This window comes from Cupressus sempervirens, chromosome 2 (genome assembly GCF_028749045.1).
Source record: "Cupressus sempervirens isolate cs-2001-9-10 chromosome 2, ASM2874904v1, whole genome shotgun sequence".
NCBI classification, from domain to species: Eukaryota; Viridiplantae; Streptophyta; class Pinopsida; order Cupressales; family Cupressaceae; genus Cupressus; species Cupressus sempervirens.
Window position 1 is genome coordinate 526,311,998 of NC_143119.1, and position 72,089 is coordinate 526,384,086.

The 72,089-nt window shown below is 34.1% G+C and overlaps 1 pseudogene across 4 annotated transcripts; it reads left to right on the plus strand.

The window, feature by feature from the left end:
- The first annotated feature begins 18,375 nt into the window (after nt 1–18,375).
- LOC149573271 (dynamin-related protein 4C pseudogene) lies at nt 18,376–20,915 on the plus strand (annotated as a pseudogene). 4 transcript variants are annotated; one of them, XR_016360078.1, is made up of 2 exons: nt 18,376–20,558; nt 20,631–20,915. The product of XR_016360078.1 is annotated as a dynamin-related protein 4C pseudogene, transcript variant X1 (transcript). The 4 variants fall into 4 exon arrangements; XR_016360079.1 differs by having other exon boundaries at nt 20,653–20,915; XR_016360081.1 differs by having other exon boundaries at nt 20,660–20,915.
- Nucleotides 20,916–72,089: the final 51,174 nt, after the last annotated feature.

Here is a 72,089-nt window from a genome sequence, read left to right on the forward strand (position 1 = left end):
ATAGGAGATCATATTAAATATGGTGTTAATATTCCTTGAACTATTGCATCCATGTTTTAATTCTATTCTAATATATAGACAAAAAAATAAATAAATACATTGCCATATATACCTTTACTTAGAAAAAAATTTCAAAAAAAAAAGTGTTCCAAGAGAGCAAAAACTCTCTGGTTTTTGTATGGGGAGCAAATTTAAATCCTCCCCTTGAAACAGAGAATCTTTAAAAGATTCTTTAAAATATCTTTAATATCTAAAATATGTTCTATTTCTTATTTCAAAAGAATAGAAGACAAAAAAAAAATATGTATATATAAAATAAAATAAAACAATATCTACCTTACCTATAAAACTTTATGTCTTCAATGTTTTTCCATCACCTTGGGGGACGTCAGTTTTGGAATGATTATTTAAAAAGGTTTTATTTAAAAAGTGTTTTTTTTGCTAGTCAACAAATCAACATGGGGGGGTGGGGTGGTGACGTCACCATGCCCCCCATGTCCCATCCACCTTTTTCTTTCCTTAGTTTGGAGCACTCACTTGTTTTTTTATTTTACTCATGTTTATGTTAGCAAAGTAGGCAAGTTGTTTTACTTTCTTAAAATTTTGGGGCTTGCGTTCTGTTTGGGTGGCCCTTGGTCCTCACCCATGACAAGATGGGTTGGGGGGGCGGGGGGGGGGCGGGGGGGGGGACAATGCTGACACAGGGTCAACATGCAGGGACAGCACGAAGGCCTAAAGTTAGTGTAGGTGTTAGTAGAGGGTTAGAGTTTAGGGGGGGGGTTTGGGGTATTTGATTTATGTATGGTTAGTTTAATTATTTAATATTAGTTAGATTTGTTTAGATTAAGATTTAGTTTAGTTAGTATATATTGTATTTTGATTTTGTTATAGTATTGCTAATGTGTAGTTTAGGTTAGTTAAATGTTAATTGGTTAAGTTTTTAATTTGATTAGTTAAAGTTTAGTTTTTTTTTAATATTAGTGTTAATTTAGTTTTTGAATTATTTCTCTTAGTTTAAATTTTAAGATAGTTAGCTAGTTAAGTTTTTGTTATACTAAAATTATATGTTATTCTTATTATTATTGGTTATCATTTGTTTGTATCATATAAAATTTCTTTAATTTAAGATTAGTTTTTTTTGATATGAAGGATTAAATGTTATAGTATTAATTTAGTTATGTTAATAATTATTAATATAGGCTTTGATTTAACTTGTTGAGTTAGAGTAAGTTTGTATGTTTTGAATTAAGCTCTTAAATTATTTAGTTAGTCTAATTGCTTAGGAAGGTTAAGAAATATGTTTTTGTCTAAATATAAGATATGTAGTATAATTAGTTGTAGTTTAATTTTGTTATAGTTAGCTTTAATTTTAAGTAATTATTATGTCTTATAACTTAGCTTTATTTTAAATATATAATTAGTTAAGTTAAAGTTTTAGACTTAATGATAGGATTAATGAAATTTCTTCTTTAGAATTTGTATTAAAAGCTTGAGTTAATATTAGTGTAGAATACTAATTAATTTTGAAATATTAATTAGTTGCAATTCAAATATATGTATAATTGAATTTAGTATTTAATTTAAGTTAAATTTTGTTTAGATTTAAGTTAAGTTTTAGATTTTAGAGATGTTATTATTAAAGAGTATATATAATTACCAATGTGATAAAAACTCTTAAATTAGAAATTTGATTGTTAAAATAAGTAACCGAGTTAATGATGAAAGATAAATTGATGATTAATCTATGCGGAAGATTATAAACTTAAGATGAAATGTAGAGCACCTTTATTTAAACTGTGATCACAACCTTATCGAACTTAGAGCATTTTAAATTATGAATAAATAAATAAAATGTTTGTGTGTTTTGCCCACGTAGTTTGGGCATGACAATTTTCTATTCAATATTATAGAGTTCATAAAGAGAAATGTTTAAAAGATAATAATATTCAATAGATAATAGATCTAACATAAATATTAAAATTTAAAAATAGTGAAACTTAGTATATAATTAAAATAATGAATATGTAAGATTTTAAGGCTTTAAATTCCAAAATGATATAATATTGATTTAAAATTTAAAAATAAATATTAAATTTGTTCTCAATGTATTTCTCCAAGCTTTCTTTTGATAAACTTTTTCCTTGCATAGAATTCGGATTTATTTGTGGATCAAAACTTTTAAAAATTTCATATGAATGAAAATTAAGTGTTTCTAAGGGAAGTAGGCATAAAGCGGAGGTCAATTTTCTCTCTCATGAAAAATGGAAAATTGATGACAAATACACATCCAATTTCAATTGTGTTCATTGGGAATATTCATTTATGCTTTTTTATATTGAAAAATGCCCATCTAGTATGCTTATCCTACTTTGTAAACCATTGATTGAGAAGTGAATAGATTTTTCTCAATAAAGGTATGGTGGTATTTTTTACAAATCATTAAAAAGAATTATTGCAATAACCACTCCACTATAAGTCTAAATCAAGAATATTGTATCTTTGAGTACTGTATTTTTTATTTCTAATTGTATATAAGAGTCGGGTAGATTTAGGTCAGATGTCATGCATTAAGTTTACAAATGTAAATCTTAAACCATTTCTAAACTTGGAAAAAATTAGAAAGATGAGAAGACAATTCCTCAAGTGGAAAACATAGTTGATACTATATAATTTTCTATTAAATGGAATGGTTGCATAGATAAACCCATAAGAAGTTAAACTAGCAGAGACCAAAACCACCTAACAAAGATGTTTGACACATGTCATTTTTGCAGAGAGCCAAGACAATTTCAAGAGACCTAATGGTAATGGTGATGATCATGACTGACTTCTTTCAAAATTCTTCAAGCCACATTGATCTTTCACTCTATGAAAGAGCATTTACTTGGATGAAAGATAATTTCTACAATACTTTTTTCTTTATGAAAATTTTGTTAAAGTAACCAAGTAACACCATATGGTGATGATCAACCTCACCATATGGTGCATCCATCGTAACATGTGGTGGAGCTGAGTTAGTGTACGATGTATTTTCTCTAAGGCATATGGTGAGTGGACCATATGGAACTGATGGTAATTTTGATCTCTAAAGAAAAAGGTAAAAAGAGTGTGGTGCCTGAGTGACTCGAGTCATTTGCATCACCGAAGTCATCTATGTTGTCAAAGTTGTACACATTGTTGTAGTAATCCTCATCATTAGAGTCATACACATTGCCAGAGACGTCTATGTTGCCAAAGTCATCTATGTTGTTGGAGTCGTATGTGTGATTGAAGGAATCTATGTTAATGGAGTTGTACACATCGCTAGAGCCTTCCGCATTGCCAAAGGTGTCTGCATCATAGTGACTGATGGTTGGTTTGGTAGAGATCATTTTTCCTATAACAATTTCTTTACTGAATTCTACTACAAAATGTAGTGTGCATAAATGGCTACAAGATTCATGAAGAATTCATATAATGACTATCAAGTTGATTGTAAGGAAATATAAGCTTGTGAAAAATCCAAAGTGTTGTATGTAAATCTCGTTTACTATAATACAAAAGTTTGCTTAGGGTTTCGGGTGGTGGGTTTATTCCAGAAGGGTTTGCCACATTAAATATTGTTTTCTTTGTGTCTTGTTTTTAATATTTTTACTATCTTATATAATCGTGCATCTCTAAAATTTGTTGTTCCTTATTTCCCTATCATTTGGCATTCAAAATTTATTTCTACACCATTTCTTTCCTAAGAAGTGGTATCAGAGCCTAGCTAGTTGTGTTATCCTTGTTGGGTAAGGTTTGGTTTTTTGTGCCAAATAGTTTGTAGTGTGAGTTTGCAAAATTTATCTAAAAATTTGAGATTTTTGGTATGTCAGGAAGAGGGGACATTGAAAATTTTAATGGCACAAAACTTTGAGTTGTGGAAACTTAAAGTTGAAGATATGCTAGTTGATCGAGATTCAAAGGACTGTTGGTGTAAATAAGTATTTACTATTTACACTTTACTTAAGTTTACTTAGGTTAATTCATATTCATATTAGTTGTCATGTAGACACCTAGGAGTTTGCATATTCATATGAGTTGTTATATTGAAAACACAGTAGTTTTCACTCCAATTGAGCACATGTTGTCTACTACATCTCTTTATGAGATACACCTTTACATTCGTATCCTCTCATTATTGCATGTACATTCATGCACAATGGAGTATAATACACTCTTGGTGGAAATGTGCTTAGTCGGTATGCTTATCTCTTTGTTGAATCCTATTCATATTAGTTTCCTTTATATACAAGGTTCTGATACCATTCAAGAATTTGCTATACCTCTGATACCATGTAAGAATTTTCCTAAGGCAAGAATGAAATGCCAAGATCTAGAAGCTCAAGAGATAGCACAAGAGAGATAAGATATGATCAAATGAGAATAGATACTAGATGAAAAAGACAAATCAAGCTCAACTGAAGATGAATGTAGAACATGTATCAAAGACTCAAGTGTCTCCTTTGAAGAGAAAGTGACATCCTCCAACTATTGTATCAAAGGATCTACCATCATGTTAACCTCAAAAGACTGATCAAATAGAGAATAAAGATGAGGGTTAGATTTTTCCCTTGCAACAACTGAAGAAGGATCATCTTCACCAAAGAGAAGTTGAATGTCATCAATAGTGTCTCCAAAATTTGCAATGTAGGACTCCACAAACAAACTAGAAATGTCAGTCAAGTAGTCATCCCATGGAACTAAGTCTAGAAGACAACGAATATCCTATTGCACTAAATCACTTGAATCCATGGCTATAAGAATGCAATTATCATCAAGAAAAATAGTAGATGAAATATTAGTAGGAGGAGGAAGGCTCAAGAACTTGATCATATGTGAGAACACCTAAGTATAAGTAGCCAAAGTTCTCCTGAAAGTCTAAATCAACAGTAGAAGTGTGATCAATTTTTTTTTGAAGAATCTGTTGAGAAATCACTAAGATCATCATCATGAGAAAAATTTGAGAAGTAGTATAGCCTAAATGCGTGATCAACTACCCTTGTAACAATGATCTCTCTAGTCTCCAAGTCTTTGATAAAAACTGAATCAAGTGTGCATTCTACAATCCTTCCTCTATCTCTATGAGTGAGCTAATAGATGGAAAGAATATTATGACTTAGGTGAGGTACACACAACACATCTTTGAAGTATCCCTCCCCCTTATCAATAGTTACTTTCCCAATCACATTCATGTAGGTATGATTGCCCATCAAAATAGGTGGATTATGACAAGGATCAAATGATGAAAACATAGACTATGAAGATGTCATATGATGAGAAGCCCCTGAATCTAGAAGCCATCTCCCTAAATCTTGACTTGAAGTAGCTACTAAGGCTTGACCTTTGCTCATGTGATCCTTTCCTTTATTAAAATCTAAATGCAAATAAGAGAATGATGTAGTCATTCTTGATGGTAGACCAATTTGATTCTTCTTAAGAATATTCTTGAGTTCATCTATCTCCTTCTTATAACAATGATGTTCTGTATGTCCATTCTTCTTGCAATATGCACAAGTAAGAAACTCTTTCTTGGATAATTTTCCCTTACTTTTGGAGTTGTCTTGTGGTGAGGAGGTTGAGTGTTTTGTTAGTAGAGTGGCATAATACACATGATTTGGAGAAGACACCTCTCAATATTGACATGGGGACACTGGAGCAGGTTTTAGAGATTTCATACATTTTGAGGTTTTTTCCTACATATGGGAGAGGCTTCATTGGTACACTTCTAGTTATGTTTCATCCTAAGGGGAGGAATGTTATTCTACACTCATGGAGGAGTCTCTACATTGAGCCTTGCACATCTACCACAGGTGGACATTCTACATTGAGGGGAGGTTACTTGGTCTATCTTCCACTTCTTCTCTCTTATGGGAGGGATATTTTCCTCACATGAGGTCTTCTTCTCTCTCATTTTATTTTATTTTACTTATCTCTTTGTTTGGAGGGGGGTTTTTCCCATGTGGTTTTCCCTCTTTCTCTGATTTATGAGAGATTGCATTGCATATTTTTTTACACTTGCATCTTGTACATGGGTACCTAACATGGCCTAGTAGTTGAGATCCATCTTGCATTATTATATAGCTTTTGTGAGCTTAATTACATTTCTCTAAGTTGCACTTAAGGGGGGGTGTGGGGTGTCGGTGTAAATAATTATTTACTATTTACAGTTTACTTAAGTATACTTAGGTCAGTGCATATTCATATTAGTTGTCATGCCCAAAATTTAACAAGACAAAAACACAGCTAATTTTTTTTTTTTTTTTGAAAAGTACAAACTGAAGGTAAGATACATAACCCATCCTTAAAATTGGAGGTGATGATGTTAGAAGATGGAATGAAGTTTTCTCTACTCAGGATCTAGATTTCAAGCTCACTATGAGGAGGTCACCTAGTTGCTAGTTACTAAAGGCAAAACTACATTTAGAAGTTATGGTTATGAGCCCTTAATCTTCTACACCCAATAAGAGACACTTTGATGTACAAGTGAGATCTAAATTTGTATTAATGTAGTGGTAAAAGTTCTAAGGATTGCAACAAGAAGGTGTTTTATCAATTAATCATTTTATTTCTATTAATATTAGGTTTATCTTTATATTAATATTTATTATTATTATTCAATTAATATTTTAAAAATCACCTGTGCCTTCTATTCTTACTATACATCTTTTTTTAATTGTTTACATTATTTAATACTAAACTAAAATTACTATATTTGTAAATAATGTTCAATTAATTATCAAGTAAACTATCATGGCTAATAATAATAACAAGGCAAATATTTAACTAACATAAACAAATTTGAAGTTAAATTTCCTATTTACCTATCTTACCTATGCTACCCTTAACAAATAATCTAAAATAAATATATATACATATTACACTTCCAAAATATATTAGTACCTAGACTATGCAAAATTCACACCCTTTACTATATACATATATATATATATACAAATAAAATATATATTTACTATATATATAACACTATAATAAAATATATATATATACAAATCTCTAAACTATGCTAATCTTACTCCCTTTAATATATTTAAAAAAGAAAACTATCATCATTCTATCCTACCCTATCTACCCCATTATCTCCTAGGCGACCTAAACCCTAAGCCCCCTCTTAAATACTTTTCCTAACTACCCCTTGTCCTAACTGCCGCCCACCCACCCTTTATCTCTCCCTTCCCATTTGGGAAAGAGGAGAGGAGGGTGGCATGGGAAACATGGTGTCCCCCTCCCTTGCATTTAATGCCCACCCACCTAGAAAATGGCCACCAAGACATAGTGGGATGGGATAACCTTTCTCCCTCCCACTTTATTTATATTAAATTTTTTCTTATAACCACTCCTAACAAGTATTAAAATTCCTGGTCACCTCCTCCACGGGGATTTACATACATACATACATACATACATACATATATAGAGACTTTTTTGTAATACCATACATTTTCCAAAGACTAAATATGCATCTACAAGCACTTCTTTTTTTCAAGTTGCCTAATTACTTTGTTCTTACACAATTTACTTATGATTGTTTTATGATTGAGCTTTTATATATTGAACATTAGATTTTGTATTCTAATGCTTATTCTATATAATGCTTTCTACTGGTTATTACATAATAACTATACCATCACTATCAAGATTAAAATTGCAAGATACTAATTTAGGAGGCACAATGAAATCTTTGCATATAATTTTATGAACATCATATACTCAATTTTATTATTGATATCTCCTTCATGACTATGAATTCCCTATGAATTTGAAGTAAAAATCCACATGCAATATGAATCAAATTGAGCACAATTACATCTATATTCAAATGAAATTATAGGAAATAAGAATAACAGAAGTATAATCTCCTATTCTTGACTCTAATTCTTTTTCTTCAATGTAATCCTGCCTAAGAGAATGAAACTAGACGAAGATAATAACAACTCAATGAAATTCATTATTAAAGTCCTTCCATTTCTTCCATACTACACACCTATCAACTTGAACATAAGGTGGTGAACCAATATATCATATTACACACAATGGAAATACCTATTCCATAATACATAGATGAATCATATTCTCTCTTGACAAGTGAAATGGAACAAACAACACTTTTTCAATTACAAATATAAACACTTAACAAGGTGGATTTTCTCTCTACTCAATACAATATAATAGTTTCTTCTTATCCTATGCCATGGAAGGGTTACATGAAACTCCAAGTTTCCAATATCTTCAAGAATAACTTGCAATATAGAGACAAGAAATGGGAACCATGGAGGCTCGCCTCCCATCCTAGGCATCAAGGAGGTCACCCCCGAGCTTGGGGAAACAAGGCATGGATGGTTGCACACTACACATTCACATAACATGCATGATCACAACAATATAGAAAAGCACTACACAATACATTACAAGACAACCCAACCCAAGGCTTGCACAAAGATTCAACAATTAAATCAAGTTATAGGGTGAAGGTGGGCTCTCTCCATGAGGAGGATTTCCAAACTATGATTCAAAAATATGCACATATTCTTATTATCAGCCCTTTTGAGGCTTATAATGGCTTCCATCTTCACACACCTCCTTATACCTCCCAAAATGCAAGTAAACAAGAAGTCCATATTCCATTGAACACATAAAAATCATCTCCACACATGGGAGAGTTCCTCAATTACATAAGTGAGCACAACTAACCCCTTCACCCAAGCATCTCTTCCCTCCCAAGGGTGAGTGATGCTTCACACCCATTACACAAACACACAACATGAAACAAAAAAAATTCGGAGACGAAATAAAATAAACTTCTCACATGCAATACTCAAACAAAAAGATCCCTTTTCATAGCCACATCTACAATACACCAAATTTACTATGGAATGAAGAGCACCATGTCAACTCTACTTGCAAATAAAGAACACCGTGGATCATGGATACCAACCTCACTCCAAGCAATGGAAAATGAAAAGTTGTAGTAGAGCTCCTTATCCTCTTCCTCCAAACCCTAATTGTATCTAAAGATAGAAAGTGGCCAAGTGAGTTTCTAATTTGGCCATGCCTCTATATATCACTCTCATTTTCAGATTCAATATAATATGCATTCTTTTGGGGGGTCTCCTAGGTCTTCTAGGCACCCCTAGTGTTCACTATTAGCCCCCTAACTTAAAGTATTAACATGGGTAGGGTTTATTTTTATCACAAATTCACCTTAGAGCTACTTTATGGCCCTCACAATGCTAGGTAAGTTCAAATTTCAAATTTCCTATGGCGGTAACCTTGTTCTCTTTACTAATTTAAGGCAATAAATCAAATTTCTCAATTAAGGTATTTAAATCAGGATAAGGTGGCCACATGATCCATCATCAAAGAACATGTCATTTTCACATAACGAGTACAAGTGTCAAGTGACACACACAAAATTCACTATACATCACACATGACACATTCAAAATCTACACATGAAATACATACTACACACATACATCTCACATTTACAAAATAAACACATCACAACGAGGTTTACAAATCTTATAAAGGTTCACCTTGGCAGTATCATTTTAACATGTGGTTGTACCTTGTTTCCCCATTATATTTCCATGGTTCCTTTCCTACACACTAAATTCAAGCATCAATAGTCCAATGAAAAGCCATATATATATATATATATATATATATATATATATATATATATATATATATATATATATATATATATATATCACATATGAAAATAAACATACATGATAATTTCATTACCCTACAATTCGCATATAACATATTTCATAATTAACTCCCTATTTCTATCATTTACATGTAATGTTTAATCATTAGCCTTCAAAAACTATACATTAGTAACTTCCTTAACAAGATTACGTTAAGAATTAGAATCACATTAAAATCCATTTCTAACATAATAATGAAGTACTAAATAAATATCTATTAATTCATCGACTATGCCAATTATGTCCTAATACATATCATAGTGGAAAATCACAAGGTAAATATCATTGGTTAAGTAGCAAAATTTACTATCCATCAAGTATCAATATATATGTCAAGATATCCAGTCCTAGGTAACAAAATGGAAATAAAATATCTATGCTATGATGGGATGGGGTGAGGCCTCACATTAGTTGTCATGTAGACACCTAGGAGTTTGCATATTGATATGAGTTTTTATGTTGACAACACAATAGTTTTCACTCCAATTGAGCACATATTGTCTACTACATCTCTTTATGAGATACACCTTTACATTCTTTTCCTCTCATTGTTGCACAAACATTCATACACAATGGAGGAAAATCCACTCTTGGTGGACATGTGCTTAGTTGGTATGCTTATCTCTTTGTTGACTCCTAGTCATATCAGTTGTCTTTATATACAAGGCTCTTCTATGATGTATTCATCCAATTATCTGATATCAAATCATCTGATATCTATTCTCATTTGATCATATCTTATCTCTCTTGTGCTATCTCTTGAACTTCTAGATCTTGGCATTTCATTCTTGCCTCAGGCAAATTCTTACATGGTATTAGAGCTATACCAAATTCTTACAAGGACTACTACTTTTTTTTCTATCATATCTTAAAATTTTGAGCGAAACTATCTTCAAATTATTGTCAAAGATCAAAAATTGTTGATTTCATAAAGAAAAGAAAAAAAGTTACCACTTATACCCCTATTTTTGCACCACAACTTGGTGCACTTACTCCAAAAGAACCAAAAATTGTATTTAAGAACACATTAATAAGTAGCTACAATCTCAATTTTAGTTACTTGATGTTTTTGATTAGATAAATAGGTTTTATAGGGACCCTAAAACCCAAGAGTTAAAACATAAACAAGGCTGATAATAAGCATGAAATGCCCAGCCAAAAAAGTACCAATTCAAAGGCTAATAATAAGCACAAGGCCCAACCAACAGACTAAAAACATAGAAAAGACCAAGAACAAAAACCACAAGAAACGACCCTGGAAAAAGCCCTTACAAAAAGCCAAAAAAAGGCATAGGAAGAAACAAAAGAATAGGCAGAGGATTAGTCCTCATTCTTTCTCTCCAGGTCTTGCATTACTTGAGCTACCTCATAGGCCATCTTGTTCTCCTCAGCCTCATGTTGGTGCGCCCTTTAATCCTCCTAGTCCTGATCATTGTTGATGTTGTCCATAGCAGTGTCGACCCCCATTCTGGCTTCATCTTTGTCTTTTCCATCCTCATCATCCTTCATTGCTCTGTCTTTGATCCAAGTTAAGGATATGATGTTGTTGTTAATGGAGCTAAGCATCGAAATCATCTGATTTGAGAGCTTATGATTGTAGATTTTGAGGTTGTTAATCCTTCTCTTTGCCAGACTAAGCCTCTCCCAATTGCCTTCTTTATTATCAGAGTCTGCTCCATTCCTGTTATACTCCATATGACCCACCTGCTCTTTGACCTCCTCCAACTCATGGAAAAGCCACTTGATTGATCTAAAGTTATCAATCATGCTATTGCAGGCATTATTCAGGAGATTTAACCCAATTTCCCTTGCTTTGTCTAAAATTTCCATAATTGTTGAGTCTATGAGATCTTCAAGCCTCATCTTTTCTTGGTTATCCACGAGGACCTGCGGGATCATGGCCTCTCTAAAAATGCCCATTTTTGAGGTCCTGACTCTGAAGCTTTTCCAAGCTTTCCTCCTGTTATTTACCTGCACCTCCCCACCCTCTGTCTCAAAATCCAAATTTTGTTCCTTAAGTTGTGCATGAATATGGATAGGTAAAAGAGGCAGTGAAGACATATCTCGTTCTTGCTGCTTTATCTCATCCTCTAGATCCTCTCTCTTGTGTTTCTTCTCTCCACGATCATCCTTATTTTCCTCCTGCATCTCCATTTCCTCCTCTTTTGTCTCCACATCCTCCTCATCACTATCGTCCTTCCCATCCTTCATAGGATGCTTTTGCCTATAATCCCTAGGACTTTTTCTGCTAGGGGTGATGGAGGAAGGCAAGTTTTTGACCTATTGGGTGGCTTTCTTATCAGGGAAAGAAATCACGTCATCGTTAGAGCTAAAGCTTTGAATGTCATCTGAGTCTGAAGAGAAGCTGGAGCTTCCAGAGGTCACATTCTCAGTTTGAGGGGGAGCCTTGCTAATAGACTGGGCCTTAAAATGGTCATAAATAAGCAACAGGAGCCCCTCATGCAATGCGGGGTTATCAGTAGGTTTCTTTTTGAAGCTAACCACCACCTTGCTCAAAGAAGTTAACAAGTAAAAAGGAAAATAAATTTTACGGTTATGTCGAAAATAATTCAAAAGAATAAAGTGGTGGGTATGAGCCCTATCAAACCTAGGGTCCAAAGTAATATACTCTATAATAGCTCTTAGAACATACCTCCATAGTTTCTTCATGGTATCAGGAACATAATGCATGTCAATCTTCTTCAGGTCTTTCAGTTCCTTCTCGGCCTTTACAAAATCTTGCGCAGCATTAACCGAGAGTTTCTTGTCCCTAAAAAACTTTAAACCCTCAATCGAGATTCCAGTAATGGTTGAAATAACCTCCTCAATGATCATGAAAGAAACCCCATTCACCTTCACTCTGCCATCCTTCCATGAACCAATCATACTATTGGTCACCTCCTGATCAAAGCCATGCAATTTCGTTATGTATCTGGTAATCCCACCTAGATCCATCTATTCCCATACTTTATCCCTGCTCTTCCATTTCTCAGTTTCACCCACTAGCTCTTTTCTACACCTTTCGCCAACTATGTCTGCACTCTGCACACCCTCAATTCTCATATGCACCTCACACTACAATAGATTGGAACCTTTGTGAGTAAGCATAATGCAGAAAGAATTAGCCCTTATGTCACTTCTATTGAAAATGTAATAAACAACCCACAAAGTGTGTCGACTAGTCTGTAGTAAATTACAACAATTAGAATTTCCCATGCTAACTTTTTGGGAAGTACCCTTTCCCTTTGATCCATTCATACTCATAATTGTGTGTTGATCCTCTCCGTACATCCTTGGATCTTGTCCAGATCAATCAAGCTTTTAACATCCGTCAGCAAAGTATTTCTGGGTTGCCATGTCATAATTTTGCTTGCGCCGACCCCTATAATTGCAAACTTGTCAACAACTAGGTTAGCTTCCCAAAAAATATGAGTGACATGGACTCTACTAAATTTGGCAAGTGTCTCATGCGTCTCATCAATTAGATTCACAATCGACCATGATGTCTGAGAGTTGCCATTAATGCATTTAATAATGTTGTTCAAATCCCCTTCAAGCCAAAGATTAGTAACTCCAATTTCAAAAGCCAGTTTGACAACATTACATGTAGCATTTGCTTCTGCAAAATGGTTGGTTTGATAACCCAGCAGGAGGGGAAAAGCCACAATACCATCTCCATTTTCATTCCTTATTATGCCTCCACTTCCCAAAGAGCCAGGATTACCTTTGGACACTCCATTGAAGTTGGCTTTATGCCAACCTTTCGATGGGAGAAGCCATTTAGCTTCCTGTCTTTTCATCTTTTTGTCTTTTGCCTTCTTCTTATTTCTGCCACCTAATTCAATATCTCCACCTTTCCTTACTGAATAGTTTTCCTTAATGTTAGCAAATTTTTTCTTTCCTATCACTTTAGCCAGCTCCTCTTTATCTCCAAAGATTCTGTTATTTCTCTCCTTCCAGATGCTCCAACAGAAATGAGGTAGAATTCAGTTGCTTAATTCCTAAAGATGAGACCTATTGAACATACATTTCCATTGACAAAAGAGGTCTAGGAAGTTGGAAGGCACACACCAGCTAAAGCCCAGGTCTTGGGTGAGGAAGACCCAAACCTCCCTGGAGAAAGAAAAATGAATGAAAAAATGATTACCAATCTCCGTCTGATCTTTACATAACACACATTTGCTAGGCATAATATGACCTCTTTTAATGAGGTTATCCTGGGTAAGGATTTTGTCCTGAAGAGACAACTAGTAGAACATATTAATTTTTGGAATGAGGCCAAGAATCCAAGCCCTTGACCAAGGAGGAATCTCTTTTAATCTCCAAAGGACCGAGTACCCAGAGGCAGCAGTATATTACCCATTGGCATTATCTCCCTAGACCAACTCATCCTTGTTGTTATTTAGGGCCATAGAATTAAGCATAATCATAATAGGGATAAGATCTTTAGAGATGATGTCTATCCATCCCTGGTCATTCCTATAGTTACTAACTTTCTTCCCAAAAAGGTTGATGCAGTCATTCATCCAGACCTCATAGCTGGGGTTGTTCATAAGGGGGCTCTGAATGAGCTAGCTATCAGACCAGAACTGGATGTCCTCCCCATTTCCCAGTTTCCAAGATACTCTAGAATTAGCCAGATCCCTGGCTTTTAAAAAACCATTCCAAATAGTGGACCCTCTTGGGATATCTTTGTTGAAGAGGGTAAACTATTTAGAGGGTCTCTTAATATACTTATTTTCCATAATGTCTCTCCATTCCCCTGTGCTGCTGAAGATATGCCATATTTGCTTTGCCAGTAGAGCCTTGTTGAGGTGAGTTAGCTTCCTGATGCCCAGACCCCCATATTTCTTAGGGAGGCAAACTTTCTCCCAAGCAACAAGAGGATATCTTTTATTCTTTTCAGCCCCCGTCCATAAGAAGTCCCTCTAAATATTTTCCATTCTCTCAGCAAATTTGACAGGGATCACAAAGAGGCTCAAAGCATAGACAGGAAAGTTCTGAAGGGTGGATTTCACCAGTTGGCATTTTCCAGCTTGGCTAAGAGAGGCCCCTTTCCAACCAACTAGCTTCTTATTAAATCTATCCATAGTGTCATTCCAAAAAGAATCAGGAGGGTTCGTGCCCAAAGGAAGCCCAAGATAGGTAGAGGGAAGCTTCCCCACACTGCATCCCAGAATTTTGGACATTTTCTTATGTCTGTCCTTAGGGGTGTTGATAAAGAAAACAGAGCTCTTATCCTAGTTGGTGAGCTGCCCTAACCCTCTAGAATAGATATCCAAGATGTCCTTCATAGCCTTAGCCTCTTTAACAAAAGCCTTCCCTTCCATTATGGTATCATCAAGAAATTGTTGATGCGAAAAAGGGGCACTTTTAGAAGAAGGTTTAAAACATTTGATTCTCCCTGCCTTCTTATTCTTCTCTATAAGTCTGCCTAAGCATTCCACCAAGATAATGAAGAGAATTGGTGAAAGAGGATCCCCCTGACGAAGGCCATGGGAAGGTTTGAAAAATAAGAGGGGGATCCATTAACTAAAACTACAAGAGAGGTAGTAGACACCAACTGAGAAATCAGCTTACAAGATTTGTCATCAAACCCAAAAGCCTTCAGCACCCTATCTAGGAAAGACCAATCGACCCTGTCATAGGCTTTAGAAAGGTCCAGTTTAAGTAACATCCCTTCCCTTTTTCTAGCTTCCATAGAGTGAATCACTTCATGCACCATCATTATGGAGTTTAAAATTTGTTTGCCCAGGACAAAAGCAGTTTGCTGATGAGAAATAATTAGAGGGAGGAGTTTGAGCAACTTGGAAGTAAGAACCTTCGAAATGATCTTGCAGAAAGAATTGTAAAGACTAATAGGTCTAAACTTGTCCAAGGAATTGGCTCCAGGAGTTATAGGAATGCGAACTAAAAAAGTAGAGTTTATCTCCTTAAGAATGCTTCTTGCCCCAAAGAATTCCTGAATAGCCTGCACCACATCCTTCATCAAAACAGGCCAAAATAGATGGAAAAAGAAAGATGGGAAGCCATCAGAGCCAGGGGATTTATCAACCAGTAGAGAGAAGAGAGCTTCTTTAACTTTCGACTCGGGAGGAATGGCTCAAAGTAGATTATTATGGTGAGGAAGGATGACCTTAGGGATACAAGAGACAATGTCATCCTGATCCACTTTGGAAAGCAAAGGATCCCAAGACAACAGCAAAGAGAAGAAAGAAATAGCCTCAATTGATATTTCCTCATCCTTGGTCAGCAATCCTTTTCCTTTCTTTAAACTTGTGATTCTGTTGTTTGCATGATGCTTAAGAGTTGTGAGATGAAAAAACTTTGTATTATGATCTCCCTCTTTGAGCTAGTTTACCCTTGATCTTTGTCTCCAAAACTTCTCCTCTTTACTAATACTATTATGTAAATCTAAAAGGATAGACAACTCAACCTTCCTGTTTAACTCGTCATATCCATCCTCCTGAATAGAGGTTTGAATAGCAGAAAGATTGTCGGTTAGGACTTCCTTCTCAAATAAAATGTGGCCAAAATCAAACTTGTTCCAAGCTTTAACCATCCTTTTAACATTGCTTAGTTTTCTTGCTACCCTGAACATTTAGTTACTCGATGTTGTGACCAATACTACTATTCAATAAAAATAGTCAAACTCATTTAAAACTCTAGCTTAAACCTGTCATTTATAAAGTGAAGTTATTAGAGAATTTAATATTGTTCACAAGTTGATATTTTCATGTAGCTACATAAGCTCTACTTTGACAAATGGTTAATTATAGTGTCACATTAACTACCCCTATGTGTTGTATTTTGATTCCTTAAATGTCTTCTATCTTGAGAATAAGAAGATGCCAAAGACATGAATGGAGGATAGGAATGCATATTGGGAATAGGAATGGTTATTCCAATAGCAACTATTTTTGCAATGGGCATAAGCTCATTTTAGAGGAAAAATGGGAATATGTATTCCTATTCCCTATTCTAATTGACATACCGAACATAAAATAGAAAATGTATTCCTAATTTTCTATTCCTATTCCAACAACCAAATGGACCCTTAGGGCCCATTTATTTGCTAGCATAGGAATTAAAAATTAGAATAGAAAAATAGAATGGGAATGAAAATGGGGAATGAGAATAGAAAATGGCAATTCCAATCTTGTTTGGTTCACTTGGAATTCGATTGGGAATATGTTAATCCATTGTTTGGTTGTACAAAAATGGAATAGGAATAAAGTTAAGTTTTGTATTTTTAAAAAAAATCCCTTAATTTTTTTTGTTTTAATTTATTATGTTTTGGTTAATTTTTTCAATAATGGTAAAACATTTAATTTATTTTTATTTAATTTTATTCATTAAGGTTAATGAGAAATATAATTTATTTCATTTTTAAAAACAAATAGATATAATAAAAAAATGTTATTAAAAATATATTTTTAAAAAATTGTTAAAAAATATATAATTTTTTTTAAATTACAAAAAAAAATCAGATTGGGAATAAGAATGGCCTATTCCAATAGCAAGTATATTTTGGAATGGACATATTCTCATTTTATGGGTAAAATTGGAATATGTTTGCCTATTCCCTATTCCGATTTGGGGTACCAAACAGATAATACATTCCCTATTCCAATTTTCCTATTCCTATTCTAGCAAACAAAGGACAATTCATACATGTCTATAAAAGCAAGATGAGGACATACATATTGATTACGAAAAATCTATATTCCATTAAAATTACTACCATTGGACTTAGATTTATTAAAGGTACCCACATGATACATCCTTTTTGACGTACTATATACTAATTAGTCCATATGTAGTGAAATTGTCATATTCTTGCAAGTTATGAATGTGATACTAAAGTCTTTTCTTGTGAAGTTTTAGTTAAGAAGAAAAATCGGCATAAAGCATGCATTTCTTAATGTATGATCAAATAGTCTTACACATTAGGAATGCAAATTTATTGGAGACACTCATCACATAAATTCAATCACTCTCTATATACAACCACACTTCTTATATTACACACTGAGATGCATTTTGTTAATTATAAATAATTTAATATTTCTTAATGTTTAAAACTTATTGACATGCCAAAAGTAAAAGTAAAATAAAAATGTAGATTCCTTCCACTTTGCTCATTTGATAATAGCATTTGGTACCTTCTACTTACTAAAAAGTAAAAGTAAAATTCTTAATTTATTAAAATAAAGAAGTTAAATTATATTTTTATTTAAAAAAATAAAGAAAAGTGTTTATTCCTTGCTCTTTCATTCATTTGTTTTTACGAAAAAGAAAATCTTCCAAATTTCACAATAGCGATGCATGGGTAACACTTTCCTTGCGATAACGAGAGAAAATGGAATTTACATCAAGATATGACGTTTTAATGCGATAGTACGAGGAACATGGAAAAGAGCTCCGCTCTGCGAAATGCCCTCGAAATATCGCAAAAGCAGGGGAAGCCGAGGCGAAGATAGGAATAAGCATAAAAGTAATTGCATTATCTTTAACACCCTTGTGTATTCCCAAAATCGAATATCTTTTTTGGGTAATCCCAAACATGCACCTTTCGTTTTCCCTTGGCCCTCCACCTTTCTGTCGAAATTTCCTCGCACTACGCTGCGTTCCAAATGCTGTGCGCCAAATTTTAGTATAAGTCGAAGCCATTCTTGTTCTGCTTTAACATATCTTCCTGCGAAAGGAATTCTGTATAGGATAATTGCTCCTGAAGATGGGCTCGACAAGCTGTTTGGACGAGAGGCTGAGGATGTCGATGCTCATGGCCAATCCTGATCAGCTGGAGTACGACACAGATGAAATTGCAGAAGCTTCGAGCTTGGCAATCTCATATAAGCAGCGAATCCGGCCACTGCTTGATGCGGTAGATAAGCTGCGCAACCTGGACATCATGAAAGAAGGAATCCAACTTCCCAGCATTGTTGTGGTGGGCGACCAGTCCCACGGCAAATCCAGCGTCTTGGAGTCCCTGGCCGGCATCAAACTCCCGCGGGGATCGGACATATGCACGCGAGTTCCCCTCGTCATGAGACTCCAAAGCTGCAGCGACAAATCTCAAGCCCAAATCTCCATCGAGCACAGTGGCAAAAAGGAGATGATAAAAGAGTGGGACATTACATCAGAAATCGAGGCTGCAACTCGAGAAATTGCAGGGGACGGGAAAGGAGTGAGCTACACTCCGATCACTCTCCACATCAAAAAAGTTGGAGCTCCTGATTTGACAATGGTGGACTTGCCCGGCATCGCGAGGGTTCCAGTCGACGGGCAGCCGGGGGACATCTACGAGCAGATATGCGAGATGATAATGGAGTACATCAAGCCCAAGGAGAGCATTATTCTCAACGTTTTGGCGGCGACCGTGGATTTTCCGACGTGCGAATCGATCAGAATGTCGCAGAAGGTGGATCCGAATGGTGAGCGAACTCTGGCAGTGGTGACCAAGTGCGACAGGGCGCCCGACGGACTTTTGGAGAAAGTCACGACGAACGCCGTCCACATTGGCCTCGGCTACGTCTGCGTCCGCAACGGCATTGGCGACGAAAGCAACGCGGAAGCCCGGCAGAGGGAAAAGAAGCTCTTCGACTCCCACCCGCTGCTCAGGAAGATCGACAAAGAGATGGTGGGAATACCGATGTTGGCGCAGAGGCTCATGCAAATCCAGGCCACAACCATCAACACAACCCTCCCCCAAATCTGCAATCAAATCGACGAGACGCTGGCTAAGCGCCAATCTGAACTGAGCAGCCTCCCGCAGCATTTGTGCGACCGGCAGGAGGCCGACGTGGCGTTCGTGAAGCTGCTGAACGAGATCAAAGAGTCCCTCAAGAAGATCGTCATTCTGGGCGAGTTTAAGCAGTTTCCGGAGGATCCCCAAATGCACTGCACCGCCCGTCTGCGAGAGAAGTTCGAGAAGTTCTACAAAGAGCTCTGCCAGAGCGGCGCGGTGAGCACCAAGTTTCTGGCGAAGGAAACCCAAATGCTGGGTGAAGCCAAGGGCGTCGGCCTCCCCAATTTCTTGCCCCGCTCTGTGTTTCTGGACCTGCTGCAGCAAATGGTTGAGGAGGTCTCCGACAGGGGACTAGAGCTCGCATCGACCGTTTGGCAGTACCTGGAGACGGTGATTAACCGGGTGATAGAGCACTACTGCCATTGTTACCCGCAGCTCCGGTCACGCGTTCAACGAGCGGTGCAGGGGCTGGTGGTGGAGAAGAAGCAGGAATGCATCGCACATGTTAAGCAGATGTTGGAGATGGAGAAAGGCATAGACTTCACCCTGAGCCCTGCGTACATGGAAACATATGGGAGGCTCATTCAGTCCAAGACCCACTTCATGGACAGGCTGCGTTACCTCGTCCGGGATTGTAGCAGGGGTTATGCTTCGACCTCTGGTTACGACATAGCAAACAAGACGGTGACGATAGAGGATTTTGGGGATGTGGATGTGGGGGGCATCATGGAGCTGCCGATGGAGCGCGTGGAAGAGGCATACGAAATGCAGATGAGCGTGATGGCGTATTGGAAAGTGGTGATTTTGAGGATGGGAGATGGGATTCCTCTGCATCTGCAGTTCGTATGCAGAAAATTGGCGGGGAGGGAGCTGGAGGCCCAAATTCTGAAAGATGTGGGTGGCCCCAATTTCGGTGCCATGGAAAAGATAATGGAAGAAAGTCCAGTGGTGGCTACGAAGAGAAAGAGCCTCATCAACAGTCTTCAACTACTCAAGGATTCCAAAACAGCCGTCGCCAACATCATGGATCGGGTTGCAGAGGCGGCCTAAAGGTGACGGAGGCTTTTACCCCTTTCAATTAATTTTATTTTGACCTGTGGCACTTTTTAACACTTTGAATTCAGCCGGCATTGTTAACGATTGCAGCGGATAGGGCGCCTGCAGGGAATGCGAAGATAGGTGATTCCTTATCCAGGTCTCCCACAATGCTGGAGGAGGTTTTACTTAGCGACACACAGAATTGTCAGTGGGCGCCCGGAGAGTTGATACACGCTCTTCTTTTTCAGTTTCGGTCTCGAAGTGGAGAATTTGGTTTTTTTTAAGCTGTTAGCATGTTATGTCCAGTTTGTTTATTTTTGTAAATGAGCTTGAATAGAATTAATATCTTATAAGTGGGTTAAGTTTTGTTATATGTTGAATTATTAGTAGTACAAAGTGTTCAGTGGTTTTTCTTCTCATTATTGAAAATAATTGCTGGAGGCAAGATACTATGGCATTCGTTCAATGCATAGTGATCATTTAAGTATTTTTTTTTTTAATAATATAAGTTTTTGTAAAGTTTCCAAATTTAGATATATTTAAAATTTTTAACAAATGACTATTATCTATTTAAAAATTATAACAAATGACAATTATATACTTTTCTATTGGGACAAAAATTGATTTTATTATCAAAAAAATGGAGGCCACAGTTGTCCCATGCACTCGACCATCATCCCCTCTTCCAGTGCGTCACCTCTCCCGACCTCTTCAAGCTGCTCTACATTCATCCAAGGAACATGAGCATAGAAATAGTTTCTTGTTTGCACCAACAGTTGCTCCTATTCTATATAACATGTTCCTTGGCCATATCATCTCAATCCATAGTATGATTGATAAATACAAGGGTTTTTAGAGTATGGCATTGAACAATAAGTTGTTTAGGGCTAAATAATGTTACTTTATTCCATGGATCTGAAATCCCACCAAAATGAGTAAAATCACCAGACATTTGAGAGTAGCAAATAAATGTCAAAGAGAAGAAATCTTTTGTAGATTTGACATAAGAAAAAACTCTCTCAAATGCTTGCAACAAACTCTAGTTTCCCAATGAAAATTCCACTCTATGCCAAGTAATCTAACTCATAACATACAAATTACAAATTTCTAATCACTTGAATGTCAGATTAGATACAAATGTGCAATAGTCAAGGGGTTTAGCATTCCGTGTGTTAGATATTAATCTCAAGACTATTTTCTAAAATAATTCTATATGTAATTTTTAAAAAAAAATCTTTAAAGCCCCTTCTATCTGTATATGAGCAATGTTAGTATGCTAATAGAAACCAAATTTAAATAAAGCTTCTACAAACTAAAAAAAATATATAAACTTGAAGATAGACTAAGATGAGCTCTCAATTAAGAATATGAGCCATTAATGGACTCTCTCAATAAGAAGCTCTCTTGTTGAGTGGTTTTGTCTAAATAGATAGGATGTATGCTCAAGCTTATGCTTCAAAAAGGGCTTCAAATGGAGTTGGAATTTGGGTGTGAGTGTATGGTTTTGATGTAAAATGGCTTCTTAAAATGGCATTATGACTTTACTTCATGGATTGTGTTGTTTTGCAAAGGGGAAGGATCCAATTTATAGGCAAGAGGCTTGAGGGATTGAGGGCTAAGATGCAAGGATGGGAAAAAGCTCATGGAGGGCTCAGATTGCATGAGAGGAGAGCACATGGATTGTGCTTCCTTAAAGCCAATCAAAGAGTGACACATGTCACATGGTGAGAGGATGGAGGAAAGGGGAAGGATGAGTCAACAAACGAGGCTCAAGGGATAAAATCTTCATAAAGACCCTCATAATGACTTGTAAGAGCAATAAAAGGGCTTGGAAGAGTCATTTATGGCCTAGTGGGCTTCATAAAGTTTTATGGTTGGGATATTTTGAGGGAGATGAGAGCAATTTCGACTTGGGCTTGATTAGGAGGGTTTTAAGCTTGCTTAGGATTGTGCAAATGATTAGAGGATGGATTAGGATGGTTTAAGATTAGCTTAGGGATAGGCAAGTGGATGGCATTTAATGAGGGTGGGTGAAGGAGGAGATATTTGTTAACTTTGGCTTGGGTTAGTAAGTCTTAACCCATGTTTAGGGAATGTGACAAGGTTAGGAGGGGATTAGGATTAGGTTTAAAAACATCTTCTAGAAGAGTCTAGACTTTGGATGAGGATAAAGACTTTCTAGAATAGTCTAGAATTTCCTAGGATGAGGATGAAGACTTTCTAGAAGAGTCTAGAACTTCTTAGGATGAGGATAAATTAGATTTTTAGGAAATAAATAAAGTTTTATTTATTTCAAGGGTTTGGGTTGAGGAGATATTTATTAAAACTTTTTTAATAAACATGAGGATTAATATTTAATTTTAATTAAATATTTTGAGTTGGGATTAGGGGTAGGAAATGATGGGATTAGCCTTTAATCAAAATTAAAGAAGGATTAGAAGATTTTGTAAGAGGTTAGTGGTCTTAAGGAAATTGGCCAAGTTTTGGGCAAAAAATAAATTTTTTATTTATTTTGGGTTTTTTGGTCAATTTATTAATTAAATAATTAATAAATAAGGAAATAATGTTTAAATAAGATTTAAACATTTTTGGGAGGGATTCCTTAATTAAATATTTTTAATTAAGATAAAGGGATTTAATGGCATAAAAATTAATTAATTAATTAATTAATTAATTAATAAATGATGATGTCATCAGGAATTTTTCAGAAAATAAAAATACTTTATTTTCTAAAGGTTTTTAGGTGTCTACACTATCAATTTGCATAATTGTGATTCCAAAAATATAAACAAGAGATCAAAATATTCTAAAGAATTGCATATATTGTTTTTTAATTCAACTTTGAAACCCTTCTGTGAACTGTATTATTATGATTCCAAAAATATAAACAACAAATCAAAATATTTGACAACATTAGTCATTTTACACAAAAAAAAAATAAGCTTCTATGTTTTCCAAGTAGTAGAGACTAAAAAAATTGTGGATTGCCTTGCAATAAACTGGTAAATAAAACCATTGCACATAAACAAACAATTACAAATAGAAAAATCTCCAAAACACCATAAAATGTCCCTAACCAGAATGACAAATGAATCATATTTTATTCAAGGAAATACAAATTATGGCTTAGTTTTTGCAACTCGGATAAAAGGAATTACAAAATAGGAGACCATCCATGATGTAATTACAAGCTACAATAGTGCTTTAGTAAAAATAAAGTACAAATAACAATGTTTCAATAAAGAAAACCATAAATCAAAACCCTTTCAAGAACTAGAAATCAAAAAAGAATTGATATGAAAGAGAATACTAGAGACATAACTTGCAAGGATGGGCAACCAAAAATAAAAGGGGTAGGCATACTCTTAGTACTATCATTAGGTTTGTCATTTGAACTGGTTGGGCTCTTGATTGTCCCTCCTCTTGTTGGAGAATTTGTTGCAAGTACTGATGATGAAGATTTTGTGACAATAAAATAGGTAAGGGAGCTTATAGAGAATATTTATTTTCTAAATTAACCTTTTCAATTTGTTGATAAATATCAATATAGACACTAGACATCCAACATACTTCTATTTTGCATAATTCTTACAATAACAACATATCATAAAACCACTATTGTTTCAGGAATCTCATAATACAAACTATGTTTTGTCTATATTTCTCATTTTGCATTTACATCTACTAGATTAATTTAAATAGTTCATCATTTTTTTCATGTTTTTGTCCTTGATAGTATCCACACACTTTTCAAATGGTTGTTTCAACGAATACATCAACATGCATAGCTACAATCAAAGCATTCAATGAAATAGATCCTCGTCGAGCATTTATTTGAAATATATCATGTGCTCAAAAGTTAAAAAGTATGGCCCTACATCCGCTATCATTCTCATTGGAAGCCTTATGAGGTATTTTCAATTAAATTATGTGTAATACCCTCCAATTATTGATGCCTATGACACTATATTTGTTTGAGGCAATGTGCCCAAACATACTAGGTGCCTTGTCTATATGTTGATGGGCATCCAAGCCCTGTTCAGTGGCTCCAACTCACTCACAAAAAAAAACAATAATTTCAATTGATGAAATTTTATGCCTCCATTCTTTTGATGTAATGTTCCCTTTCTTTAGATTGTTAGGTTTGAGATCGAATGAGAATAGCGATTAGAATTGATGAAGACTAAATGAATTATATTGTCTGACAATGCTAGAATGAACTATTTATCAATTATTTATACCTATAGATTTACCCTTTTCTAAGGTCATCTCCTTTGGAAGATTATAATTTAATTGCATTATGATATCGATAATAGTTTATTATATATAATTTATTTATTTAGTTTTTAAAGTATACAATATTATTATTTAATTTCTAAATATATAATAATCATAAAACTGATAGTAGATTTATCTATATTATATTTCTTTAATATTTGATAGAGTATGTAATAGATATAATATTAATTATTTTACCATATTTATCTTTATATTATATTATATTAATGAATATATTAATTGTTTATTTACATAGAAGGATTAATTTGTCAACATTGATTTATATTAATTATTTAATAATTATTTATTTATTATTAGTTATATAATAGCATTCATATTCATATGTTTAAATATATGATCATTAATTTGTTTATAATATAGTTATAATATTTATTTGTCATTATGTTTTGATTTTATTTATAATTTATATTTAAATCATATTTTATTCATTAAGGTTCCAAATGTGGGGATATGATAGTCCTTCCCTCTCAAAATTGCTTGTCCTCAAGAAATTCATATGTGCTAAAAAAAATTCAAATTATGTATGTTAATATATGATAGCCCGTGCAAGAATAAAATGATGACACAAAGCATACAAGGAGTAACCATATTAATGCATGAAGACGCAATGCAAACATAAAGTAGACCCACATATGCATTTAGACACAAAGAAGACATGAAGAAAACATGATGTAGACACATAAATGTAGAATGACACAAAGTAAATACAATGAATACACACAGTTTACATGTTAGAACTTTGTTAAATTTCTTTTCACATTTTGGAATAAGAAAAGTTCAAGGAAATGTTTTACTAACTATAACTCTGAATGGCATGCTTCTCTCCCTTGTTTTGAAATCTTATCATATAGATTTTAGGAAATCCCATCATTTCTCGTTTCTAAGGTTATTCTTGATGTAGAAGCATCTTGGGTTGCTTATAATCTTGCACTTTTCTTGTTCATTCTGACAATTTTGACTGAGTTCTTTCAGACCTTGCCAAGCTCTTTAGTATGAACTGAGTTGTTCCTTTGGTGACTGAGTTCCATTAGTACCAAGTTCCATCAGTATGAAACAAGCTATTCATGTGTTTATTGGGTGTTTCTTCGTTCATTGAGTGAACTTGTGTTGTTGATGGTCAAGTCCTTCTTTGATCAAGTTGTCTATGTTTTTGGTTCTTAGTTGGAGTTGACTCTTTTATTTAATTTAGATCATGAATTTATTGATAGGATCTTGTCTAGGGATGAGTGTTGACCATTTTGAGGTCAACCTTTCTTTGATCTGATGTTCTAGAATCTTCTATAAGTCATTTTGGAAAGTATAAGTAGAGGTAGTTGGTTTAGTTTTAGGGAAGAACTTAGAGAAATGGGAATCAGAGTAGATGTTGAGAGTTTGAAGGTAAATATAGAACTTAGTGATATATATTATGTATCTGGTCATAACCTAGAAGACCTTATAGTTGGGCATGTATGCTAAACATTTGATGAATCAATAAAAAAATTTGTTCTCTCTCTCCTTGGTATTATTTTTTTTGTTTTACTTTCATTGTGCTTTTTTAGCGAGGTGGTTGGACAATTGGGTGTGCCTTTAGCCCTAGCTACTTCATCCCTCCTTACACTAGGTGGTATTAGAGCTTGAGGTTCATCCTTGTGAAGATTGGATCATGTAGAACCCTAAGTGAATTTGGTTGTAGGGTAGCAGATCTAAGGATTTGACCTATAACTTATAGAGGGTTACGATCTTGCAGGAGCCTAATTATAAAGATGGTTCGAGGTAGAGGAAATGCTGACAATGCCATATTGGATACATTGAGACAAATTGTAACTAGATTAGATACTTTGGAGATAGCCCATAGGAGAGGAGCACATCTTAATGATGTAAGTGATGATGAACCTAGAGCACCAAACCCTAATCCAAAACCTAAAGAAGATCAAGATGAGGAAAGTTTGTTGAGTGTATTATCTAGGGCACATTCAAAGCCTTTCATAGAAGTTGTTTCTTATGATGGAAAATTGGATACCAATGCTATGTTGGATTAGATCTCTAATATGGAGAAGTTCTTTGAGTTTGAAAACACTCCTGATAATACGAAGGTAAAAATTGTAGTTACTAGGCTATATGGTCACGCTTCACTATGGTGGGAGCATTTGCAAACTGATAGACAAAGGAAAGGAAATAAGACGATCAAGACTTGGCTGAAAAAGGTGACCAAGGTAAAGAAAAAGTTCCATCCTATCGATTACCAAGTTAGCATGTTGAGAAAAAATGCAAAATTTGAAACAAAGGGACATGACTATGAAGGAGTATATTAAGGGATTCTATGGATTGGACATCAAATTTGAACTTGTGGATGATGATGTTGAGAAAGTTGCAAGGTACCTAAATGGATTGAGATCTAGAATCCAAGATGAAATCAGTTTTGTGAAATTGGAAAGTGTGGAGGAAGCATATCAATATGCCTTAAAAGCTAAGGAGATCTTGAAAAAGAAGCATGAACAAAGACAAATAGGTAGAGGTGCCAGATTCCAGAGAGGCAAAGGTAGATCTCAAGGTATTTTTTAGTGGCTAATATTCATAAATTGGCTAATTTTAGAAATTGTTGGCTAGTAATTTGGCTAATAATTTAAGATTTAATGCAACTTAAATCACCATATTTTTATAAATTTTAGCTTTAAAATATTTAAAATTGCTCAATAATTTATTTTGTTAAAAAAATTATGCCCAAAGATTTTTCCATAATATTCAGTAGATGATTAGATTTTATTCACCTAAATATTATTTATTATTTGAGAAATTAAAATTAATTTACCAATAATTATCATAATTATTAGTTACTTCAGGGATATATCACCAATATTTAGTTTTCACTATTGATTTAAAATGTAATGTAATAATCTTCATAATATTCCATGAGTTAAAAAATATTCAATTTTCATTTGTAATATTCTGTGGTGATTAATGAAATTTCTATTATTATTGAGATTCATCGATATTTTCTACACAAAAATTATGATTCCAAAATAATCACCAATATAAATAATATTTAAAATAAAAAATTGAAAGATTATTGAATAGAAATTTTACTTTTTTTCAAAATATTGAAAGATTTGCCAATATTTTATATCTTTAATTTTTGGAGGGGGTTTCTTAAAGATTACCCTAGACTACTACTAGATCTTATGGAGAAGGTGATAGATCTAACAATACTGTGCAAGATAAGGGAAAATCCAAATGGAAAAATGATGAGAAAGGCAAGACCAAGTGGAAAGGTAGTAATTCTTATCAAGGAGGTACTAGTTCTTACCGAGGAAGAGGTAATTCTTATTCTAGAGGTGGTTTTGTGGTAATTCTTTTAGATGTGGCAAAGAAGGGCATAGATCCTTTGAGTGTAGATCCTTTGAGAATGTAAAAGGTAACAAAAATGTTCTAATTCAAGGAGACATTTAAGGGCTCACTAAGTGGACCCGAGGCTAGAGAAAATATGTAATAAGGGAAGTGATGAGGAACCTGCTCTAAGGAAAAGTCTTTTTAAAACCAGATGCAAGATGGTTGTAAAATATTGCAAGGTGATCATTGACAATGGAAGTTCTACAAATTTGATATCATAAGAGATGGTTAAAATGTTGTAGTTGTAGAGGCTGAAGCATCCTAAACCCTATCTTGTTTCATGAATCAAATATGACCATAATATATTGGTAAGTGAACAATGTATTGTGAAGTTCAAGATTGGACATTATTTTAATGAAGTTCTATGTGATATTATGCTTATGGACTATTGCCATTTTTTGTTACGTAGACCTTGGAAATATGATAGATATCCTATACATGATGGAAGATTGAATCAATATACTCTTTGGGTGAATGGGAGAAAGAAAATACTATTTCCTTTGATTGAAAGTATAGATGAGGTTAATTGTACTACTATGAGAATTTATATGGTTAATAGAAAGCAATTTGAAAAAGAAGTGAAGAAGAGCCAAGTTTGTTTTTCCATAATTCTGAGGAGAATGAGTTATGCTATTCATAAATGAGTTATAGATGGTGGAAACCAAGTGGAAGACCCTAGTGGTAACTGAGTAATAGATAGTGGAAACCAAGTGACAATAGAAACTGGTAGTATTGACCAAGTACCAGAAAAAATTGCCAATTTGTTGAATGAGTATAAAGATATTGTTGTAGAAGATATACCTAATGGTTTACCACTAGTAAGGAATATAAGTCATTGTATGGACCTAATTACTAGAGCTAGTTTACCAAATAAAGAACCATATAGATTGACACCTATAGAGAATGAAGAAATTAATAGACAAGTGCATGAGTTCTTGCAGAAAGGTTTGATCATAGAAAGTTTGAGTCCATGTGATTTTCATGTTGTATTAGCACCTAAGAAGAATGGATAAAGGAGAATGTAAACTAATTCCAAAGCTATTAACAAGATCATAGTGAAATATAGGTTTCGCATGTTGAGGATAGATGATATAATGGATTATTTGAGTAAAGCAAGATATTTTACCAAGATTGATTTTTAGAGTAGTTATCATTAGATTAGAATCAAAGAAGGTAATGAATGGAAGACTTCTTTCAAGACAAAGGATGGTTTTTATGATTGGTTGGTAAAGCCTTTTGGTTTAAGTAATGCACCTAGTACTTTCATGAGGTTGATGAATGAAGTTCTCAAGAGATTCTTGGGCAAGTTTGTGATTGTTTATTTGGATGATATTCTAATATTTAGTAAGACTAAGGAAGAACATCTTGAGCATATTAGACAAGTATTGTAAATATTGAAGGAGGAGAAGTTGATGATTAACTTGAAAAAGTGTTCCTTTCTGCAAAAGTAGATTTTGTATTTGGGATTTGTGATTTCAACTTATGGTTTGAGAATGGATATTGAGAAGGTTAAAGAAATTTTGGAATGGCCTACACCTAAGAATGTGGGTGCTCAAGGTCAGATCATTTCATAGTTTGGCTAGTTTCTACAGGTGTAGTTTATAAAGAATTTTATTTCTATTTGTAATGCTATGACTAAGGCACTAAGAGGAGATAAAAAGGATTTCAAGTGGACACATGGAGCTGATAAGATTTTTGACACTTTGAAGTGAAAGGTTGTTGAGTTACTTGTATTAACTTTGCCTAATTTCAACAAGGTATTTCAAGTTGAATGCGATGCAAGTGACAGTGTAATAGGTTGTGTTGAGTCAAGAAGGTAAACATGTTGCTTTCTTTAGTGATAAGTTGAATGATGCTAAAAGGAATTATTATGTGTATAATGATTAAGGGTTTTATGCAATTGTTCAAGCCTTGAAGAAGTGGAGACATTATTTGATTCCTAAGGAGTTTGCATTGTATATTGATCATAAAAATTTATAGTACTTGGGAAGTCAACATAAATTGAATCAGAGACATATGAAGTGGGTTGAGTACTTGCAGAGTTTCACATTTGTGATTAAGCATAAAAGTGGAGTTTCTAACTAAGTTGCTAATGCATTGAGTAGAAGACATTCTTTTTTGACTACAATGAAGGTTAAAGTTCTTAGTTTTGATGAAATGAAAGATTTTTATGATACTAACCCTAATTTTTTGAGGCATAGAGAGAGTGCAAAGCACCAAATCTATCAGATCACATGAGTAAGTATGATGAGTATTTCATTCAAGAAGGTATGTTGTTCAAAGAAATTCAATTGTGTATACCAAGAAGTGTTATGAGAGTTAATTTGATTAAGGAAAAACATTGTGGTGGATTGGCTAGACATTTTGGAATTGATAAGACATTAAGTTTGTTTAAGGATAAGTATTATTAGTCACAAATGTATAAGGATGTTTAGAAGCTTTCAAGGAGTTGTGGAGTTTGTCAAGTTGCAAAATGAGTAAATAAAAATTTACTAGTTTGTATACACCTATCTTTATTCCTAAGAAACCTTGGAATGACATCAATATGAATTTTGTTCTCAGATTACCTAAGACAGTAAAGGGGTTTGATTCCATATTTGGATAGTAAGTTTATTGTGTTAGTGTAGTTTTTTATTTTTCCTATTTTGCTAGGTTTTTCCTATACTTTTTAATAATCTCACTTAGGTTAATAAAGCATGTCTTATTAGGTGAATGGTTGTGAGGTGTCACCTTCCTACATGTGAGCATCCATTAGCTATCTTGGGAAGATACTTTGCTATCTTTAGTCTGATAGATGGTTGCTTCTCATTGGTTGGTGTTGCCACCTCCTCCCTCTTCCTAGCCTATATAAGCATGCTACCTAGCTTGTATTTGCATCTCTTGTTTTTGCATCATCGTAATGCTATTTTGCTTCTAGCATTTGCATTACTCTCTTGGAGACTAACTCTGTGTTGCTATTTTGATTTTGTATCATTTGCATTCATAGTTTAGATATTTACTCTTTGCACTAGTTTTTTGGGTTGTTAATCTTTTCATATTCTAACATATTGGTTACTTTTGGAGGACTTTGTGGAAGAAGATGGGTACTGAGTTGAGATTTAGTTCTACATTCCATCCATAGATGGATGGACAGACAAAAATTTGTGAATAGAAGCTTGGGTAATTTGTTGAGATGTTTAGTTAGGGATAAACCAAGTAATTGGGAGCTAGTACTGGCACAAGATGAATTTTCATATAATAATTTTGTGAATAGGATTATAAGGCAAACAACTTTTGAGATTCTTACTAAAATGAAACCTAGAGTAATGTTAGATTTGAGGGATGTTGCTGGTGAAGAAAAGAGAAGTATTGTAGGGGAAGAATTTGTTGATTTTATGGAGTCTTTGCATAAGGAAGTAAAGTTGAGGTTGGAACAAAGTAATCAGAAGTATAAGGAGAATGCTAATAAGTATAAAAGGCATCATATTTTTGAAGTTGGTGATGAGGTGATGGTTCATTTGAAGAAAGGTAGATTTCCTATTGGAACATATAGTAAGTTGAGGATGAGGAAGCTTGGACCTTGTAAGATCTTGAGGAAGTTTGACAGTGGAAATGCCTATGAAGTTGAGTTAGCTAATGACATGGATATATCTCTTATATTCAATATGGTTGTTTTGCATAAGTATCATGAGTCAGATGATGAAGTTGTTATATCAAACGATTATCCTAAGAAGTAGATTGAAGAGATTTAACAGGTATTGGATCATAGAGTTAGTAAGAGCACAAGAGGAAAAGATTATGAGTATTTGGTGAAATGGAAGAATAAACTAATTGAGGATGCTACATGGATTTCTCAATTTGAGTTGGGTTCAACTTAGGTTGTGACACTTGCATGATTTAGGAGAACCATTTCTTCAACCTTTCTTGTTTGATGTAGGAGTGTCTTGGGTTGCCTTATAATCCTGCACTTTTCTTCTACATTTTGACAGTTCTCACCGAGTTCTTCCAGACATTGTCAAGCTCTTTAGTATGAACTGAGTTGTTCCTTTGGTGACCTAGTTTCATTAGTACAAATTGAGTTTTTCCTTTGGTGACTGAGTTCCATCAATATGAATCAATTTGTTCTTGTGTTAACTGAGTGTTTCTTCATTCACCAAGTGAACCTGTGTTGTTGATGCTCGAGTCCTTTGATCGAGTTGTTTGTGTTTTTTGTTCTTAGTTGGAGCCTGACTCTTATATTTAATTTAGATCATGAATTTATTGATAGGATCTTGTCTAGGGATGAGTGTTAACCATTTTGAGGTTTTCCTTTCTTTGATGTAGTGTTCTAGAATCTTCTATAAGCTATTTTGGCAAGTATAAGTAGAGGTATTTGGTTTAGTTTTAGGGAAAAACTTAGAGGACTGGGAGTTAGAGAAGATGTTGAAAGTTTGAAGCTAAATATAAAATTTAGTGATATATATTTTGTATCTATCTGTAATCTGGAAGGCCTTACAATTGTGCATGTATGCTAAACATTTGATAAATCAATTAAAGTACTCTCTCTCTCTCTCTCTCTCTCTCTCTCTCTCTCTCTCTCTCTCTCTCTCTCTCTCTCTCTCCCTGTCCCTCTCTCCTTGTCATTATTTTCTATTTTTTTATTTTTTTGTGTTTACTAAGCAAGGTGGTTGGACATTTGGATGTTCCTTTGGCCCTAGCTACTTTATCCCTCCTTGCACCAATTCTTAAGATGGTAGAATTACTGTGTGAAGGTCACATGAAATAGACTACAAGTGGCATCCCTCAAGGCCTAACCCTACTATTGGGATAATCCATCACGTGCCTAAAAATACTCCCCCTCTCCCTTCCACAAACTCCCTACCTTAAGATACCTTCTTGTAATGATCCATTTTTATATACTTAACCAATTATCATAATAATTACCAATTAGGGCTATTTGTGTAATAGAATCATAAAACATGTTATCAAATTTGAAGTATAATTAATTGAATTTATTTACTTTATTTCTTATGAAAAAATTCTATTAATTTCTCTAATACTAAGGTCATTCGTAGATGGTAGATTTACTATGTGAAGGTCACTTGAAACAAACTACATGTAGTGTCTCTCAAGGCCTAATCCTAGCATTGGGATAATCTATTGTGTGCCCAAAATTACTCCACCTTTACCTTCCACAAAATCCCTATCTCAAAAATACCTTACTATATAGTAAGAAATGACAAATAATTTATTTTATTTAATACCAACATTTCTAAATCTAGAATTTTATAAAAATATATATATGTTCTTTACATACGTATATATTATACACACACATTAATATTCATTTCTATAATGTATTTAACATGTTGAATTCATTGTTCACAATATAATATATACATATCTATTTATATTTATATTTGAATCTATATATTTTATGTATTTATATACTCTTTCATATATATCTTCTATATTCCTAAACTTATATCCTTATATATACTTTTTACTAATATATACCCTAAGTTATCTTCCCAATACTTTCTATAATATATCCTAACCATATAATTATGGTACCATGTTATTTTCATTGGATTTTAATAATTTTTATGCACATACTATTGGTCTTCACACTTATTTCAATGACAACTTCAAATTCCACTCGACAAACATTTTAACTTCTTTAGATTTATAAGATATGAATAATGAGTTATCTTAATATTTAATATTATCTAGCTTATTTTGTCTTTCTAACTTATTTTGATGTCTAATTTGAATATACATGATTCTTTTGTTATTTTATCTCCTTCACTATATTTTTAAAACTTGTATGAAATGTGAATGTTTAAGACTAATAAGTAAGGATAATATGTGTATACATACTACATTTATTGTCTTCACTCTGTACTCATTGGATCCATTTTCTACCTTTAATGATCTCTCTTTAATATCTCCTAAATAGCCGAATGATTATTTTTGACATCACCATATAAAAAATATGGTTGGTTATTATATGGGATTGGTTATACTTCATGTACTCATTACCTTGTCTAGGCCTTTCCCATGATGGATACATACCCTTTTTGCATCAATATTTTGACTCTTAGCATTTCTACATGTTAGTAATGTGTATGCCCTTCTTTAACAACAATTTGAGAATATGTTTTTGTAATGGACTTTGAATGGTGTGTATCTATTGGAATAACTTATATCTATGCCTCCATGTCAGTTGTAACTAAACTGTTGTTCCATAAAGTGTTTTTTGCTGACTAAGTAAATCTACTACTCATATTTCCTATTCCTATCCAATGGTTAAGGATACTTTCAGTGCTGTCAAAATGGTACAATGGACTCCTTCCACTCACAGCTTGCCCTTGCCATGTAGAAGGTAGTTAGAGTTATTAATGGGATTTAATTTAAATTCTAGAAACCTCTTCAGCATATGGCTCATGAAAGTCCTCTATAAATAGAGGCATAATCACAACTTGTGACATATTGTAGTCACGTATATTTTTCAATAAAATTAGTTATGTTTTCCCTGTTCTATTTTTCTTCATATTTAGCTCTAATGACTCAATAGTGTGCTATTTTATATTTCATGTCAAAAAAAAAAAAAGGGTTGTTGGATAATGTTAAGAAGAGAAATGATGAATTAGAGGAGAAAATGAAGAAAGTAAAAGAAGAGAACTACTTGTTAAAGGATGTATTAGAGAAGAAAATGAAGAAAGTAAAAGAAGAGAACTACTTTTTAAAGAATGAATTAGAGGACAAAATGAAGAAAGTAAAAGAAGAAAATGACTTGTTAAAGGATGAACTAAATCAATCCATCATTGAAAGAAATGCATGTGTGAAAACAAAATTAGTATGCGATGTTTCATGTAGTGCAGATGATTTGAATTCACCACTAAAAAAGTGTGACTCTATCGAGGTTGTTTGTGATAATGAATATGAAAATGTGGTATTAAATACTATTATTTGTGATAATAAGAATGTTGGATGGAATATAATGAAGAAAATGTGTTACAAAGGTAAAGGATTGGGAAAACATGAACAAGGAATCATAGAGCCTATTGAGCCAATAATGAGACCAAAGTATGAAGGACTAGGATATATGATAGATGAAAGAAATGATTATATGGAATCAATCAAATTTGTTCAATGTAAAAAATATATGCAATGTTCAAATTGTAATAGGAAAGGACACATGAAAGACAAGTGTTGGGTTCTACATCCATGCAGTCTTTGTGGATTAAAAGTCATTCTAAAAAGACATGTTGGAACAGAGAGTGTAAAAATAATTCTATGGAGAAATGCTTCAAAATGGACACTGGATGGAGTTATGGATCGAGTTGGAAAAATATCACAGGTATGATTAAAGGTTTGTTTAGATACAAATGTTTGAGTGTGAGGAATAATCAAAACCTATCAAAATGTGAACTCTCAAGAAGGATTGCAAATGGTTCATGCAAATTACAGTCATCATTTACCAAGACATCCATGAAAAGTGAGACTTCATAGAAGAGAAAAGCTTAAACATAGTTTTTTTCCAATAGTGAAATGATATTTTTTGCTAAGTCCTTGAAGGGTTTGTGGTAATCTGAAACCATCTGCTTAGGTGAAAAACCTAAAGTTTTGAAGGGTTTGTGGTAATCCAAAACCACTTGTTTAGGTGAAAAACCTAAAAGTATGTTGAAGGGTTTTTGTAAGCCAAAACCACTTGCATAGGTGAAAAACCTAATGCACACACAATCTTATTACTTGGGGTAACCCAAAATGGTTATGGGTCAACATCCCACATTATAATGACACAAGGAACAAACTGATAGTGAACCAATTTTTTTATGTTATAAAATGGGTACCTAACAAGGCTCAATGCCAGGACCCATTCTATTTGAATTTATTCTCTATTTTCTCCTACATATATAGTCTTTAGTGGTAGAAATTAAGGGAGGGTGTTGGAATAACTTATATCTATTCCTCCGTGTCAGTTGCAACTAAACTATTGTTCCATAAAGTGTTTGTTGCTGACTAAGTAAATCTACTACTCACATTTCCTATTCCTAGCCAATGGTTAAGGATACTTTTAGTGTTGTCAAAATGGTATAGTGGTCGCCTTCCACTCACAGCCTACCCTTTCCACATGTAAGACAATAAGAGTTATTAATGGTATTTAATTTGAATTCTAGAAACCTCCTCAACATATGGCTCATGAAAGTCCTCTATAAATAGAAGCATAATCGCAACTTGTGACATATTGTAGTCACATATATTTTTCAATAAAATTAGTTATGTTTTCTCTGTTCTATTTTTCTCCCTATTTAACTCTGAGACTCAATAGTGTGCTATTTTATATTTTAGTTTCCTATATTATCAAGGGTCCACCCTATAGGAGTTTACCTTACTTTGTCTTTAACTATTTATTTTTTTATTGCAAAGGATCCTCTTATTATTTAATGAATCCTTACTCTTCTAATATATACTCATTAGTTCTCCTCAATAATACTTTAATGGACCAATGCCCAACTTTTGCAATAATGTTTCAAACCTTGAATATAGATGACTTTCATATGTATTTCTTGATTGGTCCTTTAATTGGTCAATTCAAATTTGCATGAGGCTTTGTCTATTCCTCATACACTGTATACATCTTTTGGAGGGTGATTGTCTAGAATTATATTATTGCCATTCAACATGCTTTTGATCCTCTTAGCCATCCTATTTCTATCATATATGGAATGGTCTTACAAGGTAATTCCTTATCACACCAACATTCAACACTACCTCTTTTACTTCCTTTCCACATTATCATGAGAATGAGTTTGGTCCCCGTTCTTTGTAGTCGACACTCTATGTCATGTTTTTTTTCCTTGCTACATAATAATGATCTTCCTGTTGTTTGTTTATTATATCTTCCCCATGACATTTGGTGATTATTTCACTTTTTAATGGTACCTTTAAAAAAAAGTATAATCATTCCAAACTCATGATTTAGGCAACATATAGGATTATTTCCTAGTACCAAACATAATAGATCGAGATAACTCTTGACATATTATTTAAAAATCTTTGATATTAATTTAAAATAGAGTCTTTGATGTAATCTAGTGATAATCCTTAATAGTCATAGTGTTCTTATTCAAGGATGCATAGGTATAAGTGTACGCTGACTGTGATTATCATTCATATTAAGATCATGTATTCCTCTTCTGCATATTTTGCATTTTACTAGTTATATATTTTTACCTAAACAAGGTTTTGTGAACTTGCCATTCCCTATTCAATGAAAAAAGGAATCTAAATCTCCATCAAAGAATTTAGGAAAAGTATAATAGTCTCAATTAATTATTTTGATCAATTTTCACTATATTTGAATGAACTACTTGTTTATTTTTAACTCTGATGGTTGGGGCTCACTCTAATATTCAATGATAGGTTGTAACATATGTATTCTCAAATAGAATTCATCACATCTTATGTGTCTTTGACTTCACCCATGATTTTCCCTAAATAATGTATTCAATATTCTCATTTAGTACAATGTTGAAACTATATCCTTCTTCTCTTAATCATTGATTGTCGGTTGCTTATTTAATGAATTATCTGAAGGCTTGATTGATTGGTAAGTTTCTTTCTTGGATATTTAATTTTTTTCTTATTTTTCTTAATTTTATTTTTCTTGGCTTTTAGTAATTATGATTCTTTTCAACTAATTAATTTGCATTATCATCCACAGGATGGCAGAATCATGCTTTGATACCAATTGTAATGTTCCTTATTTGAAGATTGTTAAGTTTGAGATCGAATAAGAATAGTGATCAGAATAGATGAAGATTGAATGAATCATGTTGGAATGAATGATTTATCAATTATTTATACCTATAGACTTACCTTTTTCTAAAGTTATGCACTTTGGAAGAATATAATTTAATTGCATTATGATATTGATAATAGTTATTGATTAAGAAATACAGGTTTTACGAGGATCTTGAAACCTAAAAGTTTTTACATAAAAGTTGGTAGAATAATATTAAATAAAGTCCAAACCCAATAATTCTACCTATATAAGGCCAAAACAAAAGATAGGCCAACAACCAGAAAGGAAAAGCCAATAGAGCCAACTGAAAAAGGGACGAGATAGGAAATAAAACCCTTACTATTCAAACTTCCAATCAAGTTCTTGCATGTTTTTAGCTACTTCATTAGCATTTTGGATTTCCATGGTCATGCACTCCTAGTTTAGATTAGTAGAACATTCCACTGGGCCCTTGGTCAAATTCATTTCCCCCTCAATCTCCTTGGAATCCTCATTGACCCTTTCATCCTTTTCCCCACCAATGCCCACATTTTTCAATGATTTTCCCAAACTATTGGTGTTCTCATTTAGAGTGTTCACAGTAGCGATCACCTGATTAGCAAGATTTTGGTTTGATATCTCCATCCTTTGCACCCTTTTCTCGACCTTAGAAAGATGATCCTCCTGGTCGGCTAGAAAACCCTGGTCACTACTCTTCCTTTGGCCTTCCTCTAGCACTTTTTCTCCTTATGTTCTTCAATCTCATGGAACAACCACTTAATTGAGCTAAAGTTGTTTATCATACTATTTTTGGCATTATTGAGTAGGTTGAGCCCTATCTCTCTTACATTTTTGAAAATTTATACCAAAGCAAAGTCTATGAGTTCCTCATAATGAATTTTTTCCTCCTTGTCTTCAAGAACTTGAGGATTCATTGTCTCTTTGATGATCCCCATCTTCACCATTTTGGTATTGAAGTTTCTCAATGACCTCCTCTTTTCTTTCATTACCTCCTCCCCACTATCTTCCACCAAGATCTCTTTTATCTTCCTCTGAGGTGAAGAGAGGGAAGGGGAGGGACCAAGAATCTCAGGTATCTCATCACTTCTCCTTTCTAGAGGCACATCCTCCTTAGCCTTCCTCTTCTTGGGATTCCTAGGAAGAATAGTAATGTTCTCCCCCTTCTTCTCATCCTCTGACTACATTTCCTCCTCATTGTCATTATACTCATCCTCCCTTTGTTCCATAGGATTAGGTGTTAATCCTCTAGGACTCTTCCTACATGGAACATTACTAGTGGAGGGAGAATTTTTTTGCCCACCTTGGCTTCTTACCCATCGAGGGGTTATTATCCTCTTCCTCTGAGCTAAGACTTTGGATTTCCTCAGAGTTGGAAAAATTTGAGCTCCCAGTATCCTCTAAAGCATCCTCAGAGTGGCCTAATGGTTTACCCCTAGTCTGGGTCTTGAGATATCCGTAGACCAAAAGGAGAAAACCCTCATGAAGAGTTGGGTTTGTGCTAGGTTTCTTCTTGAAACCCCCAATGTTCTTGCTCAAAGAGGTAAATAGATAGAAAGGAAAATAAATTTTTAGTCCATGTCTAAAATGGTTTAGCAGAACAAAGTGGTTTGTTCTGACTTTGTCGAATCTAGTATCTAGGGTAATGAATTCAATGACAACCCTTAATACATACCTCCATAGCTTTTTTATTGAATCCATTTCATAATAAGTCTTGACTTTCACTAACTTCTTCCTCTTTTTTGCATCCTTCGTGAAATCTTTCACTACATTTGCCGACATTTTCTTGTCCCTGAAAAAATTTACCCCTTCCTAAGGAATCTCTGTGACAAGAGAAATTGTTTCCATGCTCACCTAGTGAGAGACCCCATCAATTTTGACTCGTCCATCCTTCTAGGTGTTCACCATGAGCTTAGTGATCTCCTTGTCAAAACCATGGATTTTTTCAATGTACCTTGCTATTCTGCCCTTCTCCAATCTACTCTAGACCTTTGTTCTCTTTCTCCATTTTTCCACTTCCCCAGCTGGCTCCTTCCTACTCCTCTCCCCAACCATCTTGATCTCTAATGAAAAACCCTACACTAGTTCTCTAGCCCTTCACAATCTTTTACTTTCTAAGTTTTTTTATTCACACAGTCTTTTTTGCCTCTAGCAATTTTAATGGAAGATAAAAATGAGACCCATAAAACATGCTAGAAGTACACGAAATGATGGCACCTCATTACCTTCCCACAATTCTCATTAAAACCTTGTCTTTCATGCCATCCTGCATATTTTTCCATAATTAACTCAAGATTACCTTTTTACTCCCCTAGATTCATTCCAAAATTAGAATATTTTTCATGACCACTGGAAAGTTGTCTCCGCTATGCCACATCATCACTGTATTTTTGGTCACTGCCTCATTCACAAACTAATCCACAAAAAAAATTTCCTCTCTATACACATGGCTAACGTGGACCCTTTTGAATTTTCCCAAATCATCTCGGATCTACTCCACCACATTAGCAATGGTCTAGGAAGGATGGGAGCATCCTTTTAAACAATTTATTATATTTAAAGAATCTCCCTCCAACCAAAGGTTCTCAATCCCAATAGCAAGAGCTCAATTGATAACATGAAAAGTTGCATTGGCCTCCATGTAGTGGTTTGTCTAAGTCCCTAAAGAATAGGAAAAGGCTGCTACACCAATTCCATGACAATTTCTAATTATTCCCCCATAGCCAGTTGGGCCAGGGTTCCTTTTGGCTGCACCATTGAAGTTGGCTTTATGTCATTCTTCTGGAGGAAAAAACCACTTAGCCTCCTATATTTTCACCTCCCTATCCTTTTTCCTTTCCATATTGTTTCCTCCTTCTTCAATATTTCCCCCTTTATAATATCATAGTTTTCTCTCATAGAACTATCTATTTTATCTATAAGAATAAATTCAGGAGCTTCTCTTTCTTTGAAGATATGATTATTTCTCTCTTTCCATATTCCACAGTAGAAATGTGGAAGATTATAAGAGTAAATCATCTATGTCTTCATGCCTTTATGTAAACAATTCCATTGGCCAAAAAAATCTTGGATGTTGTCTAGTTTACACCAACTAACGCTATAGCTCTTGGTCATAAGTTCCCAAACCTCTGAGAAATAGGGACAATGAATAAACATATGGTTAACCATATCTAGATCATGCTTACAAAGACTACACATATTTGGAATATACTAACCTCTCTTAGCAAGGTTATCCAGAGTGAGAATTTTGTCTTGTAACACCAGCCAAAAGAAAATGTTGATTTTAGGGGTAAGACCAGTCATCCAAGCCTTATCCTAGATGGGTTTTTCCATCCTGTTCCAAAGTGAGAAGTAGCTAGAAGTAACTGAGTATAACCCATTGGTATTGTCCCCCCATATAAGTCCATCCCTCTTGTTGTTTAAAATCATAGCATTCAGTATAATTATTAGTGGTTTGAGGTCCTGAGATACTAAAGACAAGTCTTTCCACCCCTGGTCTATTCTATAGTCACTAATTTTAAATCCAAATCTTCTTAGACAAGAGTCATCCCATCTCTCATAATTAGGACAATCTATGAGAGCCCCTTGACTTAACCAATTATCCTTCTAGAAAAGAATGCTTTCACTATTCCCCACTTTTCATTTTACCTTTGATTTGGCCAAAGGTCTTGCCTTAAGAATCTCATTCCAAATAAAAGATCCATGTAGAATATTAGCTTCACTGAGAAAAAAGCTAAGGGACTACCTTCTCAAGTACTTCTCCACCATGATATCCCGCCATTCTCCAATGCTCTAAAATAAGCACCATATCTACTTTGCTAACAGAGATTATTAAGGTGTCTAATTTTTCTTATACCCAGAGCACCATAACATTTGGGGAGGTAGACATTATCCTAGGTCACCAAATGATTTCTTTTTTTTTTTCTTCTAGTCCTATCCACAAAAGGTCCCTTTGAATTATCTCCATTCTATTCACATATTTAATCAGTATCCCAAAAAAGCTAAGAGCATAAGTTGGGAGGTTCTAGAGAGTAGATTTCACCAAGGTACATTTTCCTACCTAACTAAGGGTGGCTCATTTCCAATCCACCAACTTTTTATTGAATCTATAAATAATTCCATTCTACAAAGATTCTGGAGGTTTCAACCCCAGGGGTATTCCAAGATAACTAAGAATATGAGCAATCTTTCTTTGTTAGTCATTAGAGGTGTTAACAGAGAACACCAAACTTTTCTCCCAGTTGATAGACTAGCATGTACCCCTCATTTAGGTGTCCAACAAGTTCTTTAATACTTTAGCCTCCTAAATCATAGCTTCCCCACCCAAAATTGTGTCATCCACAAATTTTTGATGGGTGAAAGAGACCTATCCGGAGGATGGCTTAAGACCATGTAGGGTCCTTTCTTGTCTAAATTAACCTCCCTATACACTCTTTCATAATAATGAATAGAACAAGGGATAGAGGATCACCCTGTCTAAGCTCTCTCAAGGGGAAAAAGAAATTCGAGGGAGCACCATTGACTATAATAGTAAGAGAGGGGGTGGAGACAAGTTCAAGGATAAGTTTGCATACCTAGGCATCAAATCCAAAAGCCAAGAGAATAGCCTTTAGGAGGTCCCAGTCCACCCTCTCACAGGCTTTGGAGAGGTCCAATTTGAGGAGGAAACCCTCCATTTTCCCTACTTTCATGGAATGGATCACCTCATGAACCATCATTATTGAATCTAGGATCTGTCTTCTTGGGACAAAGCTTGTTTGCTATGGAGAGATAATCAAAGGGAGCACCTTGAGAATCCTGATGGTCAACACTTTCAAAATGATTTTATAAAAAGACTTGCATAAGCTAATGGGTCTAAAATTATCCATTGAATCATCCCTTGGGGTTTTCAGAATAAGCATCATGAAGGTAGCATTGAGTTCCTTCAATAGATTCCTGGCCCCAAAAAATTCTTGCACCACTTTCACCACATCTCCTTTGACCACCTCCCAATATATTTGAAAAAAAAAGGTCACGAATCCATTTGGCCCTGGAGCTTTATCAGCTGGAAGTGAAAATAGGGCTTTCTTAATTTCATACATAGTGGGAGTTGCCTTCAGCATGGAATTATGAGGGTCTTGTAATAGTTTGGGGATTAAAGCCAAAATTTCCTCCTGGTCTTTCAATTATAGCGAAGAGTCCCTGAATAGAATTGATGAAAAGAATTGCACTGCCTCCTCCACAATCTCACTATCATTTGTCAAAATGACTTGACCCTTCTGTATGCCTGAAATCATGTTATTTGCATGGTGCTTTAAGGTAGAAATATGGAAGAACCTAGCATTTTGATCCCCCTCTTTAAGCCAATTTATTCTGGATCTTTGCTTCCAAAAGTGCTCTTCCCTACTTATGATATTGTGGAGATCTATAAGGATTGATCTTTCTTCAATCTTATTCTGATCATTATACCCTTCCTATTATATCATCTCCTAGATTTTTTGAAGCTATTTTGTCTCATCCTCCTTGTCCTAGAAGATATGCTCGAAGTTCGTCTTGTTCTAGGCTTTGATATTTCTTTTCACATTTTTCAATTTTTGAACAATCCTGAACATAGCTATACCTTCCACCTCTATGTTCCACCAAGAGGAAATATTAGCATTCAAATCTGGGTGGGAAGTCCACATCTTCTCAAAATGGAATGGGAAGTTTCATTTGGCCATCGGAGAGCTAAATGAGAGTGAGATGAGCAAGTGATCTGATCCAACTTTGGGAGAAGGGAGAGTCTGCACATGTAAGTTTGCATCCAATCTAGAGAAATGTGGGCTCTATCAAGATGAACCTGGATACAATCCCCTCTAGTCTGCCTATTTGACCAAGTGAATTTCCCCCCTGAGAGATCAACATCCATAAAGGCTAGTGTTGTTAATAAAATTTGAAAGATCCAGTTTACTATCTTGATCTGGGGAGAGCCCCTCTAATTGTTCATCATTTGAGAGAGGGATATTGAAATCTCCCATAATAATACCTTTATTAATGTTACTACTTTTAATTACATCAAGAATCCTTGCCCGATAAACTTTTCTCTCCCTCTTAGAGTTGGGAGTATACACATTTAAGAGAAACCAATTGTCACTGCTATGGATATGAAAAAATTGCAAAGGAGAGCATTACCTTCATTGAGTACTATGGAGATATGGAAATCATTTTTTTTGAAGAGCATAAGCACCCCCCTACAGCTCCCTTTGAGTTTGTGGCCACAATACTCATTTTGCTACTAAAATATAACTTCCCTGCCATGTCTTTTCTCATTTTTGTTTCTTGGATCAATAAAAAATAAGGTCTTTGGTCTCTAATAATATTCCTAAGTGTCTCTTGTTTATGGGCACCATTTAGGTCCCTTTTGTTCCAAGATATGATCTTCATTTTTTTTTAACAGAGTATTCCTTAATGATTCTTTGGCTCCCATTTGCCAAGTTCCTTTTGGCCTCCTCTTGCATTGCTTGGCTCAAACTTTATCTACCTAATGTCTTAGGTTTTACCCCAACATCATCTTTGACCCTATTTATGGTCATTTCTAGTGACAGTAAGGGATGGTCTCAATTTTTCTTCATTTTAAAAATAATCCAATTTCCTTTATTTTCTTGAGAAAAACTGTCTATCCATTCTTTTATTGATTAGTTCCAAAAAATTCATCCCCAGGTTAGACAAAACTAGCAAATTCACCATAGGAACCAAAGGGAGATCCAAGGAGAGCCCTTGGTCCTACACCTCATACACTATCTCCTACCCCTCTCTTGACTAGCTCACCTCTTTTCCTTTACTTCCTACACTAAGATGAGGGGCACTATCCTGACCTCCTATTCCACTAATTGCTTCCATAGGTTCTAGTTTGGACTTATTCACCATCCAAGGATCCCCCAACATACTGGCTCTTTGCTCTTGCACAAATGATGAATCTTTACCTATTGCTTCTTTGGCCTATGAATCATACTCTTGATCCCCATTTTCTGACTCCTTTGCCTCTTTACCACCTACATAGCTCAGATCTCCTTCCAGCTTGAGGGCCTTTGTCTTCCCCACATCCTCTACCTAGTTCTCTAGGTTTGATGAATCTTTATGTGTCACTTCTTTTGCTTGGGAATCATACTCCTAATCCCCATTATCTAACTCCTTTGCCTCTTTACCACCTACATAGCTCAGATCTCCTTCTTTCTTGAGGGCCTTTGTCTTCCCAACATCCTCTACTTGGTTCTCTCAGTTTTTGGTCTTCTTCTATTTCCAAACCATTTTCTTATCTTTCCTTGAGGTAGTGGTAGGCTTACTCTTATGCCTCTCTTCTTTGGCTTTAGGACATTGGTTGGCCTTGTGCCCTGATTTAAAATAGAGAAAATATGCAAAAGGCACCGTCTCATAAATCAATTTTTGAACATGCACTCCCAGCTTTGAATAGAATGTCACAACTTCTGGCATGTCCACTCCTTCCCTTACCCCTATACAAATATGAGCATAGGTGAGGCATATTTTAGAGGCTTTAGTCGGGTCAATTGATAGGATCTCCCCAAAGGAGCTAGCTACCCCTACAAAAACATCCTCATTCCAGAATTCTAGGGAGAGCTCAGGAAGCCTTACCCATATAGGTGCTTGCTCAAAGAATGAATCATTCATATTAATCTTTGAAGTCCACTTTTGAAGAACTAGGATGGAACAACCAACAATCCATGGTCCCTCACACAAGATCTTTGTGAGGTCTTCAAGACAAGAAAATTCAAAGGATAGGAATCCCTTTGCCATAGCTATGACAGAGACTTGTCCTTTGAGAGCCCATTTCTTCTTAATAAAAGATCTAATGATATCTATATTTGGCCTTGGCCCTATAAACTTTCCCACTAGAGTTGAAGCCATTTACACTATGCTATGATTCACCAGCTTGTCTAGAATGGCAATAGCACAAGTTGCCTCAGGGAGAATCTTAACAGCTAGGAATGAGGACTTACTTATAGGCTTGATTCCAAAAAGTGAAGACCATTTTAGCAAATCTTGGGAGACCCGCCTTGGGAATAGATAGAATCTTTCCCAACACCTTGGGGGGAGTAGCTGGGTCCTTGTCATCTTTCTCTACCTGGTCCCTTGTACCGAAAGATCCCTAACCATCCTCCTTCTACGACCCATGCCCCAAGCCAGGGGTCTAATTCTGACATTCCACAGAAATCCTACCCTAATTAGAATTAGAATTTTGAAAGCCTGTCTTCCCTCCCTTTCCAACGCTTGGCATTAAAATTTTATTAACCCTTGGCTGTAAGCACTACAGGAAAGAAGCCCCACTATTTCACCAAGGGTCAATGGAAAAATATTCTCAATTAAGATCCGCAGTAGAGAATGGCCTTGTGGGGACTTAAACCTTGGTTGCAGGCCATACAGGCAAGAAGCCCCACCATTTCACCAAAGGGACAAGCCCTGATATTGATAATAGTTTAATATATATAATTTATTTATTTAATTTTTAAATTATACAATATTATTATTATATTTCTAAATATATAGTAATCATAATATTGATAATATATTTATCTATACTATATTACTTTAATATTTGAAAGAGTATATAATAAATATAATATTAATCATTTTACCATATTTATCTCTATATAATATAATATTAATAAAATATTTATTAATCTTGTTATTATTAGTTATATAATAGAACTTATATTCATATGTTTAAATATATAATCATTAATTTATTTATAATATAATTAGAAATATTTATTTATCATTATATTTTAATTTCATTTATTATTTATATTTAAATCATATTTTATTAATTAAGGTTCCAAATGTGGGGATATGACATTTGATGCCTATCAACTTTCAATCCTCACTACTTGTCCCAAATTGGACCTAATTCACATCAATTAGTGTATGTTGTTCAAGCATTGTAAAGTCGTGTGCATTGTTTCTTGTAAATTTTCAAACATGTGGCATCTTATAGAATGACATAATTGAAAGATATTAAAAAATGCACATATTGATAGGGCATGTAGGAATAGGCAAAGCTCATAAGCTCAACATAGAAATGTTGGATCCCATACTTTCCCCTATTTTAAAATGAATCTATTGCTTGAGATCTAAGTTATTTTTTATTCAATGCTTGTTATTTTCTTTTTTACTTTTTTGCATGTTTCTGCTATGTAATTAGTATTATTGTACAAATATTTTTAATATGGACACATATTTTTATTGGACAAGAAATACTTTGATTCATTGTGGATGGGTTAGTTAATAGAGTTAAAGAATAGTCAACCTTTTCTTTTTTATTAGACTTTCTAACAATTCTCTACAAATAATTATTTTAGAATTAAAAAAGAATTATCAATACTAAAAGTCATAATAGTTTTAACTTCATCTCATCCTCATTCATATTAAAATACATCTGAATTGAATAAACTTAAATCATAGTATGCTTTGCCCATATATTGATATGGAAACTCTAATAAGCATAACGAAGTGATTGACTCATTCTTATTGATAGTTTATAAGCTATTGATGATTTAATAATTTTGAAGAGTAAGTAAATGGTAAGCATATAATGTATCACTTTAAATATGTTGAATTACAAATATGTATCAGTATAGAACATCACTTTCCATATAACATATCACAAACATTGTGACGTAATTGTTGTATTTTGTTGGGCTTCCACAAAATATGTATTCCATTCCAATGGTAGAACATTATAAGTAATGTGAGTTAAATTTTAAAATTGATATTGGTTGTTTTATTATTAACATTTTCAATATTTAGGTAGTTTGAGAATCGATAATTATGGAATATTTATATTCTTATTTTAAAATATTTTAATAAAATTCTTATATTTTGGAAGGAAATTTATTTATTTAATCTAAAATCAATTTTCTTTTCACATCTTTATGGATACAAATGACTTTAGAATTTGATTACACATTGTAATCACCTAAAAATAGTCACCTAGACTATTAACCCCATTCTGAACATTTTTTTAAAAAATCATTTATCTAGATCAAATCTTCAAAAATCAATTTATTTGATTTTATCCTATAGTTTGACCATTATATCCTAAGTTCATATTTAATTAAAAGGAACACTAATGTATTTGGTACCAAATTTAGATGATGTCTCGATCAGAATTATGGTGTCGCAACATAACATTGTTGCAATTCCAATGGTTTTCCATCAGCATTGCAATGATGATAGGTTGCAATACCATAATTGCGACAGACCTACTATCATAATTTGGTACCAAATGTATTAGTCAAACATGTCCCCCCTTTTAATTAAATAAAAGACCCCTTCCATCTCTTATCCTAAGTTGCACACATAAAGTCATTTTCTTATTTTTAAAATACAATAAAAGAATTTTGTCTCACATGGAGATGCAAAAGTTAGCTCTTTTTTATTGGTGGAAATGATCTTGCACATGGATTATGCAAATTCAACTCCCCACCCTTGATTAGATCTTCCTATATCATGATCTTTATCATTTGTACTCCTTTAAAATGGAGATCTCTCTCTTCATCTAGGATCCATCTTCTTTGCATTAGTGCTATGTTGCAAGTCTTCTATAGGCACTCTTGGAGCTCTTGGAGGATCTTATGGCTACATTCTCATTTCTTGCATAAGCATATTAGTTTCATCTTGCATTGCATTAGCATAGTTTTCTTATACAATAGAGTAACACAATTAGTTTAATTAGAGGGATTGTAATACTTTTGTATTGTTATCTTAGTTTACATTGTTTGCATCTCATATAGCTTAGCTACATTTTGCCTATCATTTAATGGTAGTTCTTAGACCCTAGCACTTTTGCTTTTGTCTTAAAATCTCCCATTTCATGGTTTACTTGCAAGGAGCTATATTTCTTGGGCTTAGCTAAAATCCCTTCTATTTTTATTTTCATTCCTTTGCACTCCATGACTAGAGAGCTCTAGGTCGACATTTGGGACTCTCAATCCATGAGATCTCTTGAATATAAGGACTTACAGAAGTGCAAATTTCTATGCGTACATTTTTTGCACCCACCATGGGGCATAAAAACCATTGTTTTCCTTCCTTTCAGAATTTTGTTACTTATTGTTACATTTTTGAAAAAAAATATTCAAAGCTATCATATGAAACTTTTCTAGTATCGTAGAATAGTTTCTACAACTGTTGTGTGATACTTTTCTAGTCAAAATTATTGCATGCATGTTGATATTTTATTGCACTATCATTCTAGCCCTTATCATCTAGCTTGATATAGAGTATCACATGAGCATAAAGTATCACCTGGCTATATAGTGAAGTATCATACAATACTTCTACAAAAGATAGTATTGCCTAGTCCAAAATAGGTTGATGTTTGGGTTTTTTGTCAAATTTTTGAGTTCTTGGAGCATTTGGTTTTCAAATTTCTAGAAAATCTATTGTCTGATTAATTTTTTTGCAAGTTTATTTTAGTTTCTTTTGGCTAAACCTTTTTGTGTACTACCTCATTGGTTTTGTAGGGTTGCCTAGGTTTCTTGCAAAATTTCTTATTAAAAGAACACATGTCAAAGAATATTTGCTAAAAGGGGCTACTAACATTTTTCCAGGGCTACCCAAGAAAAGCACTAACAAAAAAGCTAAGTGTTCTTGATTTTTATTTTATTTCCATGTGTGAAATATACTAGTTGCTTCTTTTCCTAGGCATATAAAGCTTGTGAGTAGGTCTCCTTTTTGGTAGGAGTGTATGATCTTCACCCTAATGGTGAATCAAAAATCCTAACCCTCCATTGAGTCTTAAAAGTGAGTGACATGTTCCACTTTTTAGTGGTCTTAATTAAGCTTCTTGGCATGTTTGGGGGAAGCACTTGGAATAGGAGAGTATGCTCTTCACCCTTTGGGTGAATAAAGAAATTGACCTCTAAGTGTGGATCCATTTTGTTTCTATCTCCTAGTGAGATACTACTTTTAGAGGGCTTGCTATTCATGGAAAGATACCAATGGGAATGATACAAAGTGGGAACAAGAACAACCCACCTAACCTAACCCACTATAATACCCTTTAACAAAGGCCAAATCCTTGGGGGTGTAGTACTTGTATTTGTTTAGTAGAATTACTTATGGGATTGGGACCATGAGGAAAATACTAAGGGAAAATGCTTAAGGTACTCTTGTGGCTGCAAGGTCTATTACTTGTCTCTAACAAGGTGTCGTGTTATCAGGTGCAAGAGGAGTGTTACAAATGAGACCCTTTTAAAACACCTTAGGATTAGAAGCTACGCTTATTATTCACTCAATGTTTTGGTGCAAGGATTGATCCTAGTGGAATACTCGAATCACCCCAAGATTTTACACTCACCATTTGTGTCACTTTGGTTGTGCCAATGACACCTCCATGACAAAGCCAACATCTATTATGGGAAACCACTTTATGTGAGGTGAAGGGTCATCAAGCATGGACCAAGTTGTTGAGTAATGAGTTGTGACCTTTAGGTAGTTCTACTTGATATGTTTTCAAATGTGATAGACCTGTGGAAACATTTTGGACATACACATGATATTATTATTTATAAGGTTTTATTTTTTATATCAGAAGTTCTTGTGTTGACAAGGTTGCTTTGTCCCTTATTTAACTATTTTAAGACATGCTTATATCCCCAATTATTCTCAAACCTTTGTGTCTACTATTACAAATTGGAATTTTATTTTGTCACAACTATTGTTTGGCCTAAAACACTTGAAAATTTGAACCCGAACATAGACATTTTAGGCAGTGAGTCACAAACTATAGATTTTATTGGCTCTTTATCACATGTCAATTCTAAGAAATATCATATGATACTTCTAGAAAATAAAAAATATCACATCGCTTTACAAAATTTATCGTTCTTCTATGTTATGGTCTATTATATGACCTATCAACAAGTATCACCTTCCCAAGAAGTATCACTTGCTTATTGTATGAACTATCACATGATATAATTTTTTGAACTTCTATGACTTGGTTTACCGTAAATTATCACCTAGTTTCTGTTGCTTGTAGAATTGTGATTAGATTGTGTGTTAGTTGAATCAGGGGTTTTTTTAACTTGGTCTTACCACAATGTGGTCTAAAACCTCCACATCTAGTATTGTCTAGAGCTGAAAAGATAGATTTAGTCTCTCGGATATGAGCTTAACATCTCTATGGTTCACTTGTCAAAAACTCATTTACCTTATTCTTTGGCTACTTGCTATCAAGCTTCTTGCTCAATTCTCAGCTAGAATCATTAGTGTTGTAAATTCTTGCACTTTTGACAAGATATTTTCTCTACTATTGGAATTTTGTAGAATAAATAAAAGGGAGATGAATTAGTTATACAAGGTCTAGATGTACAACTAAAAAATTTCAATTCTTAGTAGACCCATATCCATAAAACCTTAATATTCATGCATCCATTAGATCATACAACTCTTAAACTTTGTAGGTTACTGTGCTAGGTCAAAACAACTTTGAAAAAATGTAAACATGAAACATAACATATTCAATAACACATTTGACACAAGGATCTCACATGGAAACCCAATTTGGGAAAAACCTCGAGTAACATGGTACTAATTCTCACTCTTCTAAAGTGATGCCTTATGAAAGGCCAACTCTACTAAAGTTTACAATACACACTAGTAAATGTGACCTGGTTAAAGGATTCAATCACCATATTAGGAGTGAACCTTGTTAGAGGAATTTATACCATTCACTTAGAATGTCACCCGGTTAAAGGATTTACAAATGACTATTAGGTCAACCTTAATCCAAAGGATTTACCCTAGACTGATACAATGATTAGAAAGTAATAGTAAAGCTTGATTTGATAACAAATTACAACTCACTTGCATATTATAGATCTTTGTTTCAGTCATCCATTCTGCTTGGCTTTCACACACTTCAGCTCTGATAGCTTGCATGTTCATCCTTCAAGCATTCATAATCTTAAGCCTTCTTTCTTTGCATGTCAATTGCAGTATCTTCTATTTGGCCATTGAATGAAGTAATATCCTAGACTCCTTGTCTTCCTTAGGTTCTTGCACATGATAATCTTTTCTTCTAACTAGCTCACTTTATAAATAGAGATTTAAGATCTTTTGTAGTTGAACCATAATTGTCTATTTTAGAGTTAGGTAGGATTAGGTAGGATACAATGAATCTACCCATTTTTCCATTTGGTTCCTCTAGAAACTTCTTCCCCAATCTTCCTTGAATTTAGTGCCACCAACTCATCACATTTATCTTCCATGCACTTCACACAATTCAAGAAAATAAAATCGTCAGCTCAGATTCATCAAATCTACAATTTAACATGAATACTAGAACTCAACATCAATATGTTATCACTGGGCTTCCATACTATTCTTTCACTTGACCAACACTAGTTCACTTGGAAAAAACTAAAGTTTAGATGCTCAACATCAACTAAACTTTACTTGGCTTACACTATGTTCATTCGACATACACTGAATCTTCACTTTGCTCGACTCCAACTAATTTTTCTGCTTGGCTTGCACTAACTTTTCTCAAAACCTACTATGCACTCGGTCAATCTTGGCATACACAATTCTTCTTACTTGTTCTTCTAGACTTAATTGGTGTACCAACCTTTGCATTCTTAAGTAGATAGATAAACAATACAGTATATCATCACTATCTTAACTGATCTGTGTACTCATTTTTTATACCATAACTCAACCTTTCCTCTAGGATCTCTTGTTATCTCACCTAAACAAATCCTCTTTATCAATCAAACAAATGGTAGTACTTAAATCAACTAAGTAGTTGTCTTACCAAGAAGTAGCAGGTTTGACATCATTGACAAAACAATGATTGAAACACATCCCCATACTTGTATCAATCTTTTCTCAACAATCTCCCTCTTTGACATTGATGGCAAATCAATACCAAAAAGAAAATAATTCCTTGTATTGAAATCTCTCCCTATATCAGAAACTTTCATCTTCTATATAGGTTACAAATTTTTTTTCTAATCAATAGACAATCAACTCTTCCTTATGACTCCCTTCATATGTCATGTTACAGGACTTCTCCTTCTAACTTTCTCTTTTCACTCCCTCTTTCTAATATTTAGGTATCTATCTCTCTATATGTACTTATTTCTCCCTCAGGAGTATATCTCCCTTTGAGTAGATATTTCATATTTTTTTCTCCTAAAGTATTTCTCCCTCTTTCTCAATTTGTTTGGTATTCTTTATTTCTCCTTCTTTGATAACAATGCAAAATACTTGTCATCTCAACATGTAGATGTTAGAAATTTTAGTTTCTCTCTCTATCACCTTTCATTGTGATTGTAAATCTTCTAATTCAATTCTTTCATTACTTTAGGTAGCTCCTAAAGTAATATCCACTGCATCAAGTTGTAAGACACAACATTCAACTTGGTTGATGTGGGGCACTACTCATGCTTCTTAAGTAGATTTGGATAGGGGTATCAACCCTAATTTACCTCTTAAATACTCATAAGCATCATTAGGTAAAGCTTGGTTTAGATATAGAGCTTATTATGCATCATGTTTCCATAGGTCCTAGTGTCAAACTTATTAAACAAAAGTTGAGAAAGATGCATCCTCATGTTCCCTAGTTAGTCAAAGTAGAACTAGAGAAGTTTCTAAGTGCCAATTTTATCAAAGTTATTCACTATGTAGAATATAAAAATATAGTACCTATTTACAAACATGACAAGTCCATTCATGTCTACACAAGTTTTAGGGATTTCAGAAAAGCATGCCCAAAAGATTATTTTCTTCTACCAAACATAGAAATGATAGTAGACATGATTGTAGGCTATGAAATTTATTCCCTCATGGATGGCTTCTCAGGATATAATCAGATAAAGATAACTCCTAAAGATCAAGAGAAAATGACTCTTATATGTGCATGGGGAATCTTTTACTGGAATGTCATGCCTTTTGGTCTAAAATATGTAGGTGCTACATACTCGAGAGCTATGACCACAATCTTTCATGATATGATGCATTAAAATATGGAGGATTATGTTAATGATACCCTCACAAAATCTAAACAATGAAGCACTCACTTATCTAACCAAAGTTTGATACTAGACTGAATGGAATAGTTTCAACTTAGGTGTAATCCCAAATGGTGTGATTTTGGTATCACATTTGGAAAATTGCTAGGGTGTATAATCTTAGCTAGGGACATAGAAGTTGATCCAGAAAAGGTGGAAGAAATCATGGAGATATTGCCTCCCAAGAATATTAGTCAACTAAGGATTCTACAAGGATACCTTTAGTCTATTAGAAGTTTTGTCTCTCAATTAGTTGATAGATCACAACAATTTAACAAAAATCTGCATAAAGGGTCAACATGCATATGGAATGAAGAATGTGAGAAAAACTTGGCTCAAATGAAAGAATGTCTAGAAAAACTACCTATCCACATGCCTCCAATCTAGGGGAATCCATTGATTCTCTACATATCAACCACAAAAAATTCCATAGGAACTTTGTTAGCACAACATGATGAGAATGGGAAAGAAAGAGCCATATACTACAACAGTCGCACATTGGTTGCTTATGAGCTTAATAAAAACACTAAGAAAGCTTTTCTAGCTATAGTGTTTGCATCACAAAAAAATTTCAACTACATGCTTGCATGTATCATGTAATTGATTGCCAAAATTTACCCTTAGAAATATCTCGAGTAAGATTGTGCTTATGGGTAGACTAAAAAAATGGATTATGATTCTTTCTGAACATGGCATTCAATATGCCGAACGTAAGGCTAAAAAATTATTGGCTATTGCTAACCAACTAGATGATTTCCTCATCATAGATGGTGCTCCTATGCAGATTGACTTCCTAGATGCTTCTATCATTTATGTTATAGAAATAACCTACAAGATGTTCTTTGATGGGTTACATACTCAAAATGGTGTTGGTGCTAGAATTATGTTTGTCACGCCTCATGGCTAAACCATTCCAAAATCTTACAAGTTATTATTCCCATGCACAAATTATATAGTTGAATATGAAGCTCTGACTAATGGAATAAAGTTATCCCTTGAATGGAGAATAATGAAGCTACATATCTATGGAGATTTCCAACTTGTCATCAATCAAGTGAACAATGAGTACCAAACTAAGGATGACAAGCTAATACCTTACAAGAAGTTGATTAATGCCTTAAGGAATAACTTCACATTTATCACCTTCCAATAAGTTTCTAGAGAATAAAACCAAGTTTTCTATGATATGGAAACTCCAACATCTATTCTACAACTACAAAAGCATGAATCTCACTTTGCGTTCTTGGTGGAAGAACTGTGCCAACTCGCTTATGACTCCCTTGATGGTTGCATTATTGGCACTATTTTCTATCATGATTCCTCTCACTATTCTATCATTTTATCTTATTTGTGAGACCAAATCATTCCTAAAACCCTTACACACAATTAAAAAATGCCAACTTATCTAAAATGCCTCCCACTACACTCTCCTCTCTGGTGACCTATATAGAAAGATCTTAGACAGGACACTCCTTAGGTATCTAGAGATAGATGAGTTTGAAACAATGTTAGCCAAAGTCCAAAATAACATTTGTGGGTCACATCCTAATGACCTTGAACTTGCTCAAAAATTGATTAGGGAAGGATACTACTAGCTGACTATGTAAGTTAATGTCATCTAATACACTAAGTCTTGTAAGAAGTGTCAATTACATGGAAACTTTATTCATGCTTCTGGGCATGAACTTGTCCCTTCTATTACACTCTAGGATTTCTAACCATGCACTTTGAATTGGTTGGAAAGATTTATTCAAGTTCCTCTAGTAGACACAAGTTTATTATCACAACAACCAAGTATTTTACTAAATGGGTTGAGGTTGTTCCACTTTATGCTACTGTAGGAAAACATGTTGCCTTATTTATACTAAATGACATCATTTGCTACTATGGTATTCCTTCTTCCATATTCATTAATAATGGAGGATAGTTTAAGAATAAGTACCTAAGGAAACTTTGAAAAAAAATTTAAATCAAGAGACATTGATTCTTTATATATTATCCTCAAGGTGAGGCCTCCAACAAAACATTGATAATTTTTTGTATAGAACAATTCACAAGTTAGGAAGGGATTGACAACTATAAATTAATCTAGCATTATAGGCCCATAGAACCACCATATGAACTCTCATCTGGGCTATTCCCTTTGTAGTAGTCTATGGTTTAGAGGTTTTCCTTCTCTTAGAAATCAAGATTATCTCTATGTGAGTCTCTTTGCATGGTTTGATCACTAATGAGGACCATAAGGCTATGAGGATTCACAAGATTGAGACTCTAAATGAGCATCAAATAACTACTTTTGATCACATGTGAGCCTATCAAAAGAGGATGTCTACTATTTGTAACAAGAAAGTCCATCCTTGTGAATTCCAAGTGGGTGAGCTTGTTCTTAGAGAAAACCCAAGGAATCAGTAGAATAGAGAGCATAAGGGTAAGTTTGAGCCTAATCAGTTGGGTCCCTATATCATCACTACTGCATTCAGATTTGGTGCCTATCATCCTTCTATAGTTGAGGGAGAACAACTCCCAAAGCCTATCCAACATTCTCCATTCGAAGAAGTATTATGCCTAAGGCTCTTATTTCTTAGTTGTTTGTACATATTTTATGATCCTACAAAATTCAAAAAAAATCACATATGATGTTGAAGTCCTTAAAAATATAAAATATCCTAAGAAAATGATCATCGTAATGAAAATCTAGCAATATGAACTTTGATGTATCACAAAACAATCAAGAATTTCAAAAAATACAAAACAAAATCACAAAAAGTCTTTAAAAAAATACCAAGTTGTGAAAACCTAGAAACATGTACAACTTGAAACCCTTGCTCCTATGTCTATCAATCCTATTTTTTTTGCCTTTCCTAGCTTGGAACTAACTCTCGTGTCTAGGTCTAGGGGGTAAAAATTGTTTAGCTTATCAGGGTCTCTTTGTGCATTGGTGTTTCTTTGGAAACTTATCTAATAGTATTTCTCAAAACTCCCCCTTGACATCAAGTATTTCTCAACTCTTCTTGGATACCTTAACTATGGTCTAAGATGTTGCAATATTTTTCACTACTATATTTGAGTCCTAAAGAGATGGTCAAGTGACTTACACACACTTGAACATTAAACTTGTTGAGACTTGATTGACTTTATTTTATGTGTGTTGTCTATGAAAATTTCTTTGTTGAGTGTTCTATCCCTAATAGTCTCTCAAGGATTTCATGGACTAGAAGATTGGGGGCATGGGGCATGTTTTACTTATTTTATACTTGTGGGTATACTTTATTGATCTAAAGTGTTGTGAGTATGTGTGCTTGTCTTACTTGACATTTTGGATCTACAATATATCATCATTGTCTATTTTTGTAAGACCACACTTGAGGGTTATCCTGGTGTTTATGCCTTGATACAAGTGTAATCTTGCTATACTAAACTTAGGGAGCCTTACTGCATTATTCATCTTGACCTATATGTCTTTGATTCTTAGGTTGGGTTCCCATATCCTATTTGATATAGATCATATCCATATCCTCATAGTCATACTAGTGAAGATTGTATGATCTTTCAATTTCCCTAAATGATATTCAATGATGAAAATTAGATTCTAATTATGTGTCCCTTGCAAACATACCTTTTTGCATACTATTTTGCATTTTAGGAGTCATTTTAGTTTATCTTTTGCATCTTGCATGTTGAGAGAGCTCTCTCTTCATCTTTCACGAACATGTCAGCTAACTACATTAACGTTCTCTCACTTCCTCTTGATCATATATTTTTCTTCTTGTTGGTTATATCAACTTAGTGCTTCTATTTCCTATAATCAAAAGGGCTTAATATCATCATTGCATCTAATATATCCAAGTGCTAAATTTTTGAATCACAAGTCTATATCATAAACATGCAAACTAAAACATCTATGAGAAAAATACATCCATCAACATCTATAAAATGAGAGTACATAGAAACATCACATGGAAACATAAGGACAAGTGTTGAAATACACATAAAAATCCATAATATGAGCAATCAAAGAGACAAGTACACAATGCAATAAACCAAAACTACTATCTCATATATATGATGATCAATCAAGTATAATATGGGATCCAAAATCTAGATAGTTTTCTTAGCAATATAGATCAAGTACCACAAGGGAATCTAAAAACCTAGACCTAATCTTGGACCTAGGATTGATTGCCTCCCTCGTGTGTGGGAGGAGGGTATAGTGGTGATGCCTATGTCCTTTTTAGCAGTTGTACTGCCCCCTTTGATCTCCTGGCTCTCTCTGAGTAGTTTGGTAACCCTTTTCCTAGAGGCACTATGCCTCTATAAGCTAAATAGTAATAAGAAACATATGCACCATGACACTTAGACTCTCATCTGGATGCATCTCACTCTCATCTCATCTCCTCACTCCTTTCTCACTCATCTATGAGATGTTGATCCAAGGCCACTATGGTGACCCATGCCTGCTATAGCTCTTCCTCTACTATCCTCATTCTCTTCCTCTTCATCCATCTCCACATAGCTCCTCAAGCGCATCTAGCTACCCAACACACCCCCAGAACTACTCCCCCACTCTCTCTCTCTACCTCCTCTCCCTCTACTCCCTATACCTCCACCATTGCCTCCATCATCACCCCCATCATCTCCTCCTACTCCCATATCCTCAAGTTGTGCATCAAGAATCATGAAACATAGAAAAGGATGCCTCCTCATACTCTGGGGAATAATCAAGTGTGTCTCCTTCATTTGAGACCTCTAGGAAATAATCCCACATCTCTCATTGTAACTCCTACACCTCTTATAATGTTGGGGCATAGTCAATCATAATTAACCACTTCAAATACTTCTCTCCTTGGAATTGAGCATAGGTGATGGTCTCTATAGGGACCCTTTTCCACCATCCAAACTACCACCATACTTGTGTAATGACAAAAAACTCCACAATTCATGCATGGTGGCCTACCAATGATCGACTCCTAAACATATAGCCAAGCTCATCCACTACCTCCTGCCACCCCTCATATCCCTTGTAGGGTTGCCACTCAAAATATGACAACTTATCAAACAATTGTCAATAATATGCAACATCTCTATTGTGTGGCAAGGAGACAAAGCCACAAAATCTATAAATGAAGGGGTAAGATCTCTCTTTAGGTTGTACTCAAGGCCAAATGACTACCATGTGGTCCCATGCCCACACTTATGTCAACATTATGCCACATGCCCATGTCTTTCCTTCTTGGTAGACAATCTTGTTTAGCTCATGACACATATCAACTAGTATAGATGGTCCCCAAGCCATTTTTCATGGCCTCCCTATAAAATCCATGACCAATCTCCCCCATCCACATGGGAAGCCCTTCTAGCTTCTATCCATGACTAGTGCCTATGAGACCAAGGAACACACAATACATATAACTATGTATTGATCCCTGTACTCCTCTATCAACCTCTCCCATGTCAAATATTGGTCTAGGATGGTCACATCCTTAAACAATGCTTGAAGTGCTTCCCTACCCTCTATTGGGGCCTAATCATAATACACCTATGACACACAAAACTCATGTTAACATTTATAATCACACGATGATACAAAGAAAACATAGATATACTTGTTACACCTATCAAGTCCCTATGACAAAGTACTCGTAGGATGCGATAAACATCCTCAAGTGTGAGCGTGTCCTCTTAGTGGGTAGATACAAGGTGTTATGCTCATTGTGCCACCTCCCTTCTAGTGCAATAAGAAGGCCATAGTTTTCTTGGATATGGGTAAAATGCAAAAACCACTCAAAACCCATAGTTCTTAATGTCCTCCTTTGATCCTCATCAAGATGGTGCACTAATCTCAATCCCACTACTTCATGAGACTTGATATGAAACATCTGAAACACCATCTACAAATGAGCCTATATGTCACTACATGGCATAATGAAAACTAAAATATGACTTTACACATCTATACTCTTTTATCCAAGTATGAAAATTGACTCTTAGATGAGAAATGACAAAAATCTAGCTCAAAAATGAAAAGTTTGTTGACCAAGTATTGTATGATACTTTCTCCAATAGTCATGTGATACTATCTCTCCATTAAATAATTTGCATGGTATCAAATAACTATTGGGTGGGTCTCGTATGATACTTAGTTCAATAACCATGCGATACTTTTCAAAAACTAGAAATATTGTATGATAGTTCAGAGAGATACTATACAATACTTTATAAAGTATTGTATGACATTTTGGGGAAAACCTATGACACCTTGATGGCCTATATTTTCATCAATATAAGATTTTAAGGGTTTACTATGAACTCTTAGGTTGAATAGGTGAAATTACGGTTTACATGTCAAATATTACAAAGGTCTTGCTAGAAAAATGCCCTAACTTTGTTTTGTTATGTTTTTCCTTTTATTCTCTTTCCATGTTTTAAACCCCTACGTCAAATATTTACATATGTATTTCAATGCTAGAAGATGGTTTATAATTTTTAAGTTGAAAAGTTGTCTTTCACTTAAGTGCTACATCTCTTGTCCATTAAGCCTTAGTTGTTTTAAGGTTGTGATTATACAACACAATTTGTTACAAGGCTTCCATGACTTCTCCACAGTTAGAAATAAAGTCTCAATTTGGCTAGTGACATTATGAAAGAGTTTGAGACATGAGATCTCCAAGGTTATGGTGATTCATAAATATTCCATGTGGTACATTGTAGAAAAAGTAGTGTACTATGACCAATTTTAAGTAGAGAAGCAACAATAATTGTAAAAGAAAGTTGTGATGCTCCTTTGTAGCTTAATGTCCTAGATGTTAATGTTGTATAGAGGTGTGGAGATTGACCTTGTTTGTGACTTTGCATGGTTATGAATGCAATCCAAGATGATAGTTGCAAAAAGGAGATAAAGTTATATCGTAAAAAGTTTTGGTTCATGTTGGAACATATAGTGTTGTTGTTAGGTGGAGAAGAAGAGATTAACTGCATTTACAACTTCGAACCATTAAGATTGTGGTTTCAACAAAAAAATGAGATCTAGTGATGAGGTTAAATGATGAAAATTTTGTATTTCACACTTGATCTCATGGTTAAGGGCATAAGGTTATATGATAGTCACGAAGCCGTGATGAAGGAGATGTAAAAGTTTTTGCTACTTCTTTAGGTGCTATGAAGATGTTGAGGGAAGAGTCATGATATAGAGATTATTTGTTTTTTGACACTTTGCAAGGATAAAATATTAATTTAAAATATTGTTTGTGAGGTAGAGATAAGGGTTACACACAACATTGCGGCTAGTAAAATGGGTTAGCATGAAAGCCTCATGATGTTGCAAAAAGTTAAGACTAACAAGCTTTCAAACCATCACATCTTGAACTAATAGGTTGATGATAAATTAGTAGAAGTAGAGATAAGAAATAAAATTGGTCATTCTCACATCATAGGTTATAAAAACATGAGTACTTTATGAAAAGAGGTAAGTTTTAGGTGCTAGACTAGCAGTACGAACACTATAAAGTATGAACACAACAGTTTTTGGGAAATTTAAAATATTTCATGCATGTCTTCTTTAAATGCCATTAATGCCTCTTTGAACTCATAGAAACCATTAAAAGATTGATGTAACAAAGTTCTTCTCACTAGTATTCATGAAGTGCTATTAAGAAGTGAATTGTGTGTAGACCTAAATTATAGAGAGTAGCCTAAAATTTTTGAATTGTGAAGAAATGGTGCAAGAGGAGGGAAAGTTGATTGTAATGTCCCCACTCCTTAGGACAAGTTTAACCTAGATAAATTATTAGCAACATAAAATATAAAATTAAATTCTAGTGATTTATATCTAGGGATTCCATTAATACTACACATCCTTAAGAATTCCTTCAATCAAGCTTCCTAATCCTCTTGGAGGATACCTTGTATCCTAAGGAATGATGCTCGATTATTGAGCCTTCATTCTTGAAACTACCTTTCAAGTCTAGCTTCATAGTCCTTTGTGAAGACCCTATGTGCTCCATAGGATGACCCTCAATTAGTTAGCCATCTCATTGAAGAGAGTATCATTAAGGTCAACTAGGTTTGTCTATCAAACCCAATATAATTTATATTATAATCAATCATTAATCCTTGATATTAATTATATAATATATTTTTATTTATTTATCTAATAAGAAATCATATTGATATCTTATAACCAAGTAATTACTCTTATAGTATCAAATATTTAATTATCACTCCTTGAATTAAAAACCATTTTCCAAATATTATTAAGATAAAATAAATATATTTTGTAAACTTCCATATATGAATATGTTATATATATAAATATTAATATCAACAAAGAGGTATATCAAAAACTTATTTAAAAATAACAAATAAAGAAAACATTTTTAATTAATAAAATACACTTACCTATTTATCACATACCTTCCATCTTTTACTCCTATAATTTTGGCTATTATATCTCTTCCCTCCTTATTTGGTGGACCTCCTCTTATTTATGCATTTCTTTATTAAATTTTTCCCATACTCCTGCAATTCTTTTCATTCCTATTTATACAAGTTGCTTGTATTTTCGTTTTTGTTCTCGATGCTTTTTAGCATGCCATAATGTTATTTAAATACCATCCCTATGTTGTTTCCAAGGGATGTGACTTTTGAGTGGGTGTCATTAATATATCCATACCTTTTGATTAATCCAAATATTAGTTTGTTATAAATATTATTTTCTTTTTTATTATTATATATGCTTATTTTTCACACATATTTGTTTGCTATTATGTTTTTTATTATTTAATAATATAAAATTTAAGAAATAAATAAATATAGATTTAATATTGGTTATCTAATCAATTAATAATTATTAATGTTAATTAGTAATATTTAATTATTAGTTTAGTTTAATACTAATATTGTTTATTTTTTTATTATATAGATTTATCAATAAATTATCTAGTTTTATTAAATGATTATTATTAGAGGGGATATTATAGGCCTACCCTCCTAAAATTGCTTGTCCTCAAGCAATTAGGACTCCTATTTGATTTGTTAGACCTCCATGAATGTCACTTTGTGTCATCTCTAAATTTGGATTAAATGATACAATCAAGAGTTGAAGATAAATTGATTGAATGATATGAGTAATTAAACTTTGATTTATATGCTAATCAATTTGTTAAATACAATGCATTGATCATTTCATCTTTACCCTACATAATGACAAGATCATTGCTTTGATACCACTATAATGTCCCCACTCCTTAGGACAAGTTTAACCTAGATAAATTATTAACAACATAAACTATCAAATTTAATTCTAATGAGTTATATCTAGGGATTCCATTAATACTACACATCCTTAAGGATTCCTTCAATCAAGCTTCCTACTCCTCTAGGAGGATCCCCTATGTCCTAAGAAACAATCCTTGATTATTCAGCCTTCATTCTTGAAACTACCTTTCAATTCTAGCTTCACAATCCTTTGTGAAGACCATTTGTGCTCCATAGGACAACCCTCGATTAGTTACCCATCTCATTGAAGAGAGCATCATTAAGGTCTACTAGGTTTGTCTATCAAACCCACTACAATTTATATTATAATCAATCATTAATCCTTGATATTAATAACGTAATATAAATTTATTTATTTATCTCATAAGAAATTATATTGATATCTTATAACCAAGTAATTTTAATTTTTTTTTTGTTTTTTTTTTGGATCAGTAAATGGCCGAAGCCTTGATTATTTGTTGCTATTTTATTATAATTAATTATTATTTTTATGTGTTAAGAAAATTCAAACCCAAGACCTTACACATGAGAGGCTCACAAGTTACCATTGTGTTGTAGGCTCTTGCCTCTTATAACCAAGTAATTACTCTTATAGTATCATATATTTAATTATCACTCCTTGAATTAAAAACCATTTTCCAAATATTATTAAGATAAAATAAAAATATGATGAAGGGCCACACCACCCTTACCCACTCACAATCAAGAAATCAACAATATAGAGACCAAGAGAAATAAAAAAAAATGCTTCACAAGAAATTTTATTATACTTGAAGATCCTTACAACACCCACAAGATGATATCAAGCTTCTCCTTGAGCTTCTCCTTCCACAACTTCTACTTCTCGAGCTTCTACTCCTCAAGCTTCTATTTCTTGAACTTGATTACAAATGATAATAGACCTTTCTTAAATAGGCACTTCTAACCCAAGACATTACAAACACAACCAATGTGGGATAAAAAGGTAAATACAACTAAGCACCCAACAAATATTAAATACATGATTTAAGGAACTTTCCACAAACTTCTAAAATGCCACCTACACACCTCGATTAATGGAATGACAACTATTTTTATTATTTTCTATTTATGCCACCCATGCACCTTGAAAATAGAAATTCCTCTTTTCCTTTCTTTTCTCCTTTTTATTTTTTTATTATTTCTCCTCTAATTTTTGTCACTTTCTCTCTCCTCCAATTTTTTTTTTTTTTTTTTCCAATAATTTTCCAATGCAAGATGCTCCTGCATCAGACTCCCCCAGTAGATAGAAAAGTGTGTCCCACACTTGGACGCCAAAAAGAAAATCTACAACCATCTTCATCTTCACCAAAGGCTTCCACCTCAATAGGGACAACAAAACCACCATGCAAATCCTCCACATCTGCATTACTCTATCAAACACTAGAATCTCAACCATCCAATCAACATGCTCATTCCCAAGAACAAACTGAACATAATGCTTCATTAGCAAACTCCCATTCACATCAACAACTAGTGAATCCACACTAGCAGCAACAAACCCCGCATTAGCAACAACAAACTCCATATCAGCACCAACATGTAGATCTCCATCAATACATGCTAAACTCTCAACACCAGCAACCTCATTTCTCACAACAAGATGCTCTGCAATACATAACTCACCTCCAACAACAACTGGATCATCCAAGACCGAGTGCTCCACAATCTCCATGTCAGACTTAACCAACTGATCATGAAAACCAACCTCCATCCCAACATCAACAACATTAGGAATATCTTTAGCAACAACTTCTAGTTGCTCTACAGGTTCTACATCAAGCTCCATAAATTGATCAGCAAAACCATCCTCTTCCACCTTGACCTTCTTAGCTTTAGCATCCAACCGAGCAAACATCTTAGAAAAATTCCTCTCCACTATATCATGGATTTTCGCAATCATCTTAGGGTCCAATCCTCTTGGAGCCATCTCCCAAGATCTTCATAAACCCTCTGCAACAAATCCTTCCCACGTTCCTTGTGACAACCAAATTGTTTGCAAGTCAGATCGCAACCTGCCACCTTGCACGAGCAATCAGGAACCACATCACAAGTCTAGGACAACGGATTTTCAATCCACTAGTTTTGATGAAGGTACACTCTGATAAACTTCACCCAACCAAGGTCCTGGTACAAACTGCCTCACACTTCGGCGATCTGCTTGTACACTCAGGAACTCCTGCTCTGATACCACTTGACAGAGGGCCACACCACCCTTACCCACTCACAATCAAGAAATCAACAATATAGAGACCAAGAGAAATAAAAAAAAATGCTTCACAAGAAATTTTATTATACTTGAAGATCCTTACAACACCCACAAGATGATATCAAGCTTCTCCTTGAGCTTCTCCTTCCACAACTTCTACTTCTCGAGCTTCTACTCCTCGAGCTTCTATTTCTTGAACTTGATTACAAATGATAATAGACCTTTCTTAAATAGGCACTTCTAACCCAAGACATTACAAACACAACCAATGTGGGATAAAAAGGTAAATACAACTAAGCACCCAACAAATATTAAATACATGATTTAAGGAACTTTCCACAAACTTCTAAAATGCCACCTACACACCTCGATTAATGGAATGACAACTATTTTTATTATTTTCTATTTATGCCACCCATGCACCTTGAAAATAGAAATTCCTCTTTTCCTTTCTTTTCTCCTTTTTATTTTTTTATTATTTCTCCTCTAATTTTTGTCACTTTCTCTCTCCTCCAATTTTTTTTTTTTTTTTTTTCAATAATTTTCCAATGCAAGATGCTCCTGCATCAGACTCCCCCAGTAGATAGAAAAGTGTGTCCCACACTTGGACGCCAAAAAGAAAATCTACAACCATCTTCATCTTCACCAAAGGCTTCCACCTCAATAGGGACAACAAAACCACCATGCAAATCCTCCACATCTGCATTACTCTATCAAACACTAGAATCTCAACCATCCAATCAACATGCTCATTCCCAAGAACAAACTGAACATAATGCTTCATTAGCAAACTCCCATTCACATCAACAACTAGTGAATCCACACTAGCAGCAAAAAACCCCGCATTAGCAACAACAAACTCCATATCAACACCAACATGTAGATCTCCATCAATACATGCTAAACTCTCAACACCAGCAACCTCATTTCTCACAACAAGATGCTCTGCAATACATAACTCACCTCCAACAACAACTGGATCATCCAAGACCGAGTGCGCCACAATCTCCATGTCAGACTCAACCAACTGATCATGAAAACCAACCTCCATCCCAACATCAACAACATTAGGAATATCTTTAGCAACAACCTCTAGTTGCTCTATAGGTTCTGCATCAAGCTCCATAAATTGATCAGCAAAACCATCCTCTTCCACCTTGACCTTCTTAGCTTTAGCATCCAACCGAGCAAACATCTTAGAAAAATTCCTCTCCACTATATCATGGATTTTCGCAATCATCTTAGGGTCCAATCCTCTTGGAGCCATCTCCCAAGATCTTCGTAAACCCTCTGCAACAAATCCTTCCCACGTTCCTTGTGACAACCAAATTGTTTGCAAGTCAGATCGCAACCTGCCACCTCGCACGAGCAATCAAGAACCACATCACAAGTCTAGGACAATGGATTTGCAATCCACTAGTTTTGATGAAGGTACGCTCTAATAAACTTCACCCAACCAAGGTCCTGGTACAAACTGCCTCACACTTTGGCGATCTGCTTGTACACTCAGGAACTCCTACTCTGATACCACTTGACAGAGGGCCACACCACCCTTACCCACTCACAATCAAGAAATCAACAATATAGAGACCAAGAGAAATAAAAAAAAATGCTTCACAAGAAATTTTATTATACTTGAAGATCCTTACAACACCCACAAGATGATATCAAGCTTCTCCTTGAGCTTCTCCTTCCACAACTTCTACTTCTCGAGCTTCTACTCCTCGAGCTTCTATTTCTTGAACTTGATTACAAATGATAATAGACCTTTCTTAAATAGGCACTTCTAACCCAAGACATTACAAACACAACCAATGTGGGATAAAAAGGTAAATACAACTAAGCACCCAACAAATATTAAATACATGATTTAAGGAACTTTCCACAAACTTCTAAAATGCCACCTACAAACCTCGATTAATGGAATGACAATTATTTTTATTATTTTCTATTTATGCCACCCATGCACCTTGAAAATAGAAATTCCTCTTTTCCTTTCTTTTCTCCTTTTTATTTTTTTATTATTTCTCCTCTAATTTTTGTCACTTTCTCTCTCCTCCAATTTTTTTTTTTTTTTTGTTCCAATAATTTTCCAATGCAAGATGCTCCTGCATCAAAATATTTTGTGAACTTTCATATATGAATATGTTCATATATATAATATTAATATCAAGAAAGAGGTATATCAAAAACTTATTTAAAAATAACAAATAAAGAAAACATTTTTAATTAATAAAATACACTTACCTTTTTATCACATACTTTCCATCTTTTACTACTATAATTTTGGCTATTATTTCTCTTCCCTCCTTATCTCGTGGACCTCCTATTATTTATGCATTTCTTTATTAAATTTTTCTCATATTCTTGCAATTCTTTCCATTCCTATTTATAGGGGTTGCTTGTATTTTTAGCTTTGTTCTCAATACTTTTTAGCATGCCATAATGTTATTTAAATACCATCCATATGTTTTTTTTCGAGGGATGTGACGTTTGAGTGGGTGTCATTAATATATGCATACTTTCCCATTAATCCAAATATTAGTTTCTTATAAATGCCATTTTCTTTTCTTTTTTCTTTTATATTATTATATATGTTTATTTTTCATATATATATATTTGTTATTATGTTTGTTGTTATCTAATAATATGGAATTTAAGCAATTAATAAATATAGATTTAATATTACTTATCTAATCAATTAATAATTATTAATGTTTATCTATAATATTTAATTATTAGTTTAGTTTAATACTAATATTGTTTATTTTTCTATTATATAGATTTATCAATAAATTAGCTAGTTTTATTAAATGATTATTATTAGAGGGGATATTATATTGATTGCACAAGTAAATGTTGAAGAAGCTTCCCCTAGTGTTGTACAAGGAAAATAAAAGGCTCCAAGTCCATTTATGGATGAATGGGTGTATTTTTTCCAAGTTCATCAAATTCTCAATCTACAAATTCACATATTTTGAAGAATCCATATAGCTTCTACAAGGATGTGATAGTACCAAAAACAAATGGGAATGAATTTTTTTGGTTTTTCTACAACAAAAAAGTGTGTAAGCCTCCTATTTAAAATCCATGGAATAGAAATTTGGGTAAGTTGATTGTGCTAGAGGTTTTCATGGACGTAGACCTATTAAATGCTTTGATTAAAGAATTCAATCTAGTAAGTCATGCATTCCATAAGAAAGAGAAGAGTGTCTTATGTACATTGGATAGAGAATCTTTGATATAATTTTTTGTTCTAGGAGGACTCATGACTCTATTATTGAACCAGAGAAACTTGAAGAAAGGTTAAGGAATCAAAAGAGTTTTCTCACTAGTAAATTCATGAGGAAACATATCCCTATATGCAAGAAGAAGGGTGAGATTCCAAAGAAAGTGGGAGATTTCATGCCCCTTGAGTTTTTCAGATGGCATTTTTAGTATACTATCTTTGGTTTGAACAAAGTGATAGGGTTGGATGGGACTACAAATTCTCTTAGTTATTTATATATCATGGCTTTGGATGTACAAGATTTGAATACCAATGTAGTCTATGGCTTTTTTACTCATATATCCAATGTCACCCATAGTGAAATTGTTGTTAAACTACAAGGAGAGATGGGAAATTTCAAGTTTCATCATTATTCATTGTTAATGCATATAATCTTTTATAAGAATATAGGATACATAAACCTTAATGTCTTTGAAGGAACAAAGGAGATGAGAGGAAGTCTACCTATACAATGCTGGACAAGGGTATAGCAAAAAATTTACCCTTATTATAACACTCTTGCTTTTTACAATGACTTTGTATATCTCATTTTAAAAAATTTAGGTGATGTTACTGAAAGGGTCCCAAGGGTTGTAAGAAAATTTCTTAAGCTATCTAGATGCTATGATGAAGATAGGAAATTGGGACATAATTGGGGAAGTATTTTTCTATTTGAGAATTGTTCCATAATAAGATTTTATGGGTGCTTAAAACCACCTCATCTCTTGCCCAAGTACATCCCTAAAAGATTGGGAACCATTGAATTTTTTCTTTTCATTTTAATGAATAGGAAATATACCTAGGACCAACTATCTAGAAGGGGCCCTTTTTCTATTGAAATTTCAAGGTAGGGGATTTAAATATAGGAAAAGATGAAATATAAGATCTTGATGCATTCATGAGGGAATTTAAATTGCATGTTGTGTCTACAAGAATAAATGATTCTAGTGATGTTGTCAGAATAGCTTTGAGATAGATGAGGGGATTCCATTTTCCCCTGAGAAAATAGGTATGGAATGAGGATGCAACTACTAATTGTTTGGAGACTAAAGTTAATAGAGACAAAAATTTGAAATGGAAGGAAATAATGGCCATTGAAGAGGAGATGAAGAGAATCAACCCTTCTTTCAAATGTTTCTATCATGAAGAGGAGATACTTGGAGAGATATGATAAATGTATTAAGAATTATTAAGGGGTAGTGTCTTAAGTACCTCTAGAAGTGATAAATAGATTGGAGCTTAACTCTCCTAAGTGAGATATTGTGCTTGAGGTTGATGAAGAAGATGAGTAGCTAGAAAGCTCATCATGGGCCGAGGGTGATAAAAAGAAGAAAAAATTAATTGACATACCAAAAAAAGTTAGGGACAAGGCCCTTCAAATTATGCCAAGTGGGATCCAATACTTTGATGATCTAAGGCACAAATTATTAATGTGACAAGCCACTGAGAATGAAAGAATCACTACCAAAATTGAGCTTGAGGCTGAGATGATTGATGAGAGAATCATACAAGCTCTAGAATTTATGTGAGATGATGATTTAATTACTTTTGAGGAGTTCAAGAATTTTCTTTTTAAATTAAAGGAAAATAAATTATCTATGCAGTTACAACTAGAAGACTTAGATGAGAAAGTGGTAAAGTTGGTTAAAAGGTTGCAAGAATATGATCCTGACAATGAAACCCTTACTATGGAAAAAGCCAAAGATCTTAAGTAGAAGTGGAATGATATTATTCCCTCATTGAGAAATGAGCTCATCCTTTTTAATTTACCAAATAAGTAGACAAGAAAGATCTATCTCTTTTGAAGATGTTAATATAGCTGGAGAACTAAAGGGAGTTGGTTTTAATATTGATGCCCAAATAATGGACTATGTAGTTTTTCTCTAGAATCAAATAAGCCAAAATTGATTGAGGTCAAATATTCTCCACAGGGAAATGTAATTTTCTGGAATGTTAGTACCACATATGTAGATCATATTTTCAATATGATGAATAGAATGTTCCTCATAGGAATGAACAAAATAGATTTGTTGGAGGAACATTTGTATCAGGCTTATGGTAAATACATTAAAAATAGGAAGAATTATGTGGAAGAAATGTAGAAAAACTATGTATTAGAACAAAGGAATGCTACTTTAGAAATGAGGTCAAAACATTAAAAATTGTTACTAGGCTTGTTATAAAGACAAATGACAAAGAAACCCAAAGAGAAACTGATGTGGAAGACATGGTCTTAGTGAAAAATTAGAAAATGGATATGGATGTGGAAGAGGAGGAATTGGATAAGAAAATAGAAATAAGGACAATGGAGAATATGCTTGCATATAAGATAAATTTCTTTAAAAAAATCTTGAAGAACATTGATAGCTTAGTTACATCTCACACAAGGTACCAAATATTAGTTTTTAAAATATTTGTCTTTATTTTCTCCTTTGTTTACTAAGTGAGGTCCTTATATGTCATTCTTTGATAATTTTGTTCCAATAATGACACAAAAGAAGGAACTGCCAAAAGAAGTTATCATCCCAACTAGAAAGTTGATAAATAAGATGAAGACCATTGTTGAAGGTACACCTAGTTTTATTCCAAAAAATTTTGATGATGAAAGGAACTTGAGAGAATGGAAAGAGTGGTCTACTTCTTTTGATAATATTTTTTAAAATGAGAGGTGTACTTCTTACTATAACAATGAGACTAATGTGGTGAAAACCTATGACATGATTGATATCATTTACAAAATTGAAAAAGACATGAATAAATAGGTTTAGAAGTCAGAGCTATGATAGATCCAAAATGGAATAAATGTATGAGTGAGATAAATGTTGTTTGGGAAGTCACCTATCCAAATAAAGACACTAACATTACTATTTGGGAAGTTGTGGTTAATATCAAGGCATTGTCATCTGGAGATAGCAATTGAACATGCTGGAAGAAGTTGTACTAACAAATAGAGGAAAGAAAACTACTTCAATAAGATACCTTATCTTTGGGGTTCACTTGCTATGGGTAGTCTCACTTTGTAAACAATGAAGTTAATCCTAACCACATACAATGATAGCTATTCATATTCTGGATATCTTTGATTTCTTCTCTTGTCACTATTTTGTCTTTTATGAAGCAACATTGTTACAAATGATATTTGGACATGTGCAATCCCTTCCATCCTAAAGCTTATTATAATCCTTCTATTATAAAAGAATTTCCAAGGCTTGGAATAAGGGTCCAAATTCTAATTTGGTGATAGATATGTGTTAGAAATATTAATCTTCCCTTGGATGTATTTAATTGGGATAT